Here is a 72,089-nt window from a genome sequence, read left to right on the forward strand (position 1 = left end):
GGGCTAAAAATGACAATTTCGGCCCAATAGGGCCCATTATGCGAAATTTTCTGTTTTGGAGGGCCAAAACTGTGTTTTTCTGTAAAATAGTGGACTACTAGTGTTACAAGTACTTTTCAAAGGTTTAAAATGCTTTTCAAATTTAAAAAAGGACCAAAGTTGCAAAAATTTTCCAATTGGGGCCAAAACTGTAAAAACTGCAAAAAGAAGGGTTATAACCGAGAAAACTGCAATTTCAGGGACTTAAACTGTTTTCAATGAAAAATATGCTGAAAAATATTAATTTCAATAATTTTGGTGTTAAAATGTCAAGAAAAATGATTTAAGGACCAAACCGGAAAGTTATTTAATTAGAGGGTGGAAAAAGTAAATTTTACAAACAATGAGGGGCTGAAAACAGAAAACGTTCAAGGCTAATTCAATACACGCAACTTGATCAAATATTGGCACCGCGACTACCGACACAATACACAACAATACCAAAAATCGTTGTTAAACGAATTGATTCGGTCTCGAATCAATAATAATCCGAAACTACTAACACAACGATAACTCGACTCATACACAAAAACATTTGGTAATTCAATACACACGTGAGAGTGCACAGATGTCTACGCACCATCTTTGGGCCCCAAAGTGTAAAATCTTGTTTGTTGGGCCTGGCTAGCCCAATGACCTGATCTTAAGGCCCGAAGACTTCTACCTTACGAGTTGTTGGGTCTTACATGATCTAACACAGTGTAAAAGGACTTTCAATGGCATTTATACTATTGGTCCCCAAGGGTCCTATGGTATTGCTAGTAAAGTCGGTATTTTATGCGAGGCAGGTCAAGGGCCCCTCGTACCTTTTTTTATCCCCAACCGGTTAATGGAGTCATCGGGGTCTTCGTGTCCTCTTTCTCTCCGGATGTGGGATCACTCGAAGTCAGGGCGGTCGAATAACGTGATTAGTACAGACGACGCCTACGGGATCGTTAGTATAGTTATAAACGGGTCGTTTGTGTAACGCGTGTTTATAGCAATTAATCATGCTCAAAAATAATCTGATGTCGCCTGGGATTAATGACTTCACGCGCTGCAACGGTTTTATCTTTAACTTCATGGAATTCAAAGAATTAGGAAAACATCGGGTTTTCCTAGAGTTTTTCAATACGCACGTTTTTCTTCAAAATGTACACAATTTTGATGAACATTTTTCTTACAAGTATAGAAACAAACAAGCATACCTATGGATCTTCACAAACGTTTTCAAAAGCTCTTTTCAGAAAATATCGGATTTTCTGGTGGTTTTCAAAATGATACAAAACATTGCTTTTCAAATACCGCTTATGAACTCACCAACATTTCACATGTTGACGTTTTTCAAAATACTTGTATTCTCAGGTAACCAGTGATTCAAAGGAAAAATGTACCCAATGATGGCTTGCAGTTTACTTATTAACGAGTCGAACAATTTATTTTTGGGAATGTAATGTTTAAACATTGTACATCATGTAAACTTTATCGGTTGTACTATATTAATGCATGGTGACGAATGTTGTTATGTTCCATATATATTCAATGTTATGGTATTCAATTAAGTCACGACAGCCCTCGGACGTTTCCGCCATCTGGTTCGGGGGTGTGACACCATGCTAGTTAGGATATGAACCTTGGAAAATAATTATTTGCATGTATCTTAGACAAACATAGATCCAAGGTTTATTAGGGTTGCATGTACACTTAAGAAGTGTTAGAATGCTCAAAACTCATCAGTGGTATCAGAGCCTAAGCTTGTTTGTTTGATACTTGATGCAATATATTGGAGAAAGTTGAAAAACTTGTTGTCTGCCTGATGAACTCGCCTAGTCCATGGGGGGACTCGCCGAGTTCATGTGTATCTTCAACCTACTCGGTGAGTAGGTTCATGCACTCGACGAGTAGGAGGGACAGAGTGCAGATTTTCGACTTTAACTGCTGGAAATGGATTAGAAACATTACCCTAAACTGTTTTGGTGTTATAAAACTTGTTTTAGATGGCGTAATGTTTGTTCTAATCCATTTACAATGGCTAATATCAATTTTTCATGATATATGTGTTCATATGGTCTTTAAACTTTGATATGGATATTCATGTTCTTGATCTTATGAAGTTAGATGATCATAGGAATTACTTGTAACCTACTTGGCAGTTTAATTCTTGATCATAATATGTTTTAATGGAGTCCATAACTTGTCCTCAAGTTATGGAAAACCAAGAGTCACACTTGAATTAAAACCATTAAAAGAACACAAGAGTTAGAAAAATGAAGAGTCTTCATTTTATTACTCTATTTAACTCATAAGTTACAAGAAATGAAAAGTTTTGAAGGTTTACAAAACTTTCCCTCAAGTTTTAAAAACTTTAGTTCCAACCCTTAGAATTTTAAAACTTAAAATTCAACCCTTATACTTATAATATTATAAGTGAATTATATATATATAAGATCAAAGTCGTCTTACCGCTACTACGCCTTATTCACGAAACCGGTCTATAAGGTGGGTATAAGGTTGTTGCCTATAAAATGGAAACTTAATGGGTGTCCACTCTCACCCACCGCTTGCTTGACTGGTGGAGGGTCGTTAGCCGAATGGGTAAGATAAGGACTTATAAATTCTCATTAAAAGTATGATGAATATTATAAAGTAATTAAATGTTTTTTAAATTCCCAATCTTAGTTACTTTAGGAAAAATGTGAATAAGGTGCTAATCCATGAAATTACACTTTACACTTTGCCTAAGTCGTTAGTGGAGCGTGTGTGGTTAACCGGCACACTAACTTGGACTTAACAAGGTAGATAAAGGGTGACTTAATATTTATCATAGTATCGATGGAGCGTGTGTGGTTAACCGGCACATCGATTGAGGGGTAATTTATTAAGGGTACCAAGTAATTTGCATGGTTACTTCACACCTCGTTTTGTGATCCTCGGCATCCCAGTCACAAAACATGGAGGGCACACTCGAGATTGAAACATGCCTTTGAAGAGTTCATTGAATCTCAAAAGAATCTAGGAGTTTCTAAGAACCAAATTAAATATTTGTTAATATTTCAACTTTGGTGGAAATTGGTGAATCGTCATTCACCTACCTTTCAAATATGTTATTACTTAGATTACGGCATACCTCTTCTAAGTATACTATATTGTGATTGGGTCCTAGCCTTAATACTACATTTGGGTGTTTTATTAAGGACTATCTCTATATCTAAACTAATCCTTCTTTCTTCTCTTATCAGATGTATGCAAACAACGCTGCTTCTGGCTCTAATCCTAATGGCTCCTTTTCTCTTATGAACTTCTGTGGGAAACTCACTTTTGATGGATCCCACTTTAATGAATCGATCAGAAACATCAGGATGATTACTCGCTACGAGGACAAGGAATATGTCCTTGATAAGGAGCTTAAGGAGATTGATGAGACAGTTGCAACTCCTCAAGAGATCATTGAGTTTAGGGCACATGAAAGGGATGCCACTTTGGCATCCATCATGATGGCCACTATGACCGCGGATCTCCAAAAATGCTATGAATATTTCTACCCCTATGAGATGCACCAAGACTTGATGGAAAGATACCATCAAAGTGCTCGTCAAGAGAGGTATGAAATCATCTCCTCCATGATAACAACTCGCATGAAGGATGGTGAACCCATCACGGGCCACATGTAGAAAATGCAAAGATTTGTGGACTGTTTGCTGAAGCTAAATGTGAACTTCCCTGAGGAGCTAGCAATAGATTGTTGGATTAATGTCTAAGTCCATAACTATAATTGGTAAGACTTGACCCGACCCGGCATGGTCCATTTGGGTTGCATACCATCATGCACTTGGATAGACTATAATGAGAGAAATAAGACACTTATGGTTATTAATATATTATAAGTTCTAGTATATTAGTAATAATAATAATAAGATTATTTAATTAGTATTGATCAAGAATTAATCTAAGATTAATTAAGTGATCAAAAGAAGACTAATTAAATATATGGGTTGATTGTGTAAATCATCCATACTTATATAGTGGGCTAATGCTCCATGGATAATCAAGTTGGGCTAAAACCCATAGGATGGTCCATGGATGCTCCATGGTGTATTTAAACCCATGGATCCAAGGAAATGGAAAGCCATGGCAATTAAGGATTTACCCTAATTGTAACACTATATAAATATATTATTCTTGACAAAAATCGGCCACTAGAGAGAGTAACAAAGGGCTAGCCGATTTCATGAAGTGTAGAACTCTCTCAAGTTATTCTAAGAGTTTTGATGATTGTGATTCCATTTGAGGCTTCCACACTATTGGGGCTAGGCACTCAAGCTTCATGAAGACTTTCTACATCAAAGAGGTATGTATTCTATCTTGTTACACTCATTGTTTTGTATGCTAGATTAGGATAATACCTTTGATATTCTTATTGCATGTATAATAGAGAAAACATAGATCCATGGTATTTAGGGTTGCATGTACACTTAGGAGTGTTAGAATGCTCAAAACCCAACAGTGGTATCAGAGCCTAGGCTTGTTTTCTTGTTATACCTGCAATAGAAGCTGAAAAAATCGAAATTGGTGCTGTCAGCCCAGCTGACTCGCCGAGTCCATGAAGGGACTCGACGAGTCCAAGGCAAAATGCATCCAACTCTCCGATTTTTGTTCATGCACTCGACGAGTTGGACCCCAGACAGCATATTTTCGAGGTTTTTGTCTGGAAATGGACTAGGAACATTACCCTAAGTTGTTTTTGAACTTATAAACTTGTTTTTTTTTATGTGGTAATGTTCATGCTAATCCATTTTCAAAGATAATTGTCAATAGAGTCATGTTTTGTATTAGTTTAAGGTTTAGACTAATTACATGAGAAAGTTTGATTTGAATTATCTTGTTCTTATGAGTTGCTTAGATTAATAGAAAAGTTAATTGAAATAGTTGTTTTCAATCCATTTTAATCTAAGAGTTGAGTATAAAATGTGTTTGTATAACTTGTCCTCAAGTTACATGAAGAGTCACATTAAAGACTCATAAAACTCATAAAATTGGCAAAGGTTACAAAAAAAATGAAGAGTCTAGTTCTAGTTAATTAGAGTTATGACTCCATAATTTGTCCTCAAGTTATGGAGGACCAAGAGTCTCTTCATTAAATAAATAAAAAAAATAATGTAACCTTAATTGATTCCATAAGTTATAAAAAATAAAGAAAAGTTAATTCTTTTATTAGTTTAAAGTCTTCCATAAGTTATGGAACTTGAAGAGTTTTTTGGATTAAAACTACTTTAAACACATAAGTTATGGAATTAATTAGTTTTGAATAGTTTCAAAATTTGTCCTCAAGTTTTGGAATTTGAAAAGTTTTCTCTTATGAATACTTTAATTCCAAGTTAGCCCTTAGAATTTTAAAAGAGTTAAAATTCAACACTTATACTATTTATAACATTAATGGTTAATTATTATATATATGTATAAGAACAAGTCGTTTTACCGTTAGTAGGCCTCATTCACGAAACCGGTCTATAAGGTGGGTATAAGGTTGTTGCCTATAAAATGGCGACTTAATGGGTGTATACTCTCACCCACCGCTTGCTTGACTGGTGGAGGGTCGTTAGCCGAACGGGTAGGACAATGACTTTAAATTCTCCCTTCATTAAAAGTATTAATGATAAATACTAAGTAACTAAAATCTTAATAATTCCCAATCTTAGTTACTTTAGGAAAAATGTGAATTTGGTGCTAGCCCATGGAATTCACACTTTGTACCTTACCAAGTCGTTAGTGTAGCGTGTGTGGTTAACCGGCACACTAACTTGGACTAGTAAGGACCACAAAGGGTGACTTAATGTTTGTCATAGATCAATGGAGCGTGTGTGGTTAACCGGTACATTGATTGGGTGATAATATTAAGGGTACCAAGTGAATTGGTATGGTTATTCACACCTTGTTTTGTGATCCTCGGCATCCCAGTCACAAAATTTGAGAGGGCACACTCGAGATTGAAACATGCCATTGAAAAGTTCAATGAATCTCAAAAGATCTAGGAATTTCAAATCCAATTAAAACCTAATAAATTCTTTCGTTTTTAATGGTGGATATTGGCGAATCGTCATTCGCCTACCTTCAAATATTTTATAGCTTGGATTACGGCATCCCTCTTCTAAGTTATAAAATAGTTTGTTGGGTCCTAGCCTTAATATTTCATATTGGGTGTCATATTCAGGACTTTAAATCAACTATCTTGAATATCTCCCAAAACATGTATGGTTTAGACATTTATGATCTTCCCAAAGATCTTGAAGATGATGTTCCTCAACATCATGCTTCACTTCCTCTATCTCCTCCAATTATTCTCCCTACCCCACAAGTTCTTGAAAAGTTTAAGGTCACTCGAGCCCTATTGGCAAGTAAAGGTCTTGGTGTGGTCACATCTTGGAGATGTAGTCACAGCCGGGAGAGTTGGGTGTCAAAGTCTTGAGAAAGTTGGTGGTTCAATCACTTTCTAAGTCACATAGTGAGTTCTTTTGGAACACCTATGAAAAAGACTCTGACAAGTCCCTTAATGATTTTATCTATTTGTTAAGATCAACATCCTCAAAACTTGATGGACATTGACAATAATGACACAGGAAATCCAGAAAAGCATTCTCTTCCCAATGGAAAGGGACCGGCCATAGTCAACTCGGTTGACCAAATGGTAAAGAGAAAAACTAAGTCTGTGATAGTACCGTGTACCATTATCAAAGGGTCCATATGTTTATATTGCCAAAGAAAGGGGAATTGGTTGCAAAGCTGCCATAATTTACCTAAGGATGTTAAAGTCGATAAGTTTGACTCTACTTCAGGTAAAGTCCACTAACTAACTCTATTAAGTTCCTATTTGGAGATTCTTATTACATAATGTGAATGGGTCACATGTTGATGTTTTTAAGAATCAAAAGAAAAGGTAAAGAAACTTAAAGAAAGAATATGCTGAATCTGATCGCGTAGATGGATTTCTATTGCGTAGTTTGAAGACCGGATTCTTGAGCTACTTCTTAGGAGTTATAATATATTGCTTGTGAATAGATAACAATATGGTTTTCATGTGGATTGTAAGGATAAGTTTTTCCGCAAAGTTTTAAAATAAAAGAAAAAAAAGGGTTTTAATTTTATTTATTTTAAAAAATATCCTTACAATGGCATCTGTGGAAAATTGTTGCTTATATGTTTCCAGTAATAGCAATATTGGAAAGTGGATTTGATTCTCTCATTTGTGGTAGTGTCTGAATCTATCAAATGAAGAAAGTTTTTCATCACCCAAGTTTCAATTGGATAGAAACTTGGAATCATACAAGTTGTATTGTATGATGAATGAGAATTTTCATCTTTGAAAAATTAAGACTAATTCTTTGATCACATGTATATGTGGGTCAATTGAAGGACTAAGGAATTAGGTACACTGAGTGTGCACTGGTCAAGGTCCACCACAAAGATTGATTTGTCATGATTTACTAAAAGATTAGTAAATATGATTATACTTATAAGGTTAAGTATAATTCTATAACATTGGAAAGGATACAATGTATGACAAAACAAATAAGAAGAATCAAATTAGGCAGAAGGATAAAAGTTTCTCAAATCTGAAAAGATGGGAGAGTACTTTAGTATCAGTTTTATGATGATCTTAATGATTTAGAAACCATATCACAAATTCATACTCTAAGGACGTCTTAGTGCATTGTTATGGCTAAGAAGAGAAATCATGAATTGTTGGATTGGTTAAGATCAAGAAGATGAGTCATACTTCGTTCCAAAACAATTCTTAGAGTCATACTCCAAGATTGTAACATTGAGTGACATAAAGTAAGGTTTAAAACACTTATCAAATGTAGTGTGAAATGTTCTACTCTTGTACATTTGAGATTGGTATGTTGTGATGTCTTGGATGAGACAAAGACCAACTAAGACCAATTGTGTGAAGTGTTAGTCTTGATAAGAATCCGCACTATCCCTTGAATATTTGTTTTGTCAAGGAATGGTTCTTGACTGGGGAAACTTATATGTCAAGAGGACAGTGGGAGCCTTAAAGATCCTGAAAGAGTTTCATGATTTAATCAAGAGTAAAACCCGTAATTTATCACTAGCACACGACTTAAGGTTTGCAATCTATCGTGTTGACATAATTCTTATTTCTGTACCTACTTCAAATAAGTTGAATTTGCATGTGAGTTATCAGAGTTCAACTTGGAAGCGTTGGTAGGCCTTGTGCTACCAAGGTGACAAGAAACTAAGATTGAACAAGTTTAATCCATGTAAGGCTGAATTTATCACTAACCTTATCTTGTGATTATGGTTTTGACAAATTCGCATGGATAGGAACTCATACACTATAAAATCTAAGTGTCATAAGGTTTCTCTCCGATTCATGAAAATGATGGTGAGGAAATGCTTTCACTAAGTAGATTTTACGTAGATATCAATTGTGTTATTTGCATTCTCAAAAGTCGTTAGTGGAGCGCGTGTGGTTAACCGGCACACTAACATGAACTTGTGAGAAATGGCAAATGCCTAAGCAATTGAGACTATGATTATGACATCCCTTTTCATAGTTCTGAAAATTGTTTAGACACACATGTGAGCTATCTAAGAATGGATGTATGAATCTAAATTTCAGATGTCCAGCAGATTTCTGAAAATATGTCATAGCTAGTGGGAGCATAAGTGTTATGCTGATAATCATCATGTTAGTGGGAGCATAATTATTATGATTAGTATTTCAAGCTAGCAATGTTAATTATAGAAAATAAACTTTCAATCCGTGAAGTTGCAGGGGTTGAAAAGTTGTTTTGCTATAATCAAGGGAGAGGAAATTATACTTCATTTCAATTCTAAAGCTTAGATTGAGATTTTAATCATCTTTAGTCAAGAATATATATGAATTTTGTGTTGGAATGGTTCAAATTGAAGAAATTCTATATATATTGCGTTTTCAAATTCGATTATGATTACGGCATCCCTCTTCATAGTTAAATTTTGAAAACATGGCAAATAAAAAATATTGTAGCAAAAGACTGGTCTAGTATCATGTCTTTATGTGAGACATCATGAATCGTGTCCCATATGCTTCAGATATAGGATCAATTTCATGTGCTATAATATTCATCCTTTCTAAATTTTCCAAATTCTTAAGGCATTTAGAAGGGAAAAGTCTAGAACTGGATATGACAAAAGTGATTAAGCAATTGTCGAGGACAATCTGAGGTTTGCCAAAGATTGGTTGATCAAGGAAAATTGGAAGTATAGTGATAATTCTGGAAGGACCATATTGACATAATCTGTAAGGAGGCAACTCTTGTTCATAAGTGATAGTCAAAATGGGATCTGGAAATGTTTCAAAGTTAGAAATTATTCAATCTATGTAAGATTAGGAAACTTAATGCAAGAAGGATGTTCCCAAGGAGCTGATCTCCTTTGGAATGCTCTGTAATGGTTGTTGTCAAGTCTTTCTGACTTCGTGCATAATAATTACAAGAGGATCAATGCATATAAGTTTAGAATCTAACAGATTTCAGTAAATGACATGAATTTGGAATTATCACATTTACAATAAGGATTTGGGATTGTGAAATGAGTATCAATGGAATCATGTTCAATTGATCTACATCACAATGTAAGGATCATAGACAAACATAGTGTGCATACTTGGGGTATGGCATAACTATTGTTTAGAAAAACAAAGTGTACATGCTAGGAGCATGGGACGACTGTTGTTTTTATTCAAGTCTTAAGTTGATTATTTGAAACATTGAATAATGTGTAATCAATATGGTGATAAATAAAAAGTGGTTTTATTTATATTCAAAAGGGTTCTGAGACCATATTAGATTCGATTATTATTGTGTTTCACTTTGCATGTTTTGACTTCCAAAATAGCTAGGTTATTCTTTCTGAATGACTAAGTTATTTAAACACTCCACAGTCGTTCATATGTTGGAAGTAGGTATGAATCAAGACTGTCATGAATCGGGTTTGTAGATGGCTAAATGGGTTTAGTCATGGCAATGGTTGCTACAACATTCATGAGTGCTCATAAGTTATGAGTATTGGAATAAACCCACACTCACTTGTATCACTTCATGGAATTTATCTCGAGTGATCGTGAGACGGTAATATCATATAAATCTTCAAACCTAGAGATATGAGTTGTTACCTATGAGTTGGTTGTGCATTGATTGCACGTAAATGCGTCAGTAACTTGATGTTATAAAACGTGCCTTTGTGTACAATTCAACAAGTAGTAGAACAAGCATATGAGTCGAAGTTTATCTGTTCCTTCTAGAAATAGAAGCGATATCTGGGCCCCTCGATGATTTTGTTGTGACCTATGTACCGGCCGGTCAGAACTGAATTGATGTGTTCGATTAAGTTCTTTGTCAAACAAATCGAAAATCGGGAAACAAACTGCTGGACAATAAGTACGACGTGGTTCCATGTATTTGTCCGGCTGATATCATGAGAACAGAGGATTCTATGATCCCTTATCTAATGGACAAGTCATTGACAAGGTCAGAGTTCATCTACAAGGTCAGAGTTCGACAGAAGCTTTTGAGAGCTACGATTGCCAGTTGGTTCCTGAAGTCATACGCAATAATAGTTTTAGACTTATCCAAGTGGGAGACTGTTGGATTAATGTCTAAGTCCATAACTATAATTGGTAAGACTTGACCCGACCCTGCATGGTCCATTTGGGTTGCATACCATCATGCACTTGGATAGACTATAATGAGAGAAATAAGACACTTATGGTTATTAATATATTATAAGTTCTAGTATATTAATAATAATAATAATAAGATTATTTAATTAGTATTGATCAAGAATTAATCTAGGATTAATTAAGTGATCAAAAGAAGACTAATTAAATATATGGGTTGATTGTGTAAATCATCCATACTTATATAGTGGGCTAATGCTCCATGGATAATCAAGTTGGGCTAAAACCCATAGGATGGTCCATGGATGCTCCATGGTGTATTTGAACCCATGGATCCAAGGAAATGGAAAGCCATGGCAATTAAGGATTTACCCTAATTGTAACACTATATAAAGATATTATTCTTGACAAAAATCAGCCACTAGAGAGAGTAACAAAGGGCTAGCCGATTTCATGAAGTGTAGAACTCTCTCAAGTTATTCTAAGTGTTTTGATGATTGTGATTCCATTTGAGGCTTCCACACTATTGGGGCTAGGCACTCAAGCTTCATGAAGACTTTCTACATCAAATAGGTATGTATTCTATCTTGTTACACTCATTGTTTTGTATGCTAGATTAGGATAATACCTTTGATATTGTTATTGCATGTATAATAGAGAAAACATAGATCCAAGGTATTTAGGGTTGCATGTACACTTAGGAGTGTTAGAGTGCTCAAAACCCAACATAGATATCATTTTGCACTCCTTACCTTCATGTTATGATCAATTCCGCATGACATACCACATGAACAAGGAAGAGGTCACACTCAGCAAACTTCAAGGACTCTTAAAGACCGCGAAAAGTGGTCTTAAGGGTAAGGCGATTGTTACTCCTACTCTTACCAACACCGCCCCTGTCTTGGCAATCGGGAAAGGACAAGGGAAGAAGAGAAAGATTTCTTCGAAGGGTACCAAGGTTAGGACCCTTGATGGCTCTTCTTCAAGTAGAACCAAGAAAGGTTTCATCACTCCTTCTTCTGACCTAAAAGAGGCTGAATGCTTCTATTGCCATGAAAAGGCACATTGGAAGCGGAACTACCCAAAGTACCAACAAGATGTGAAGGATGGGAAAGTTAAACCCAACCATGCAGGTACTTACACTATCATTTCTAATAACTCACCCAATTCTAACCCTTGGGTCCTTGATACTGGTTGTGGTATTCATATTTGTTGTGACTTGCAGGGACTAAGAAGAAGTGAGAATGTGGAGCAAGGAAGGATAAACTTAATCATGGGGAATAGGAAAGTTACACCTGTCACCAAGATTGGAGTTTATACTTTGTCGCTAAGTAGTGGGTTAAATTTAGATTTGAATAAAAGTTGTTATTCGCCAGAAATGGCAAGAAATATTATTTCCTTTCATGCATTGTATCAACAAGGTTTTACCTTTTCATTTGATAACGAAGTTGGTTCGATTAATGCCTTCTTTAATAATGTTCTTTATTTTAAAGCATTACCTTGTGATGGTGTATATGAAACAGTATATGTGGTTGATTACTAAGGAAATAATGTATTGTGTATTGATTCTATTAATGATAATAACTTGGATAAAGCATTATTATGGCATTGTCGTCTTGGACATATAAGCAAGAAACGCATAGGCCAACTCCAAAAGGATGGATTTTTAGAGTCGTTTGACCTAAAGTCAGATGATAGTTGTGAATCATGCTTACTTGGAAAAATGACAAAGTCACCCTTCACAGGTTCTTGTGAGAGGGGTGAAGGTTTGTTGGACCTTGTACACACGGATGTGTGTGGACCATTCAAACATCCCACAAGGGATGCTAATCGTTATTATTTGACTTTTACTGATAATTACAGTAGATATGGATATGTCTACTTAATCAAGCATAAGTCACAGACTTTCGAAAGGTTTAAGGAATTTAAACAAGAAGTCGATAATCAATTGGGCAGGAAATGACATCCCAACCATGCAGGAAGTGCCTGTTTCAATCCATAAATGGATTTCTCGAGTACTCGACCTGAGCATGGTGAGCAGGTATCAGGGGAACCCTGGCAAGGCACAATGGACTGCGGTAAAGAATATCCTCAAGTACCTGCGGAGGACTAAGGACTGGGTCCTTACCGTCGGTGGGAGTGATGACTTGAGAGTTGTAGGGTATAGTGATGATACCTTCCAGACTGAAAGGGATGATTTCCGCTCTCAGTCGGGCTGGGTCTTTACCTTAAACGGAGGAGCAATCACTTGGAAGAGTTCCAAGTAAGAGACAGTGGTTGATTCCACTTGTGAATCATAGTATATAGCAGCAAGCCAGGCAACAAAGGAGGCTATATGGATAAAGAACTTCATCGGAGACCTTGGAGTTGTACCAGCTATAAAGGAGCCAATGGAGATTTTCTGTGACAGCAATAGTGCGGTTTCCTTAGCCAAGGAACCAAGAGATCATGGGAGATCCAGACACATTGACAGAAAATATCACTTCATCAGACATCGAATAGAAGAAGGAATCCTTGTGGCAAAGAGGGTATCATCAGATGAGAACCCAACAGATCCCCTCACGAAGGGACTGAGTAGGGTTAAGCATCACCAGCATGCTCGGAGCATAGGGCTGAAGGATGATATAAGTTTTAGTAGTTAGATAAATTATGAAATTTGTAAAGTGTAATTGACATTAGATGATGAATAAAAGGTGTTTTATTTATGAGTAAAGTGTTGCTATCTGTTGTCGATCGTTTACTATATTTATTTTTGCATGTTTTGACTTCCAGAATAATTATGTTTGGTATATCATATTATTCAAACCTCCACAGTCGGTCATATGTCGGAAGTAGGTATTAATCAAGATTGTCATGATTGGTTGTAGAGGTCTAAGCTGTTGGACATGGCTACAACAATCATGAGTGCTCATAAGTTCTGAGCATTGGACTCAACCCACGCTCACTGGAATCACTTTATGGAATTTTATCTCGAGTGATCGTGAGACGGTAATATCATATAAGTCTTCAAACCTAGAGATATGATTTGTTACTTACAAGTTGGTTATGCATTGATTGTACGAAAACCCATTGGTAACTCGATGATATAAAACGTGCTTCTGTGTGAATTCAATGAGTGGTAGAACAAGCATATGAGTCGAAGTTTATCTGTTCCTTCTTGGATGAGAAGCTGATATTTGGGCCCCTCGATGATTTTGTTTTGACCTGTGTACCGGGCCCGGTCAGAACTAAATTGATGTGTTCAGCTAAGTTCTATGTCACACCAATCGGAAATCGGAAAACAAATGCTGGATAATAAGTAAGACCATGTTCCATGTATTTGTCCGACTGATATCTTGAACAGAGGATTATATGATCACTTATCTAAAAGGGCACATTCTAGTTCAATAGAGTTTAAAGAGCTACGATTGCTGATCGGTTCCTGAAGTCATACTTGCAACTATAGTTATTAGACTTATCCAAGTGGGAGATTGTTGGATATAGTGTCTAATCCATAACTATATTTGGTATGTACTTGACCCGACCCGACATTGACCATTTGGGTTGCACTTCACCCGAACAATTTATGGATAATCTTTTGAGAATAGTACAAGTTATGATTTATTAATATATTATAAGTTCTAATATATTAATATAAGATCATATTATTTAATTAGTATTGATCTATAATTAATCTAGGATTAATTTAGAGATCAAAGATATTACTAATTAAATATGGGCTTCTATATTTATATAGTGTGGGCTAATGCTTATTTGGAATGGGCAAGGCATGCATGGAAAAGTCCATGGATACTCCATGGAGTTTTAACCCATGGATCTTATGGAAATGAAGAGAAATGGGTATTAGGGTTTACATGGATGTAACCCTAATCCACCACACTATATAAAGGAGGCTTTGGTTCTTGAAATCACACTAGTTGACACTTGTTGAGATGAGTAAAGCAAGAGGGCCGATTTCAAGATAGTAGTGACTATTCTCTCAAAGTTCCAAGTTTGTGGTGATTTGTGATTTCTATTTGAGGCATTCACACTATTGGTGCTAGGCTCTAAAACTCCAAGCAATCAACTACTACTACAAGGTAAGTATTTCTACTAGCTTTATTTGATTCATGTTCCCCATGCCATGCTATTTAGGATATGAACCTTGGAAAATAATTATTTGTATGTATCTTAGACAAATATAGATCCAAGGTTTATTAGGGTTCCATGTACACTTAGGAAGTGTTAGAATGCTCAAAACCCATCAGTAATAGGATTCAATTCTTGTAATCGACTTCCGATAGTTTCCAGGAAAAAACATAACGGTATCGAATTCTAAACAGAAGAGTAGAATAACAGAAACATATGTTATATCCAGTTGACTTGAATATTGACCATGGTAATGCAAATAAAACTTTTGACTCCTAAATCAACGGGCATACAAGAATAAAAGTGAAATAACATATAAATATGATATAATTATTTCATGTCGATAATAAGAGGAATCAAATTAACCCAACAGTGATGCTTGTCTGCAATCGTCCTCCTCCATTCTCGTTTGAGTGAGTCTAGTGGGAGTGGTGGTCTTCATCAAGCCCCAATCTGAGGTCCAGATGAAGCGGTTGATGGTGGTAGTGATCGAGGTAAAAAAAGACGACAGGTACCTTGATGTATATGACTTTGTGGAATAAACAAAGTAGAGTGAATGCAAAGTGTCACCTCTGAAAAATGATGAATTGGATAGGTTCCAATCGACATAAGGTAATCGACGATGGAGAAGTGCGCAGTGGTTTGGAGGAGCGTAGGAGATCAGAACCGATGGTAGGCGGAGAAACTCATTTATGTCGACCACCACCGCAGCCTCCGCCGCGGATCGGTGACTTCTGCTCACACCCACCGAGTCACCAAGTCACCTCCAGTTAGAAACCTCTTACGTTTCACCAACATCAATCGTCGGGTTCAGCTTCCAATAGATCAACCGTCGGGTTCGGCTTCTAAGACGGTCACTTAAAGGGGCGGAATCGGGAAATCGATGCAAATCTTTGCCATTTGCGTTCATGAGAGGTGTGGAGACATTGATATGATGTGAGTATGTGGTGGAGAAAAGAAGATCGAGATGAAACGGTAAGAAGAAGGCGGTTGGTATCTGGAGCAATGCTATTGGAACTTTGAGTCGATAGAAGATATTGGATAAAGAAGCGGTGGGAAGGATTCGGAAGCGGATAAACCAAACGATGATCAACACGTGTATACAAGAATGTAAATATTTCCATAAAATGTCAGGTACAAAAACAAAACGGAAACAACACATCCAAGGGCCATTCTTGCCAAACAATTATCAATTTTACTATTAAAAAAGATAGTCATCTTTAATATATATATATATATATATATATATATATATATATATATATATATATATATATATATATATATATATATATATATAAGAATTGGTCTTAGTAGTGTTTTAATTTAATTGTCATTTTTTAGCTATGTAATTATTTTTAATTAGAGTAAATTACACGAATGGTCCCTATGGTTTAAGGTAATTTGCACGTTTGGTCCCTAACTTATTTTTTTAACTCGGAAGGTCCCTACTATTTGTTATTGCTACACACTTGATCCTTATTGTTTGTTTTTGTTACGCATTTGGTCCATATCTTACGTAAAAAGACAATTATTTAAATAAAGAAAAATGGTAGGGTAGGTAAGGTAAGGAGAGGGGATGAGATTGAGGGTGTGTTTATTTAAATAAATTAAAAAATCAAGATAAAAATAGACTTTTTATGTAAGACAGGGACCAAGCGTGTAACAAAAACAAACAGTAGGAACCTTCCGAGTTAGAAAAATAAGTTAGGGATCAAACGCGCAAGTTACCCTAAACCATAGGGACCATTCATGTAATTTACCCTTTTAATTAAATTAAGGAAGTTTTTTCTTTAACTAAGTTTGTATAATTATATTTAATTAAATTAAAAAAAAATAAATAAAAAATAAAATAAAATTGTAGTATTACACGCAATAGTTTTGGTGGTGGAGAGAAATGAAATAACAAACTAAAACTATGGTAATGTGTGGTTTAACACCCACCATTATAAGAATGTTTTTCATGCGGTTATATTATTTTTTAATTAGTGTTGTAAAAAGCAATCAATGATAAGTAGTTGGTTGATTGGGCTCAATGGATTAATGGCCATATGCTGAAATTAATCAAAAACATTATATTATAAAAAATATATTTTACAAAATAAATAAATATTATCAATATGCTCACAAAATATTTAAACAAACATAGAAAAACATAATTTCGTTGTTAAGCATTTAAGTCAAGCTTATCATACATTAAATTCATAACCGACGCCCATGTGATACGAATCGTGAAGCTAATCTTGATTCCGTGAAAGAGAATAGAGACCAAGAGAACCTGTGAAAAGCTAGAACTACAACTATTCGTTTACTTTTCTTCTTTAATTATTGTTTTTATTAAATATTTGACTCTTTTTTCTTACTTTCGCTGACTATTTTTATTCTTTTCAACTTTTTTAATTTTTATAAAATTTTGGCCTCTTAGGTTTTGCAATTCTTACCATTTTTTTGGCTGTGTTGGAACATTAATGCCTACCAACACTAATAAGATGGCCAACTAACACTAATAGTAATTGACTGGAGACCACACAACATTTAGATGCTAATTAATCGACTGTTACGACACTACTTTTCATAAGACAATTATTTTTTATACAACTAGGTAAGTATAAGATCTTAATGACATATAAATTAAGAAGATGTTTACATAATCACATCATTGGAGTCTAACCTCATCCTCCTCCTACCATCTCTAACCTACACATACTACTGCCTTTAATTGCAAGTTAGAATGAGCTTATTTAAAAACTTTGAAGGTGGCTATAATGCCAAGTCCAACATGGCCATAAATTTGCTAAATATGGGTGGCAATGGACCAAATTTTATATATATGGGCTTTATAAAGTTTATTTGAGGCCTTGCCCAACAAGATTTAATTAACCGAATACATTATAGTGGTATATGATAGGGACCAATATGATCAGCCTTCCTCTGGTTCGGATAGCATATAATGTGGAATGAATGGTATTATTATTGGTGATAAACGAGAGTTTTCTGCCTTTAATGCCAAGTCAATTTGTAGATGAGGCTAAATATGGGGCATGGAGACATATGGAGGGGAGTATACAGTGTGGAATTAATGGGTAATATGGGTGATAAATCAAATTTTATGTCTTTAATGCCAAGTCAATTATTAGGTGCGACTAAATATGGGACGTGGAGACATATGAGGGGAGATTAAGGAGGATATCCAATGTGATGAGTTCGATAATACAAAAAAAAAAAAAAAAAAAAAAGAAAAAAAAAATTGTGGTCTAGAACGAAACAATAATCAAAATGATAACTAAGATGTTTCTTCCAAGTGAATTAAAGAAGAATGATCGGCATAAATCGGTGGTAACTACACAAATAAATAATTCTTTCTTTATAAAAAATACAAATAGAAACGAAAAAGCTAGTAAGAGGCTAGTAAAAAATGAATACAAGGGCTGAATTGCAAAACACGGATTGTACAACCATGTATATCGCTTAAATTTAAATTTCCTACATCTATTTGACATACAACTAAAAGGATTAACTGTGCAATCAAACACAACTTTGTTGCAAAACACTTTATTTTTTATAAACTTTATCGTTAATAATTATTTTCTTAATCTTCCATAACTCACTATAGTAACATCTCCGTCCAAGGGATTCATAATGCCTTCAAACAAGTTTTAATCTGTAATACACCTCGCCAATATCTCCAAAGTTGCAGACTTGGTATTTTATGGAGTTCCAACTCTATATATCAAAAAATAAAGTGTCAAGAATTGTCCCTCCCATTTCAAGAAGATTCAAGAATTCTTCATTCCAGCCCCATTACAAAACACTCTCCTCCTACTCCACTTCCATTATCCATCTACAATGTATTATGCGACATTATTTTTAACATGCTAGTAAGTGGCTGAAAACCAGGGAAAAGTATCCTTAAGAGAGGAATAAGAGCACCAAAGGTTGAACCAAAACCTGATGGTATCCGGTCTTTTTTAATATTTTTAGACCATCAAAATCGGGTCAATATCTTTAAGAGACAATTATAGAACAACTGCAATAAATGTACGAATTTCTAACCAACTCCTTCTAGACAACCTATATTCACGTTGAATACCCTAAATGATACACATCCACTTACTATGCAAGTTTAAACCTCCAAATCTTTTTAACAAACAGATGAAACCACAAGAATCAACATCTTAAGTAGAGAATCAAAAAACAAATTCAAAATGTCGACATAGAGAAGTTAGATAGAATACTTCTTCCTAAATAACAACCTCTTGGATCAAAAGTGCTAAAGGTGGAACCCGAAATAACTGTACTTCTTATCCTTGTCACTAAAAACTACCAAAACCAGACAACATAAATATGCTTTGGTAGTCCCAATATTCATTTCAATCACAATTATCTTATGCTAATCCATCACACGCGCGACCAGGACGTCCTAATTCAAGGATAGTTTGATTGAAAGAACATAAAATAATTTTTTGTTCATAACTACGACCAGTTGAGATCCCGTTATAATAATATTTCCAAACACTACTAATATGAAGGAGAAGACACATCAATAAACGTCATATAGTCGTTACAACTATTGAAGATAATAAGAATCCGCCTCACACTAAGAGACCAAAAACCAAAAATAGGTGGAACCAAAACTTGATAGTATCCCGTCTTTTTGTTCCAAAAATAGATGGATCTAAAAAACAGTCAACGTGTCATTCCTACTATTGGTCACACCAAAAACCAAAAATAGGACCAAGTATACTTTTTGTTCATGGGCAAAAGAAGGCTTACAATAGAAATGAGAGGACAAATTAAAGGGAAACGGTATATAAGGCAATCAAAATCTAGGATATCGTCAAAACATAAACCATTTAGTAACACTAACATCATAGATGGGACATCCGCTATTTTTTATATATAAAAAAAAAACTTTTATTTATGCTTTTAAAACAATGTTATATTTATTTATGGGAAATCCCAGCATAATAAAACATTTTACGGAAATTGTCTTGTTTTATTAAAATATCTTAAGTAAATATGTTGTTTCAAAATACAAAAATCTTAAGGATATCATAATCAATATATAACGTATATTATAGTGTAAAGACCTAATGGTCGTAAATAGTATCACATGGTTATCTTTTTAATCAATGGACATCATATTCAAAATCCAAGAGCCTTAACACCACTACTTGTGATGCATGTAAATTGAATGGGCTAGGTTGGAAAAATCAGGTGAAACTGCATATAGTTTTCAATCACATAATATCTTAATGATGATAAATCATATTTATCATACGTGAAAAACCAACTGTTATCAAACAACAAGCCGTAAATATCTATAACACATTTTAACCTTAGTTACCCATCTTGTCGATCCTCATATACTGATCTTATAAGATCTATCACGACGGATCGCTATAAGCAACAAGTTGACTATATTGCTTAGGGGATTCATTGGCAGTAGACGTTTGTCAATAAAGGCAAACATGGGGGTAGAGTACAATGAATGGACATACAATCCTATTCATCTAGATCCGTATAATTAAATAACAATTACAAACTATAAGCCTGCTAGTGATTCTACAATATTGATTTAGTCAGTGGTTGTCATCCTACTCAGGTAGATGACTAGGTACTTAATGACTTCCAGATATTGACACACCATTCCTGATTGTCTAAAAAGGTGGGATGATACTAATATCACACCCAATACATAACTCGTACCCTACCAAACATCAGTGTCATCGAACAGAGTTCTACTCTCCATTCCAATATTACACATACGCTTATTATGATGCTACTTAGTATCCAAACTTTATTGAATTAAATATCCCTTTAGGTCTTAATGTATAAGCAGACAAGATTACAATACTCATAATCAACAAAAATTTCCTTCCTATGTAATATTTTTACAATACAGGGTATAAATAACACTCTTTCAACTTAACTCTAACTAAACATCATTTATAAGTCTTATCTAATCACTAGAAAAGACTATAATGCTTATAATCAACTTCCAAAACCTTTTTCTTTTTTGTACCATAATATCGCAATACGGTATACTACTATACTTTTATCCAACTTAATTGGTACTAATCATCCTTTATACATCTTAGTTTAAAAATAGACATGACTACCATCCTTATAGTCAACTTTCAATTGTTGCCCCGCTTAGACAACACTATCATAATTTAGTGCATATATTTAACACAAAGTATCAAGTGTTCATTATACTTTAGGCTTTTAAATAATAATACTTCCATTAATATTATTAAGTAATAATACCATATATAGACTTTAAAACATATATAACCATACCTAGTTCGCATAATGTATGTTATCAAATATACATTTATACATATTCCAAATAATAAACATTTAAATAACATATAAGTTTGAACATTAATTTAATAGTTTTAATATATATTTGTAATAAAATCATATTCATGAAAGTAACTATCCGCTCACCTAATCGATGTGTAAGACTTGTAGGAAAGTTAGCTCCTTGAATGACACACTAGTTTCCCTTCTTAAACAACCTAAATACGAATATTATCATGCTTTAGAATTTGTTGGTATCCATAAAGTTATATTAATCATTACCAGATTCTTCAGTAATCCCAAAAAAATACCAAGTTCTATAATATAAGGGTTGAACAAGTAAGATCACTATAGAGATGTAATCCATTTGGTAAAAAGATGTATCGTTTAGAAAATCCACTTTAAACACCTCACAGATCTAGCATAAACATCACTCCAGTATAGTAGATCGATCAATATAATGACTTGTTTTACTGATAAGTCTTATTTATAATTTCATTATAATGACTATTAACATAAATATAAGTTAAACTTAAAGCATATTATATATAACTCAACTTACAAGTTTTTTAGCGAAAAACCGGAAACTATGCGAGCAGAACTTCGACACTGAAAACTCTATTTCTCCAGGCTATCTGATGTTCCATAGCTTCTTTAATAACACTTATAAATACCTTAAGTCAGGCCTTGGGTCATGGGGAAAGTTTGAGAGGTTTTGGAAAGAAAACAGTGGACTAAAATGATCAAAAACTGAGGTATGACATCCCAAAGATTTCAAGAAAAAAAATCACTTTTAAATCAGTTCAGACATCCAATAATCATATGAAAACATCTAGAAGTGTATCATAGTGAATAATAATAATAATATCAGAGTATAAATCCCAAAATAAAATAGTACGGAAAACATGAGCAAATGTGGTGCAATCAAGCTAGGCCATTCCCTCTTGAGCTAGAAGTACCTAAAACATAAACTTAAAAGTATAATCACAAAGCTTAATCAGCTCCCTCAAAATACTCCATACTGTACATACATAACAGTCAAAAACATTTTGGTTCTATTTCACCCCTTCGGTATCTTTCAATAGGTACTAGGTTTATTGCACCGCCTTCGATATCCTTCAACTGGTACTAGGTCTATTTCACACCCTTTGGTATCTTTCAACGGGTACTACGTCTATTTCTCCCCCGCTTTGACCCTCATCTAGTGATAACCCGAACACAAATAAATATTTGAGAACCAAGATGCACCCTGAAGATGATCAAATAAATTGTCGATCCAAGAGAGTGGGTAATAGTTCTTCACCGTTGGCTTATTCAGCTCCCTGTAACATCCCAAAATTTATGACCAAAAAATTCATTTTTGTTTATGTAATTATAAAAACTAGTAGTCTGAAAACATCAATATTGTCATCCTATATCATAATCAAAACCGATAGGTTAATAACCAAAACATGTCATAAGAAAACAATCATCATAGTACAACTCCCAAAGATCTCATGTGCGAAAAATTATAGTGTGATGCACTATGATCATGGCGGCTCCTTTCCTTTCAAAGTAGAAGTACCTAAAACCAAAACTGAAAACCGTAAGCACAAATCTTAGTGAGGTCACCCATCGTACCACATACCATACAATAAGCATAGTGCCTAGCATATACGGTGCTGACATACCCTTTCGGTCTCTTTCAACCGGATACTGCAGAGCATATATGGGTGTCGGCCATACCCTTTGGTCCCTTTCGACCAAATACTGCATAGCATATTTGGGTGTTGGCTTACCCCTTCGGTCTCTTTCAACCAGATACTTCCTAACATATCTGGGTGCTAGCCTAACCATTCGGTCTCTTTCTACCGGTTATGCGGTCTATTTCACCGCTATCACTAGCACATAATATCCTAACAGATAAGCACATAAATCGCAAACTGCCTAGCATATTTCGGTGCTGGCCTACCCCTTCGATCTCTTTTGAACCGGCAGGGTCTACTTTACCCCATACCACTACCACATAATAACATAATATACAAGCACATAAATCTCAAGAAATAGTGGCATACCAGACAATTATCACAAAGACAATCGTCTCTACGAAACAACTATTAGGTTGCTGACATTGGTGCCTTTGACCCACTTACACTAGGAAGGTAACTTACATCTTAAACTGGAAATAGCTGAACAGTCCCCGACTCCAAATATCAACCCAACTCAATCCACTACACATAAAAGATTTCCTTAAGTAGCCCTTTCATACTCATAACCCCTTAAGGTTCAACTTTGGTCCAACTCAATGTCAAAGTCAAAGTCAATGCTCCAAGTTGACTCAACTTATCGAGTTTTCTCTTCAACTTGCCAAGTTCCCATGAATCACATAATCGTGAAATCGCAATCGAACTCGTCGAGTTTTCCTCCAACTCGTTGAGTTCTTCCTTTTCAAAAGAATTGGGACTCCACAATACAATTCGTCGAGTCCTTCTGTGAACTCGTCGAGTTCTTTAGTCTGTTAACTCTTCTTAATGCATTGACCCATTATTCTTGTAATCTACACCCTATACTCCCATATCCAAACTCGAAATGCCCCTAGAAGGGTAAAGTTTCCACATTTATCCATTAATACCTTTTCCTAAAGGGAGTAAGCTCAAACCCTATCCTAAAAAGGTCAAAGATCTGGATTCTAGGGACAAAAAAATCATGTAAAGACCCAACTTGATGGTCTAAAGTTTTCATGGGACATGCATGATAATTAGAAGCTCTAAAGGCCAAAATGATGGTCTAAAGGTTGCATGGGACTTCCATGGCCATAAAGCTGGCACCTTTATGCCATGAAAATCCCTCAAGACCCTGGATCTGAAGTGTTAACCCATTTGGGACATCCTACTCCGAAGGTCCATGATATTTGGATAAAACCAACAAAAATATACCTAGAAGAAGATCTAAAAAAATATAAGGCAAGATGCAAGCTTTATACCAGAAAAATGTCATGGATGAGGCAAGGATTCTTTATCTATAAGCTCCTTCTTATGTCCTCAAGATCTTGCTTCATCTAATGGATTCAACACACACAAAAACACTCAAAATGGCTCAAAATCACTCTAAGTAGCTTTAGGGTTTCCATATTTAGGGTTAGGACAGTGGAGGCTGGAAATGTGGCCGACACCATGGGGTTAAGGTGTTTAAAAAGGGTACAAAACCCTGGAATTAGGGATTCATTTTACCCAGCCAACTCATCGAGTTGATACCTCCCAAGTCTTCGAGTTGGTCACCAAAATGCGCGGTCAATAATATCTCTACTCGATGAGTTTGGGGCCTCCAACTTGTTGAGTTGCCATATAAAAATTAATAATTATAATTTTAGTACATACCTGGAACCAAGAGTTACAATTCTACCCCACTTGTCTTAGAGTTTGTCCTCGACGTCCGTTGTGTCAAATAATCCTGGATAATGCTCCCCCATCTCCTCCTCTGGCTCCCATGTCAACTCTGACCCCTTGCGGTGCAACCACTGCATGTAACACCCTTTCTTAGGTATGCATTTAAATTTAAATCAAACTTCATATTTTTACCTTCGACTCAACGAGTTGAAGGCTCAATTCTTCGAGTAGGATCGACTTCGGGTCGGGGGATTAAGTAACCTACTCGACGAGTTGGAAGACCCACTCGATGAGTAGGATCTGTCTGAGTGAAACCCTAAATTGGTGGGTTTGCACCCTATTTAAGAAACTTATGAGGCTTTCACCCCATCCTCCATCACCCCCATGTCCTATCCTCGAAACCTTAATCAGTTGTGAGCATATTTGAGTTGTATTGTGCTTTTTCATCTTAATTTGAAGCTAGAAGAAGGAATGGAAGTTTGGTTAATCAAGGACAAAGTCAGTGAATTCTAAGTTTGGTTTCATTTACAATGTATTTGAGGCCCCTATCTTGACCTCCTATGTGTTACATCTAAATTGGGGATTGAACCTTGGAATATTTGGGTGGGGGGGGGGGGCATTTCTATGTGATTTGAAATTCTAGGGTGTAATGTAGGGTGGAAGCTTTAGATTTAGAACCTTGGAGGGTCCTCATGGTATAAAGGTGCCGTCTCTATGGCCATGAGAACCCCATGCGTATAATAAACTCCATTTTTGGTCCTTTCGGCTTAAAAGTACCATGCATGGAATTAAAGTTCATGACTTTACGTGTTATATCGGCCTTAGGATCCCAAACCTACCTTTTTGGATGAGATTTGCACAACAAAATCGAGTTATGGACTTAAACATAAGTCGACTCGATGAGTCGCTCATGGGACTCGACGAGTCGGGGGTTAGATTCCCCAACCTTTTCTGATTCGAAGGGATTTAGTTGAGTCTAGAAGGGATCTAGACGATTCCAGAAAGGGGACTCAATAAATAGACACATATATAGACTTGGAAACCATGGGACTCGGTGAGTGGATGAACACACTCGACGAGTCTAAGGAAATCTCCCAACCCATGAAGATGGACTCGACGAGTTCATAAAACTCGGCGAGTCATAAAGTAGACACATTCATATGATGAATATTGTCCCGATGTTGATTCAAGGAAAAATTGTTGAGTTCTTGATAGACTCGACGAGTAGAGTCAGGTTGGGGACAGATAAAGGAATAGGGACTCGACGAGTCGAGTCAACTGGATGTTAACTTCGACCAGGATGTTGACTTTAGCCAACGGTAAAATGGTCATTTTAACCTAAGATTAGTTATCAGGTTTTGACTAAGTACCTTTATGGAAATTTATAGCCAAAGAGTCGCCGGAGCAAGATATAGAGATTTCTCACCGAGAGTTGCAGCAGTCAGTCTCTCAATTTGAGTTTTGTCAAGTAGTGATGGGTCTAAGACAACAACGTCGGTCTACTTATATATTTGTAGTATGTCGGGGTTAGCCCGAAGCATTATACATGTTTTCAAACTTCGGTCCGATGCCGGGGTGGTCCCGAGAAGTAGTGATGTATTCTTGATATCTTTGTGATTCATGCATGTTTATGTTATGTGCTATATGTTCCAGACTCCGGTCCGATGTCGGGCAAGTCCGATTTAGTTTACGTGAATATGTTATATGTTTGTGTTTATGTTATTTTCAGTTTATTCTAGACTTCGGTCCGATGTCGGGCGGGTCCCGATGCAGTAGGCAGGGCCCAAGTTATTCCGAACTTCGATCCGATACCGGATGGGGCCCGATTTAATATGCAAGGCCCAACACTTGTTATATGTGCTATTGTATGGTATGTGGTAGTTTGGGGGAGCTCACTAATCTTCGTGCTTATAGTTTCCAGTTTTGGTTTCAGGTACTTCTTTTAGGAAAAGGAAGGGCTTGGGATGATCGCATGGCACACACCATAGCTTCCAGCCTGGGATTTATTGAGACGCTGATATATATTTTACCATTTATTTTGATACAGTATTTAATGTGAGATTTTGAGATGCATAACACTTGGTTTTCTTATTGATTATGGATGATTATGGTTTTTATATTATTTCAAAATGAAAATTTTGAACCATGTTGTTCGGATGTTTCACTGCACCTGCACTAACTGCATAATCTTGTTCCTCATGGTTTTTGTCTTCTGATCCAGAATTGCCAATGGCTTCTCAATGTAGTTCAGGCTGTCGTCCACTTGAATATCCTCTAAAGGCACAACTGCGGAGTCATCCATTAAGTACTTCCGCAACTGGGTGACAAGAAAAGTGTCGTGGATCTAACTAAGCTCGGCTGGTAGATCAAGTCGATACGCAACCCAGCCCACCCGAGCATAAACCTTGAACGAACCGATGTACCTAGGGCCCAACATGCCCCACTTCCTAAACCGGGTGATACCTTTCCAAGGTGACACCTTCTGGAGAACCATATCCCCCACCTGAAACTCTAGGTCCGACCGATGCTTTTCGGAATAGCTCTTTTGCAGAATCTGAGCTATATAGAGCCTGCTCCAGACCTACTGGATCTTCTCAATAGTCTTCAGTACAACTTCAGTACTCCCCATGAGTCTTTGACTGACCTCGCCCAAATAGATTGGGGTCCTACATTTCTCTCATAGAGCATCTCGAAGGGAGGTCATTTTATGCTAGTATGATAACTATTTTTATACAAAAATCAAGCTAATGGAAGATACATATCCCGATTCCCACTAAAATCTAATACGTACGCACACAAACTGTCCTTTAGATTTTGAATCATCTACTGACTCTGTCCATCCGTTTGCGGGTGGAAAGTGGTAGTAAAATGAAGACGAGTGCCCATCTCGTCATGAAATTGCTTCCAAAGTATGGAAGTAAAGCGAACATCTCACTTTGAAACAACCAAAATCGGCACTCCGTGCTGAGCCACCACCTTGCAGACGTAAATGTCGGCTAGTTTCTCCGCTGATATAATCTCCTGGATCAGGATAAGATGTGCACTCTTGGTCAACCGATCCATAATGACTGAGACAGAATCTACCCCTCGTGCGGTTCTTGGAAGCTTTTTGATGAAATCCGTAGTGATGTCTTCCTATTTCCACACAAGAATCTCCAACGATTGAATCTTTCCATGAGGTCGTTGATTCTCCAGCTTGACTTTCCTGTAAGTCAAACATCTCTCCACATACCAAGCTATTTCCTTCTTCATGCAGGGCCACCAATAATCGCGGAGAAGATCCTGATACATCTTTGTCGCCGCGAGATGAATAGAGAATATCGACTTGTGAGCCTTCTCCATCAGAACCTGGCATACACCAAACCAGTAAGGAACCGAAACCCACCGAGGCAGGGTCAACAACCCACGACTGTCATAATCAAATGAAGTCACATATCATATGATCCACTCATACTTCCTATGCTCTTCCTTCAAACCCTTAACATGTGCCTCCTGAAACCATTGAGGTAACGAAGTAATCGCTATCATCCTTAGGCATATATCCCGAATCAGAGTCGCGACTGCCTTACGGCTAAGAACATCGATCACCACATTGACCTTCTCCGAGTGATAAAGGGTCTTATAGTCATAATCCTTCACCACGTCCAACCAACGACGCTGCCTCATGTTCAGATTCGGCTGGTGCATCAGATACCTCAGACTCTTGTGGTCCGTGTAAATAGTACATCGAAACCCGTAGAGGTAGTGTCGTTAAATCTTGAGGGTAAAAACAAATGCCTCCAACTCTAGGTCATGGGTCATGTAATTCGCCTCGTGAGGCTTCATCTAGCTCGAGTCGTAAGAGATGACGCACCCTCTCTGCATCACTACTGTACGTAAGCCCGTGATAAATGCATCATAATACACTACAAGATCCTCAACACCCTCTGGTAGAGTCAATATCGGTCCCTCTCACAACTTCTACCTTATAGTCTCGAAAGCCGACAACTGCTCAAGTCTCCATTGGAATGTCACCGACATCTTGGTCAGTCAGGTCAGTAGAATAACAATCTTGGAGAAATCCTGTACGAATTTTAGAATATAACCCGCCAGACCCAAGAAAACTCTGAATCTCAGATGGAGACCTCAGATGCTCCCATCTCATCACGAACACTACCTTGGCCGGATTGACCAGTACACCGTTTTGGTTGACGAGGTGCCCCAGAAAATGTACCTTAAACAACAAAAACTCGCACTTGAAGAACTTTGTGAAAAGTCTTTCCCACCTCACGTCTACAATACCTCCCTCAGGTGCTCCTCGTGTTGCTCCTACATCTTGGAGTAGACCAAGATGTCATTAATATAGACTATCACATACCGATCCAAAATTGGTCTACATATGTGGTTCATGAGATCCATGAACGCGACAAGAGCATTGGTGAGCCCAAACTTCATCACCACGAACTCGTCATGACCAGATCGAGTTCAAAAGGCTGTCTTCTACACAACTTCATCCCGAACTCTCATCTGGTGATAGCTTGATCGCAAATCAATATTGGAAAACCAAGATGCTCCCTCAAGTTGGTCGAAGAGATCATTGATCCTCGGGAGTGGGTAATGGTTCTGCACCATTAACTTAATCAACTCCCAGTAGTCTATATACATCCGGTGGGATCCGTGCTTCTTGTGACAACTCGAACCTTTTTCTGTTTCCGTTTTCCAAATTCCGTTAATAAAATTTGAATTTTATTTAGTTTCAGTCAAAAATTCATGGTTTAGGAAATGATCTAGTTTTATATAAATAAATTTTATACGAGTCAAAACCAAAAGTCTCACAAAAAAACTCGAAAAGTCTCAAAATCTAACAGTTTTCGGCGTAGGTGGGTATACAGCCATACACCTGCTTATGGCCGTATACCTGTTTACGGTTGTACACCTGTTTACGACCGTAAACCCGTGTACGGTTGGTGGCAGGTGGACCCCACCACCAACCATACCCCCAAACTATAAATACGAGACCCCCACCTTCATTTGAATCTTCTTGGCCAAAAACCCACTCATTCTCTCTTCAGAACCTCTGGCCGTAAACACCAAAAATGCCTATTTTCTTTCGAAAGACATCAAAAATCATCATTTGGGGTCGACTTGGAGCATATGGAACACAATTTCTTTGAAATCAAACACCATTGCTCTTGAGTTTCGGTCGTAAACGCTTCAACCTTCAAAGGCCGTAACCCTTCGAAAGACAATTCACAACCGTAAACCTAGTTGACGGTCGTAAACCCTGTTCACAACCGTAAACCCCCGTTCAATGCTGTACAAACCTCTTAAGTGTTGAAAAACCCATTTTCTCGATTCAACCAAGACCCGGATTTTGTTAAGTGCGACGTACAACAACACGAGGATCTTTCAGTTCGACGCTTTCACATAGCAAAACAGTGAGTTCATACCCCTAAGATTTTATGGTTTTTCTATGTTTTCAAGCGGGAGGTGGGGGGGGGGGGGGGAATACAAGCCAAATACAAATGATTTTGTGAACTAAAGACCAAAGGTTTTCTAACAAAAATTGAAACTTATGCAATTGATATAGTCCAACTAGTTTCATAAAATATATAGATATTTTATCCCTTTTGTATTATGCAGAGCATAAGGGACAATTTCTGCTAAACACATATATAAAATTACATAGTTTTTAGAAACAATGTACAAATCAAGTACATAACATACAAACTATAATATGTTTAGTTTGCGTTTTCAATACACGGTTCTACTATATCAAGATTTTACATTAACAATCATTTAAACTATGACATGTATAGTTTATGGCATACATTACCACTTTCTGGATAAAAGAGTACCATATTAGATAATTATTTAATTATAATTATTTTTAATCTACAAGAGTTACGTCAAATTCAAGTACAAAAGAACATTATGTTTAACGTATTATTACTTGTAAAGTCGTTAATCTAGTGGGAGACATGTCCTTGGGCGCTTACAAACATAACTAAGTGGAGGACTACCCTTATGAACCAGAGTATCCTCGAGGGAGAATGTGATTTTGTGTATAGATCTATATGGGACTGACAACCATGCGTCTTGCTATTTGCTACAGTAGGACCGGCAGGTCTACGGGTGACAAAGTCATAAAGGATATTGGCGTCTGATTCACGTCGTATTAGTCTAGTATGGTCATAAAACTCACCAATAGATAATACCGATATATTTACGTAATAATATACTTCTCATGAACAATTGATTTAATAACATAAGTGTGGAAAATACTTATGCCCTACAGTTTTAAAACCATTAAAGCAATAATACACACTCAAGGGAAAATATAGGATTTTTCTCAAATATACATCAGTACTTAAAAAACAATTTGAATAACATTCTTTACATTGTTTAAATTACTAGTGATAGCCAAGGATTTCATACAAGAGTTATTGTACAAATCAAATAGAACATACTATACATACTGGTGGTAACCAGAGTTTTCAAACAGAATATACTCTACATGCTAGTAGTAACCAAGCGTACAAACTAATATGTTTCTTATACTACCTTCATAGTTAGTTCTATAACCCCTTAGATTATGCATCATGGTTACGTATGAAGAATACTTGATAGACCATGAAGTATGTGGTTTCTGCCTCGCTTCCTGTTCCTTGTTTGGTTGTGGGCTTAGGGCAGATCCATATAATCCATTGGATGTTGGATATTTGTTTATACATAACTAGTATGAACTAAGTGGTGATAGAAGGAACTGGTATTATCTTGCTTTTACTAGAGAAAATATTGGATTTTCTTGGAAACAAATGAACATTTTCACGGATTCATCAATAGGTTTTCATTAAAAAAATATCACTTACGAACTCACTAGCTTTTATGCTGATACTCTCTTTCAAAACCGCTTGTATTATCAGGAAATAAGTAGACAAGTACCTCGACAAACTTTTGAGAAGATGACGCAGATAGAGTCTCATCGTTACCTTGCTATACTTTTGATGTATTCAAATTATGTATAAAACTAATGTAAATATTCTATTATTCAATGTAATGGTGGTGTTTACTTTGATTACTATGATGAAATTGTTATGATACTACACATGACGTCATCCACCCCCGAACGTTCCCACCATTCCGGTTTGGTGGTGTGACAGATTGGTATCAGAGCTATTGTTTATAGTGAACTAAGTATACCGAACCTTACATGGTATACAACTATAAACACTAAGGGGTTGAAGTGCTCTCAACTAAAAGTATACTTTTAAAAAATAGGTATTTTTATAAGAAGTACACAAGTATACATACGTACCAGAAATAGTATCATAATGTAACACCAATCAAAATAGGTCAATAACAATCACATGTGATTATGCCAATCATGTAATGTGACTTTGTTAAACTAGTAAAGTGACAAAATTTCTATGTAATTCATGATAAAGTATGAACTTTCATACATAATTTATGATACAACTCAAAGTATACGTCCACACGAATCCAAAAATATAGAGAACGTGTAAATCTGATTCGCGTGAAGAAGTTATGATAAACCCTAACACTATAAATATCTATAATAAGAGGAATTTAAAATATACTTAAAATTAGCTATTGGAAACTAAAAGAAAGTTGTAGTACTTGGAATTACCTACGCATGGATATAAAGAATGTCAAAAACGGAGTTCGTATGCAAAAATTACGACATTCCGAAGTTACAGCTTTCTGAGAGCACAACATGTGTTAGAAACCCTAATCTGACTGGACTCACGACGTGAGCATAAAAACTCACGACGTGAGGAGTCAAACTGCCATATTTCAGATCTAGATGGTATGACGAGGCTGCGAGGGGATAAGATCCAAACTCATGACGTGAACAAGGCATTTTTCACGTCATGAGGGCTGATTTTTCCACCTTCGGAAGCTAGAAGACGAATGGCAAGTCTACGAAGAGATAAGCTCGAGACTCACGATGTGAACAATGAGATTCTCACATCGTGAGGATCCTAAATCCTTCCTATAAATAGCAGGTCTGACCTTGACACTTCCTTACACATTTCCATTTCTCCTCTCTCTTTTGCTGAGGCCCTCTTTCATCCCGAGCCTAGACGGCCTTGTACGCTGACCGTTTCTACTTACATTACATAAAATCACGCTATTAAGGTGAGTCTCACAGCCCCACTTTATGTCTATATGATAGAATATATCAGTATCAACGTAGATAGTTATAATAACCGGCATATAGTTATTTCGTATTTGAAAGTATACAAGTATCATAAGTTTGTTAGCATGTTATTGTTTAGTAGTATACTAATGTAGATCTTGAGTTATACTTACGATTCTATATATATTTTGTGTGCGATATAGTTCCAAAGTTATATTCGGAAGCTCTATATGTTAAGTTATAAAGAATGTTGCTATTATTGGTTTTATATCAAGATAAAACTTAGTATGTTATATATTGTTATTGATAGTTTTATGTCAAGATAAAACTAGGAACATTATATGTTGCTATTATTGGTTTGTTAAGATAAAACCTGGTTTTACTTCAAGTTATAGCTGTTATACTGCCTAAATGTTATGAAGTTAGGAGTAATGTTTAAAAGCAAAGTCTAGTAGCTTAGAATTTTAGACACGAAATTATTTTGTTGTTAGAGCTATAGAATGTCGTTAAAGTCTACATGAGCTACCTCATTCATCAACTAAGATTGGGGATCTTAGTGGAAGTCCTCTGGCCTGTAACTGTTAATCCCGTGCGAGCGAGGAAGTTGTGTATGAATAAGATCCGGGTTGACGACCCCACTCGTGGTTGTTAATTACAACCCAAGACAAGTGAGTGACGATCCATTCCTTTTATTTTTGTTCCGGCGTCAATGAAGCGTGCGATATTGTTTCTCATGGTAAATCATGAGTGTGTTTTGTCAGAGGTTTTGTTGTTAAGCAGTGGTTACAGACTCATGGTATCAACTTGTTAGAAGCATTATACTTCGTCGTTATACAAGTATTAATGTTAAGTATAAGTTTCCCCCTACTTATACGCTAGGTACTACTTATATTAAGTAGATAATTATACCTAGCACACATACTCGTATAGAATTGAAATAGATGTATACGTAGTGGTTTTATTCGTATAGAACTAAAATAATATTTATACGTAACAATTTTCGTTTGTATGGAATTACAAACACTTATATTCATAGTATATGAGACTTATAGGTATATACTTATTTGGTAAGTAAACTTTTATACCTAGGATATATATAGTAAACATTGGAGAGTCAAAAATTTACTTTCAAAAACTATACTTTTGAACTTGAGAAAAACTGTTATTTTTATATGGAGTCAAAACTGTGAACTCACCAAATTTTTGTTGACGTATTTTAAGTTGCATGTGTTTTCAGGATGTTGATAACTATGATACAAGAAATGACGTCACACCGCCCGATGTTTCTACCGACGGCCGGGATGTGACACATAAGTAGAACAAAACAAAAGTATTTGGATGTTGGACACTTTGGTTAAACCTGGGTAGTTATGTAATAGTGTCTAGGGTTAATATAGCCTGATCAACTTTATTTATTCGAGACATGACCAACATGTGCTTGGGAGTAATTGTGGTGTTGCAGCAAGCCTAAAACTTACTAAGATATATCAAACAAGAGATCGAAAGAAAAAAACATACAACATTAAAATACTATAGAAGTATTTTAGTTACTATAAGATAACAACAAAGTATCGGACATACAATTTGTAACGCCCCATCTCTGGTATGTTGTTCCCGTGGCATTTATTTAGAAGTTTTATAGAGGGACTCGACGAGTCTATGGACTGACTCGTCGAGTAGGGTTGAGTTTTCGTGCACGTGTTAGTCGGCGACTCGGTGAGTCCATATTCGGGACTCGGCGAGTCTTCCTGCCAGGATGAAACCCCAAATCCCCGGGTTGCTCGCTATTTAAGCAATGTTATGTGCCCTAAACTCGCCTCCTTCACCCTCAGAGAGAGCTGTGAGAAACCCTAATCCATTCCTTGATTGATTTAACTGTTTTTGTGTGGATTCTTGAAGGCTTGAAGAAGAAGAAGGAGAAAGGAACAAGGAGAAGTGGTGTGGAGCAAAGATCTAAGGTCAAAATCAGAGTTCATTGAGGTATTTCTCAGAATCCCTCTGTTTTATGCTTAAAAACTTCCATTAGATCATTTCTAAGGCTAGTTTGACGCTTTTTCCAACCTTATAGTTGTATGGATGCCTTATTAGGTCTAGATATCCATAGATCTGTTCATTTAGGAGTTGTAAAGCCCGGATCTATTGCCTTTTTGAAGTTGCTTTGCATAAGAACCTTAGATCTAGCCTTTATCATGCTTTTTGAGCCTTATAATCTTCATTGATGCTTTTGGACACGTAAAGATAGAACCTTTACGTGATAATCAGACTAAGGAAGCTCGGATCTATAAAGTGTATGCGGTGGTTTTGATCAGAATTGAGTTTTTAGGGTCTGCATGCATGTGACTCGGCGAGTCGTTCTTCGGACTCGGCGTGTCCGATCGCAAGTCCCCGATCTTTACCCTTTGAGTGATTCCGAGTGGAGGCCAGTGAGCGGTAGGTTGGACTCACTGAGTCGAAGGGTAGACTCAGTTATGGTGGGACTCGACGAGTTGTTCATATAACTCGGTGAGTCCCACGCAATCTTCATAGATCGAAGAACAACTCGTCGAGTTGTTCTTATGGCTCGGCGAGTCGGATGCAGATTATCTAAGTTTTTGAATCGAGAGGGTACTCGTCGAGTCGATGCCATGCTCGACGAGTAGTCACGAGTAGGGTTGAGAAGTGAGATTAGGGACTCGACGAGTTGGCGGCCCAACTCGGCGAGTCGGGTCAACTGTAGGTTGACTTGACCAGGAGAGTTGACTTTGATCAGGGGTATAGGAGTCATTTTACCCAATGCAGTGTTTAGTATCTGATTGTGTGTGTTATGGAATAGTAGCCGAGGAGATACCGGAGCAGCAGCAGTTAGTTTCCAGAGCCGTGCACACAACAGCCAGTTCACGAGGTGAGTTTCCTTCCAGTAGGAATGGGTCTAAGGCCACAATGCCAGCCCGTTCAGTTAGCCGTAGTTTCTGGACTTCGGTCCAATGCAGTAGTTAGTGTGTTTGACGCCTTCGTGGCTCAGACAGGATTTGTGTGCTTATGCTAGTTGATAGGTTATGATATGTTGTGTTCGGCCAGTCAGCTTCGGACTTCGGTTCGATGGAGGGGACAAGGTCTCAGTCAGTCAGCTTTGGACTTCGGTCCGATGTAGGGGACAAGGTCCCAGTCAGTCAGCTTTAGACTTGGGTTCGATGTAGGGGACAAGGTCCCGGCCAGTCAGCTTCGGTCTTCGGTCCGATGTAGGGGACAAGGTCCCAGTCAGTCAGCTTCGGACTTCGGTTCGATGGAGGGGGCAAGGCCCCAGTATATGCTTTATATGTTTATACGGTATGTGGTAGTTTGGGGGAGCTCACTATGCTTCGTGCTTATAGTTTTAGTTTTGGTTTCGGGTACTTCCGCAAGCAAAGGGAAGAGCTCGGGTTGATGGCATCGCACACAGCACAGCTTTAGCTTTATCTTGGGAGTTGATTCAGTTTCTTGATATGTTTGGATACAGTTGTGATACAGTTATTCTCACAGTATTTTATTATGGGTTTTATTATGTGATACTCAGTTTCATGGTTTTTGATATAATAAAAGTCGAAATTTTTTGGTAGTATTTTTGGGTCATTTCAAGTTGGTATCAGAGCCTTGGTTTGAGGGATTCGGATATGCCTCCGGGTGTATCTGAACTCAAACTAAGGGAAAGACAAAAAGATTTTCAAAAAGGAAAAATGTTTTCGAATGAATTTTGAAAAAGCACTTAGAGAGAAAAGAATTTAAAAAAAAACAAGATAAGGGTGTAGTGCATGCGATCAGCCGAGCTCAAGTAAGTACTCCCAAATTACCCATACAAGTTTTATTATTATGATTAATAGTTCTAGTTCCAGTAGAACAGCATGCTAGTATAGGACTAAGGATCTATGAGAATGCCTTATGTGCCTGTTATATGTGTTTCAGCTCTATGAGAATTGCATGCTACTATCGAGTAGACAGCAGTAGGACAACCTGTTTAGGTCATGCCTGGTAGCGCGAGCTTAGCATTGTATTCTAGTTCAGTTTCTCGTTATGAGAGTAGAATTGCTTGGGTAGCTTCCGGTGTCCGAATGTTGCTTGCTTCGGGTTTTGTAGAACTCTTGGTGATGAGAGTTAGTCGTTAGGTGAATACGTCACGTCACATGTGATCAGGGTTGAATAATCTCAGAGTGATTGGATTTGGCCCTTTTGCGTAGCTCTCGTTTGAGTCTAACCGTTGTAGGGACGAGCCTTTTACTCGAAGGATTATCCGAGTCTCATCACATGTGATGGTATTCAGGTGATGGCTAATTAGCATTACGAGGAGGCCTTCAGCAGCTGAGGACTGTTTTGAGTGGAGTCAAGATTTCCCTAGGGCAAGCCTAGGATGAGTGTGGTAGAGATCAGCAGTAGTAGAAATGACTTGGTGGAGTCAAGGCAGTTCTTGAGGAGAGTACGGATAGATGTGGAAGGTAGTATGGGCCCGTACTACTGAAAGCAGAGGATCCGTACTCGAATCAAGGAAGGACGAGACAAGACCAGGAAGCTAGTAGTAGTATCAATGATCCCTTGAGATATTTCAATTTTTGGATATTGCTATGATGTGTTTCAGAATGGTGGTTTTGCGTTCGAGGCCAGCAGCCGACAGTGGCGGCGCCGGGGAGGGATCAGGATTAGGCTCGGGAGATGAGCGCATGGTTGAGAACACCAGAGAGTTTCTTTCTTCAGAGATTACTCGTATCATTTTAGAGCAGACTCTTGTGATCTTCGGTTCGATCAAGGAGGGTATCCTAGAGCTGATGGATGAGAGGTTGGGCACCTTCCGTGCCGAGGTGGCGGCCATGATGGGGTCGCGCACACTTACGGTCAGGGAGTTCAGGGCATGTGGAGCTCCAGACTATCATGGGCCGCGAGACCCCATAGCGAGTACTAGATGGTTGGCGGATGTGGCCAACGCGTTCCGCTCGAGTAGGTGTCCCGAGGGGGACAAGGTTAGATTGGCATCCTGTCTTCTGAAGGACAAGGCACGGGATTGGTAGGAGGAGGTCGGACATACCATTGGAGATGATGCAGCATTAGATGCCATGACCTGGGCTGATTTCTCTACCAGGTTCAGGGTGGAGTTTGCACTAGTTATTGAGGTGCAGCAGTTAGCCCGAGAGTTCCAGGACCTCACCCAGACTACAGAGACCATGGCGGAGATCACCGCCAAGTTCAGGGAGAGGGCTCTTCTTGTTCCTCAGTATGCAGCCGATGAGGAGATGAAGAAGGCCCGTTATCATGAGATGTTGCAGAGCTATATCCGTCAGTTTGTGAGCCGGTCCAGCTGTAAAACGCTGGATGACATGATTGCTAGAGCTCGAGAGAGGGAGATTGATCTAGAGATGGAGAAGAAGAGGAATCCGGAGACGGTTTCGGGTTCAGGAGGTTCGGTCAAAAGGCCCAAGGTTTCAGATCACAGATCCAGGTCTCAACCGAGCCATGGTCGTTGTGGCAGGTGTGGGAAGATGCACGATGGGGTGTGCAAGGCAGGGAGTTCTGGCTGCTTCAAGTGCGGTCGGACTAGGCATTTGAGTAGGGATTGTACGGCTCCTGCTACTTCCGTTGCAGCATCAGATCTGATTTGCTTTCAGTGCAATCAGAGGGGACATAAAAAGTCCCAGTGTCCGAGTTTAGCTGCGGTAGGGAAGGTGGTTGCACCTGCCCCTGCTACCTTGAGGATTACAGATGGCCGGCAGGGCCGAGCCGAGGTGCCAGTGGCGAAGAGTAGGGCGTTTCAGATGACAGCAGAGGTGGCGCGAGCGACTCCTGATGTGGTGACGGGTATGAATCTTCCCCTCATCTTCGTATTATTTTGTTTGATTATTGGTTATGATTATATGTTTTATATAGGGTCGTTCTCTGTGAACGGCATTTCTACTATGATATTATTCGATTTGGGGGCTACCCGATCATTTGTATCGTTTGCGCTTAGCAAGAGATTTAGTGGAGCTCCAGGGGAGCTGCATTTTCCTCTAGAGGTTGAGATAGCGGATGACAGGACCGTGAGGGTCGCCAGGGTGCATCGAGGGTGTTCTCTTTAGTTGTTCGACGAGCAGTTTTCAGTGGACCTGGTTCCTATTCCCCTACGAGGGAATAAGGTTATAGTGGGCATGATTGGCCGAGCCCCAATGGGGCGGTGATTGATTGTGAGTAGCAGTTAGTGAGGGTTCGCACTCCCAGTGGGGGAGAGTTAATGATTCAGGGCGAGAGGCCACAACGCGGACCAACCTTTTGTTCCGCCGTGAGAGCGAGACGTTATTTCCAGCAGGGTTGTGCGGGTTATGTAGCTTATGTCTTGGATGCCCGGGAGAAGGGCAAGGCGGAAGTTGATGATGTTCCGATAGTGCGAGATTTTCCAGATGTTTTTCCCGAGGATTTGTCGGGAATACCTCGTGAGAGGCAGGTTGAGTTTAGGATCGACCTGATTCCTGGTGCGGCTCCGATAGCCAAGGCACTGTATCGTCTAGCTCCCCTTGAGATGCAGGAGTTGTCTACGCAGCTGCAGGAGCTGCTAGACAAGGGTTTCATTCGGCCAAGCAGTTCGCCTTGGGGAGCACCGATCCTGTTTGTGATGAAGAAGGATGGGTCGCATCGTATGTGTATAGATTATCGGGAGTTGAATAAGGTAACGGTGAAGAACCGTTACCCACTTCCGAGGATAGATGATTTTTTTGATCAACTTCAGGGAGCGTCTTGGTTCTCCAAGATTGATCTATGCTCTGAGTATCATCAGATGCGAGTTAGAGGTGAGGATGTGCAGAAGACTGCCTTCAGGACCAGGTATGGTCATTATGAGTTTGTGGTGATGCCATTTGGGCTCACTAATGCTCCAGCCGCATTCATGGATCTCATGAATCGTGTGTGCAGGCCGATGCTGGATCGGTCAGTGATAGTATTCATAGATGATATCTTCGTGTATTCCAAGACACAGGAGCAGCACGAGGAGCACCTGAGGTAGGTGCTGGAAGTTTTGAGGAGGGAGAGACTTTTCGCAAAGTTCTCCAAGTGTGAGTTCTGGTTGCGCGAGGTGCAGTTTCTTGGTCACCTCGTCAACCAGAAGGGTATTTTGGTGGATCCGGCCAAGTTAGAGGTCATAATGCAGTGGGAGGTCCCAAAGTCTCCATCTGAGATTCGGATCATCCTAGGGTTGGCAGGGTATTATCGGAGGTTCATTCAGGATTTCTCCAAGATAGCGGTGCCGCTCACCCGACTGACCAAGAAGTTGGTGGTATTTCATTGGGGGCCTGAGCAGCAGGCAGCGTTCGAGACCCTCAGGCAGAGATCGTGCGAGGCTCCGATCCTTACCTTGCCAGAGGGAGTAGAGGACTTCGTAGTCTACTGTGAGGCCATGTGATAGCTTACGCCTCGAGGTAGTTGAAGCCTCACGAGACTAACTATCCTACCCATGATTTACAGCTGGGGGAGGTTGTGTTTGCCCTCAAGATCTAGAGACATTACTTTTATGGGGTCCGTTGTACTATCTACACGGATCACAAGAGTTTGAGGTACCTTATGGACCAGCCGAGTCTGAACATGAGGCAGAGGAGATGGTTGGATGTGCTGAAGGATTATGATTGTGAGATCCTTTACCACCCAGGGAAGGCCAACGTAGTGGCCAACGCCCTAAGCCACAAAGTGTCGGCAGCCCCTATCAAGGATTTGTGTTTGAGGATGACAGTGATTTCTCCATTATTGGAATGGATCAAGGAGGCTCAGGTTGAGGGCCTCAAGGGGGAGAGGCAAAAGTGTGAGAGGATAGTGGGCCGAGTATCTTCGTTTGATTATGAAAGTCGGGGATTGCTGACGCTTCATGGGAGAGTGTGGGTACCGTACTGGGGTGGGGTACATCAGGTGTTGATGGATGAGGCTCATAAGTCTCAATTTTCTATCCACCCCGGGGCGATGAAGATGTATAGGGATCTTCAACCCGATTATTGGTGGCCCTGCATGAAGCAGGATGTTGCTTGGTATGTTGAGAGATGCCTGACCTGCAGGAAGGTCAAGGCGGAGCACCAGAGGCCTCACAGCAAGATGCAGCCGTTAGACATTCCTGTGTGGAAATGCGAGGACATCACCATGGATTTTATCACCAAGCTTCCCAGGACCGCACACGGAGTAGATTCGATATGGGTAGTGGTGGATCGGTTGACGAAGAGTGCTCATTTTATCCCGATCCAGGAGAGTATATCGGCAGAAAAGTTAGCCGATATCTATGTTCGTGAGATCGTGGCACGTCATGGAGTGTCGGTTTCAGTGGTGTCTGACCGAGATGTCCGCTTTACATCCAGATTCTAGAAGTGGTTTCACGACGAGATGGGTACTCGTCTTCATTTCAGCACCGCTTTCCACCCTCAGACGGACGGGCATAGTGAAAGGACGATTCAGACTCTCGAGGACATGCTCCGGGCATGTGTTTTAGACTTCGGTGGCAGTTGGGATACGTATCTTCCGTTAGCGGAATTTTCGTATAACAACAGTTATCATGCAAGCATTGATCAACCTCCCTTTGAGATGCTTTATGGGAGGAAGTGTAGGACCCCGATTTGTTGGGGCGAGGTTGGTCAGCGAGTCGTTGGGAGCATGGAGGTGGTGCTCAAGACGACTGGGTTGATTCAGCAGGTTCGTAGTAGACTGCAGACTGTGCAGAGTCGGCAGAAGAGCTACGTCGACAGGAGGCGTTCTGACTTGGAGTTCCGGGTGGGCGATATGGTCCTTCTGAAGGTCTCACCCTGGAAGGGTGTCATCAGGTTTCAGAAGAGAGGAAAGCTGGGTCCCATGTTCATTGGTCCTTTCAAGGTTTTGGCCCGGGTGGGTCGGGTTACTTATCGTTTGGATCTTCCGGTAGAGCTTAGTCAGATTCACAACACTTTCCATGTGTCTCAATTTAGGAAGTGTTTGGTGGATGAGTCAGTAGTTGTTCCCCTAGAGGATATTCAGGTTGATAGAAGCCTGAGTTATATTGAGAGGCTGGTAGTGATTCTGGACCGGAAGACAAAGACCTTGAGGAACAAGGCAATTCAGTTAGTGAAGGTGCAGTGGCAGCACCGGAAGGGGTTTGAGTGGACGTGGGAGGCTGAAGAGGAAATGAGAGAGCACTACCCGGAGTTATTTGCAGATTCAGCCGTAGCGGACTTCGAGGACGAAGTCTGAGACAAGTGGGGGAGAATTGTAACGCCCCATCTCTGGTATGTTGTTCCCGTGGCATTTATTTAGAAGTTTTATAGAGGGACTCGATGAGTCTATGGATTGACTCATCGAGTAGGGTCTAGTTTTTGTGCACGTGTTATTCGGCGACTCGGCGAGTCCATATTCGAGACTCGCGAGTTTGCCTGCCAGGATGAAACCCTAAATCCCCGGGTTGCTCGCTATTTAAGCAATGTTATGTGCCCTAAACTCGCCTCCTTCAACCTCAGAGAGAGCTGTGAGAAACCCTAATCCATTCCTTGATTGATTTAAGTGTTTTTGTGTGGATTCTTGAAGGCTTGAAGAAGAAGAAGGAGAAAGGAACAAGGAGAAGTGGTGTAGAGTAAAGATCCAAGGTCAAAATCAGAGTTCATTGAGGTATTTCTCGGAATCCCTCTGTTTTATGCTTAAAAACTTCCATTAGATAATTTCTAAGGCTAGTTTGATGCTTTTTCCAACCTTATAGTTGTATGGATGCCTTATTAGGTCGAGATATCCATAGATCTGTTCATTTAGGAGTTGTAGAGCCCGGATCTATTGCCTTTTTGAAGTTGCTTTGCATAAGAACCTTAGATCTAGCCTTTATCATGCTTTTTGAGCCTTATAATCTTCATTGATGCTTTTGGACACGTAAAGATAGAATCTTTACGTGATAATCGGACTAAGGAAGCTCAGATCTATAAAGTGTATGCGGTGGTTTTGATCAGAATTGAGTTTTTAGGATCTGCATGCATGTGACTCGGCGAGTCGTTCTTCGGACTCGGCGAGTCGTTCTTCGGACTCGGCGAGTCCGGTCGCATGTCCCCGATCTTTACCCTTTGAGTGATTCCGAGTGGAGGCCAGTGAGCGGTAGGGTGGACTCACTGAGTCGAAGGGTAGACTCAGTTATGGTGGGACTCGACGAGTTGTTCATACAACTCGGCGAGTCCAAGGCAATCTTCATTGATCGAAGAACAACTCGTCGAGTTGTTCATATGGCTCGACGAGTCGGATGCAGATTGTCTGAGTTTTTGAATCGAGAGGGTACTCATCGAGTTGATGCCATGCTTGACGAGTAGTCACGAGTAGGGTTGAGAAGTAAGATTAAGGACTCGACGAGTTGGCGGCCCAACTCGGCGAGTCGGGTCAACATTAGGTTGACTTGACCAGGAGAGTTGACTTTGATCAGGGGTATAGGAGTCATTTTACCCAATGCAGTGTTTAGTATCTGATTGTGTGTGTTATGGAATTGTAGCCGGGGAAATACCGGAGCAGCACCAGTTAGTTTCCAGAACCATGCACATAGCAGCCAGTTCACGAGGTGAGTTTCCTTCCAGTAGGAACGGGTCTAAGGCCACAATGCCGGCCCGTTCAGTTAGCCGTAGTTTCTGGACTTCGGTCCAATGCAGTAGTTAGTTTGTTTGACGCCTCCGTGGCTCAGACAGGATTTGTGTGCTTATTCTAGTTGATAGGTTATGATATGTTGTGTTCGGCGAGTCAGCTTCGGACTTCGGTTCGATGGAGGGGACAAGGTCCCAGTTAGCCAGCTTCGGACTTCGGTCCGATGTAGGGGACAAGGTCCCAGTCAGTCAACTTCGGACTTTGGTTCGATGTAGGGGACAAGGTCCCGGCCAGTCAGCTTCGGTCTTCGGTCCGATGTAGGGGATAAGGTCCCAGTCAGTCAACTTCGGACTTCGGTTCGATGGAGGGGGCAAGGCCCTAGTATATGCTTTATATGTTTATATGGTATGTGGTATTTTGGGGGAGCTCACTAAGCTTCGTGCTTACAGTTTCAGTTTTGGTTTCAGGTACTTCCGCAAGCAAAGGGAAGAGCTCGGGTTGATGGCATCGCACACACCACAACTTTAGCTTTATCCTGGGAGTTGATTTAATTTCATGATATGTTTTATGACAACCCGAAATTTCCATTCTGAACAAACCATATCAAGCCAATAGATGTAGATCAATTACAGTGAAAATTCAAACTCCGAGTGTAAGTTAGGCAATTTTCAGGATTTACACTTAAGAAGATATTAGGAGAGTGGTTGCACTAGGGTTTTGTGCAACACTGTTATTCCATTACTCTAAGACATTAGAGTTCGTTCCAGGAATAAAAATATTTTCTGCCAAAATATTTCAGGACTATAAATAGATTTCTGAATTAAATTAATTCATTATTCACATTTCCAACTAGAGAAAAGCCAAATTTCCTCTCACGGTTCTTCGGGTTTTTATCCCAGATTGTGAGTATACTTCTCTAGTTGTTTTATACTACTTGTTTTAAGCTTAATAACGTAGATTGCTTGCCAAATAAGTGAGATCCGGGAGTTTACCGTCCAAGAATGTTCTTGGGGAGTAAACTCGATTTTAAGGTCCTTAAGGGTTCAAATGACCCTCAAAGCTTTAAAACTCGAACTAGAAGTCTCCAATTCATGCTTCATACCAACAAAACCATTAGAAATCATGGCTAGAAGGGAGTTTACGGCCAAGAAGCTTCTTAGGCCGTAAAATCCATGTTTTAGGTGCCAAAATGCCTTCAAACTTTCCCTAAGGCTTAGACTTTATTTTTGGCATGTACTCCTAAGTGTTTAGAACCTAGAAAACTCATGGAAACACAAGTGTGGAAGAGTTTACGGCCAAGAGTATTTCTTGGGCCGTGAACTCCTTTAAAGGGGTCAAAGGACACCCTAAATCTTTCCTTAAGCCAAGAGACTATTTGGGCAAGTACCTAGATGAGTTTTGGACTAGTTAAAATACTTAGAACACCAATGGTGAGGGATTTTACGGCCCAAAAGGTTCCATGGCTGTAAACTCCATAGAATGAAGCTATTTGTGCCATAAACCCTCCTAAAGCCAAGTACCAAGGTATAGATTTGTTCCTAGAGATGTTTGAGACTTGAAAGCACCCTAAGAACCCTCCCAAGGGAGTTTACAGCCGTAAACTCCAAGGGATTATGGTCCCATGGCCGTAAACTCCTTAAAGGAGTTGATATGGCACCCTAAGACTTGAATTAGCCTTGAAACAATTCACCACATGAGTTGTATAATTGATAGACTTCATTTAGGGGCTTGTTGAGAGTTTACGGCCAGGAGCATACTCTCCTGGGCCGTAAACTCTAAGACATATGGTCTTTAGACCATAAACTACCATTAAAGGCATTACACTCTTTTGTTGCAACCCTTTAGCCTCCTAGCACTTGACCAAAAGTGTTTTCCTCGCGCTTAAATGTTATTACTTGTATAATTAGTTTTATAATCACTAATTATTTATATACATATGTTTTCATATGTAATTAGGATCATTGTGTGTGTCTAAGTCTCCACTTGACACCAAGCACTTGTCCGATCCTTCCGTAAGATAACAGTCCGTTCAATTCCAGTCACGTACTGCAGGCGAGTTCATACCCCTTAACTAATGCTTTAAACTATTTTAAATGTTTTATGGGGGGATACAAGTAGAATCATGCTACTTCTCATATCAATCACGTGTGATTAATAAGTAGAATTACGCTAGTTATTACATCAATCACATGTGATTAATATACAGCATTCAAATGATTTGGCTACTCATTAGCCGTTTTACCAAACAGTTTCCTTCAAATGATTTTTATAAACATTTTATATGTTTTAAAATCCTTATTACACTATACATCTTACTCCATAAATTACCTTTCAAACTTACTTACAACTGTGTTTCAAACAAATGTTTCCTTATACTTAAATTGTGTTATCAAACTTATGCCTTCAAATTGTTTTATAGATTGACATCAAGTCGATCTTTACTTGAAATAATATTTATGTTTCAAATGTCTTACAAAACTTATTTATGCTTTTATATTATAAATTGCATGCCTCTATATGTATAGTTATATAAGGAATGTTTAAAATACTTAGGAAGGCTATCCACCCTATTTCCTTTTCACGCCTTGAGATGTGGTCTGGTGGGATATCGGGTATTCGTCCGAAAGTTGTTTAAATATTAGTTATATATCATGTGTACATATATAGTCATAAAAGGTCCTTCCAGTTCAACATATTCCATTGGGTAGCAAGGGTATACATCCATGTCCATACTTACCAGTTAGATTACTAGTAAACTACCATATGGGTAGTTTAGGAAGATACTAGAGCAATTACTAGAACGCAATATCATACAATGAGTCAGTTCATTCATGAGTCAATACTTTGTAGAACATTGCAGTACATTACATATACAACTATACTAGGAAGAGAACATATACAACTATACTAGGAAGAGAACATATACAACTATACTAGAACGATTGCATTACTATACTTGCTAGGTAGAGAGCACGTACATTACAGCTAGAACAGTTCATTACATTACAGATAGAACAGTTCATTACAGTGCATATACAAGAATACATTAATTATTGTGATTTAAATCGGAGCATGACTTAAATGTCATGGCTCGAGTTGTAGCCAGAATTCTCTTGGAGGGAGAGCGTGAGTTTGCGTATAGATCTATACTGGATTGACAATCCTACACCTTGCTGCTAGCTACAGCCGGACCTGCAGGTCTGCGGGTGCCAAACGTCATTCCGTTATTATGACCATTCATTATGTCGTTGTTACTAGTCGATAGTATGGTGCAATTTATCACATAATGCCTTAATACAAATCCGGTTTAAGGTAATTAGTACGGCAGTAGGTCTTACAGCACTACACCATAGTACTATTTCAATTTCCCATTACATTCACTTCGTGAACATTCACACGATGCACAATAATGTAGAAACTATATTTTTGGATAATGATAGTTATACTTGGGAAAATACATACTCTTACAAGAAACATACATTCAGAACAGTTAGGTCTTGGTAGAAGACTACATTCAGAACAGTTAGGTCTTGGTAGAAGACTACATTCAGAACAGTTAGGTCTTGGTAGAAGACTACATTCAGAATAGTTAGGTCTTGGTAGAAGACACCTTCATATACTAGTAGGAATCATAGGGATTGTAGGGTTTTTCAAACACTTACAGTTCATATACACTTTCAATACTTACAATACATAGACTTGCATATTCTTACATAAAAATTAAGACACTAAATACTTATGATCTCACCAGCTTTAAAGCTGATACTCGCTTTCAAAATTACTTGTATCCTCAGGTCATCATAGACAGGTACCGATGCAAGGAGAAAGGAAGATGGAGCTTGTTCAAGACTTATCTTTCATTTTGATTTATGCTTTAGTGTTTATCAAAATTTGACAGAACACATTTGTATAATAATTATATTATTAATGCAATGGATGATGTTGTTGCCTTTTTGCTACTTTACATTGTTGTTGATATTATACATGACGTCCTCCGCCCCATAACGTTTCCGCCATTCCTGGTTTTGGGGTGTGACATGTTTGGATACAGTTGTGATACAGTTATTCTCACAGCATTTTATTATGGGTTTTATTATGTGATACTCAGTTTCGTGGTTTTTGATATAATAAAAGTCGAAATTTTTGCGTAGTATTTTTGGGTCGTTTCACAATTACAATACTATAGAACTAATATTAGACTAGATGTCTATTAACCATCTCTTTACCTCCATTCTCGTGTAGATATCTCGGCTGGATTCCATTCTCGTGTAGAAGAAAATCATGAAATTCCCTTGGATGATGACTTTGAAGAACAGTTCCCCAATAGAGGCTGATTCAGAGCATGAAGTCGAGAACCTACCTCAAGTAGCCCCGATACCAAATCCTAACCCCCAACTTGTATTCGAAGGCCCCATGCCTATATGGGTCGGAAGCTTGTATAGGTGGGGGCATGAGCAAGGCCAACCCTGCCCATACAATGGGGATCGCCGCTTCTATAATTTGAATGAGGGAGGCTCCATAGACAGAGCTCTTCCAATCATAGTCCGTCGAGTGTCACACAATGTTGAGCTAAGCGTGGGGGCCATTCAGCGAACTATAGAGGTTGAGGTAGACTCGGATGCCAACACAAACGGCATTCACAATCTCAATGTTGCTTATGCGTGGGCTATGAGAGACAACAAGACTCTACAGCAAGAGCTAGCTGCAACTCGAGCTGATGTCATCGAGAATCGATCCCGTCTGTCTGTGTATGAAAGGCACTTGATTGACATGGAGCGCCAGCTGGCTAACTTAAGGATCCGTCCGAGGAGTGCGCGTCTCCAGTAGGAAATACTCTACTCATCCTTTCTTTTGGTTTAAGGAATACCCTTCATATCTATATAAATAAACATTCCTGTCTTGCAAGTATTGTTTTACTAGTTCTTTATGCTGCTAAAATTTTCCCTCTGTTGGTACGTTGTAGACCTACTCTTAGGTCAAATTTTCCGAAATCTGTGTATTCTCAATACCAACTATAGTGATAGAAATCTTACTTCAGTTAAAGATCATTATTATCAAGAATATATTCTAGATTAGTAACATGCAAACTAAGTAAGTCTATCCAAGTCATACCACTTCACCATTGAAATTTATAATTAAAAATGCCACCTCAAAAACATCTCGTCAGAAATTCATTCAAGAATAGCCACTTCGAATCCTAAAGTTTATTTATATAGACTTCCTTCATGGATGGTTATCAAGACCCTATAGAAGTAAGATTATAATACTATTGGAAAACAGTATAACTTAGCTTATTTAACGCTCGTGCAATACCCACATCCGTAGAATACACCTTAGGAATGTTATCAGAACCATTCAGGGTAGTCCCCCAAGGCATAAAATTTATAAGTGTATAAATTCATGAAATACAACTACCGATGTCCATCGCTACTCACAATATTGTTTCTCATCATGCCACTAAACTATGTCTTCACAAGGAGGTAACCCACCAACTGGTGCGGCATCAATACTGCAGATAGACTTCGCTGCATTTCAGGCCACAGTCACAGCTGTTGTGACAGTTGTCATGGCACAATTCAATGCCAACAACCCGAATAAGAATGGAAATAGTTTCAACACTTCAAACTGTAGTAACACACAAGGAGACCAATAAGGGCCTAGACATGATGATACTTCAGCTCCCAAAATTAAGAATAGTAAACGAAAATTCTTGAACAAAAAGGAGCGCATGTTATTTCAAGAACTTGCCAAGAGACAACAACCTGCGACAACTTCTACAACCACGAAATCTTCCACGCCAGTACCAATTCCAGTACGACAATATGCTGGGAATCTACCGGATTGCAAGAAATGCAACTTCCACCACTTAGGAAAATTCTGCAAATTGCGATGTATGAACTGCAATAGACACGGACACACCACTCGTTTCTGCAGGGCACCGACACGATCAATCCCCCAAATTCTTGGCACAGAAGTGAGCCAGGTTTGTTATAGTTGTGGTGAATCTTGACATTTCAAAAGACATTGTCCAAGAACTAAAAATGGCGAAGAAGCTCGATTCCGTAGGACCTTGACTCAACACATCACTTCAACTACGGATGCTAGTATAATTCGAGTATGGCATACATGTTGTGAAATGGGGCATTTCAAGAGGGATTTTCCGATGGAGAGAAACGACAAAGGAGTAGGAGGAGTGTAACAACATGACATATAAGAGCAACGAGGAAAACCCCCCTTCCCGTTTGGAGATTTGGTACATCTTTCAATTAAAATTTCTTTAAATATTTAATCTATATTAATATTAATATTTAGGGCAGAGTCACCCAGTAGACCGTCTTATTCATCTTAATTATACATAACTTGTATATGCCAAGCGATTATAAGGTACCGAGAAGAAACATGATATATAGTATCGTCACCAGTCATCAATCACTTTCATTACTATAACTCGCTTCTCGCAAGTACGATTTGTGGATGCGGTCGTATTGAGAAAATACTAGAAAGCGTACACATAATACACTGTCGAGCACACTCCAGATACACGATCATTATAACATATGTTTCTTACAAATCGACCTAACACTTGTTTCTATAAAGAATCCATCGTCGTCATTCGACAGGGATTAGTGTGGTCCTCACCATACCAATTCCATGTGTTATGAAAACCCACCACCTTAACCGACTGATTATCAAGACCCTTATCACTCGTAACGACAACCTGACATTGATCTCTAAATTGCCTCACCCATAATCTAGACCTGGAAGTACTCATGCGAGGAGTACCATACCCTCCGAAACCTTTCCAAAGTATACCAAACAAACCATCTGAAACTACTAACTCATCCAATGGGTCTAGTACAAGCATAGAAACTAACACAAATTTATATTCAAGAGGTAGTCTGTGTGCATGTTGTGATCGTTTCCACTATCTTCGACCGAGACAACAGATTCACCTAGAGATTTTAACGGTCACTACATATGGCTCTTGGAACTAAGTTGGATATGAGCACAACTTACCATCCATAGATTATCGGGTAGAGTGAGAGAATCATAGAAACATTGGAAGACATGTTGAGAGCATGTGTAATTGATTTTGGTAAGTCGTGGTACATCCCTTTTCCTTTGTTTGAGTTTTCCTACAGCAACAGTCATCACACCAGTATCAAGGTTGCGCCGTTTGAAGCTCTATATGGCCATAAGTGCAAATCCCCTCTGTGGTGGGCTAAGGTTGGCGGCATGCAGCTAGCCAAGGGACAAGTCCCCAATAGCACTCTCTTAGGCCTAGAAATCATCCATGAAACCACAAAAAAGATCATACAAATCCGGGAATGACTAAAGGCTTTGAGAGATAGACAAAGAGCTACGCCAATAAAAGACGAAGACCGTTGGAGTTCCAGCTTAGAGACCGTGTTGTATTAAAGGTCTCAACCTGGAAAGGGATGATACAATTTGGAAAGTGTGGAAAGCTAAATCCAAGATACATAGGACCATTTGAGATCCTTGCTAGGATCGGTCCTGTAGCATACACTCTCCATTTACCACAAGAGCTTAACAACGTCCATCATGTCTTCCACGTTTCGAACCTTTAATAAAATGTTTATCTGATGAGACCCTTGTGATCCCTCTCGATGAGATCGAGATCAACGAGAACCTTAACTTTGTGGAAGAACTAGTCGAAATCATGGATCAGGAGATCAAACGAACGAAACAAAGTCATATGCCGATAATGAAGGTTCGCCGGAACGCCAAATGAGGACCTGAATTCACTTGGGAGTTAGATGATTTAATGAAACAGAAGTATTACCATCTCTTCCCAAGCCCATAATTTGTATTCTACGTTTGAATTTCGGGACAAAATTCTCTATAATGGGGGGATGATGTGACAACCCGAACCTTTTTCCATTTCCGGTATCCAAATTTCGTTAATAAAATTTGAATTTTATTTAGTTTCAATCAAAACTTCACGGTTTAGCAAATCATCTAGTTTTATATAATTAAATTTTATATGAGTCGGAACCAAAAGTCGCACGAAAAACCCGAAAAGTCTCAAAATCTAACAGTTTTCGTCCTAGGTGGATATACGACCATATACCTGTTTATAGTTGTATACCTGTGTACGGCCGTAAACCCATGTACGGATGGTTCCAGGTGGACCGCACCATCGACCATACCTCAAGTCTATTAATACGGGACCCCTACCTTCATTTGAACCTTCTTGGCCGAAAACTATCTCCTTCTCTTCCTAGAACCTCTAGCCGTAAACACCAAAAACACCTCTCTTCTTCCGAAAAACATCAAAAATCATGATTTGGAGTCGATTTGGAGCATTTGGAACATGTTTTCTTTGAAATCAAACACCCTTGTTCTTGAGTTTATGACCGGAAACACTGAAACCTCCAAAGGCTGTAACCCTTCGAAAGACAATTCACGGTTGTAACAACCCGTAGTTTATTCCGTCACTATAAACCGTTCCCGGTAAATAAAAAAAAAAACCCGTTCGTTTTCAAAATTTTCCGTTAACCTTAGAGTTAAATTAAATTAATCACGAATTTTAATTCGGTTTCATAAGTGTCGGTATGCGTTAAAAACATTAAAATATTTTTCCATATTTATTTGGAAAATTATTAGTTTCATTTACGTCGTGATTACGGCAATTTATCGGGTACGACCAAAAGCACCGTCTAACGACAGTATCGGGTAGAATTCCACCAGGCCATAAACTCAACCCCTATATAAGGGAGTGAGTGAAATCATTTTGAAGATTTTTCTCTTTCTCTAAACACTTTCTCTCACTACTCTCTCTCTAGAACTCGAAATTCATCCAAAAACCCCATTTCAAGCTTCAATTTGGTAAGTACTTCATCCTAGCTTGTTGTTTAACTTGTTTGGCATGCAAATTTATGTTTGAAACTTCCAAAAACACCCAAGAACAAGTTTTTACAGTCTAGGGATCCTCCCAAAACCGTGAACACCCCTTGAGAGGGTTTTGAAGCCCTAAAACCCCTCCAAACCTATTCTAGTGCTTAGATACGACTTAGAAACTTGCATGCATGAACTTAGGACCCCAAATTCGTATAATTTGAGTATTGGACATGATTTTACAGTCCAAGAACATGCTTGGACCGTAAACCCATATTCATGGACCATAAACTCCTTTTAAAGTGTCAAAATGCCCCTAAACACTTCCAAAGGCTTCCATGGGAGTATAGAACCTTAAAATCCTTCAAATGATGCACCAAAACATATGTAAATCGATCAAACTTGAGTTTAGGGTCCAAGAACATTCTTAGACCATAAACTCATATCCTTGGACCATAAATTCGTCTTCTTGGACCATAAACTCTTCAAATGGGTGTTAAAGTGCCTTTAACACCTTGTATGGCTTGGAATTGAACCTAGAACCTTGTATGCTTAACCTTCAACCATAAAAACGCATGATTCATGGATAAAGATGAGTTTAAGGTAGTAAACTCAAGTGTTAAAGGTAGTAAACTCCCCAAGAGCATCTTCATAAACCGTAGACTCCTTTTCCAAGGCCCTTTCAAGTCCCAATCACTTCTTAAGCCATAGAATCAACCCTAGAACTTTCCTTTGTGCATTGTAAGAACATTTAGCATCCAAGAACACACCACCCATGAGTTTACGGCCGTAAACTCATGGTATTATGGTCATAGAATCGTAAACCCTCTTATGAGTTTACTCTTGAGGAGTAAACTCCATATTCGAGCCTTATACGTCCCTAGATGTCACCCGCGTCACTCCAAACGCTTGATTTGAAGTGTTTTCGCATGTTGGAGTGTATAATCATATCTAATTAGCGACTTAAAGTCTAATTAGATACATTTGCATATCATTTCATATTACATAGGAACCTCATGCGTTATCAAGCCCCGAACCGATACTTAGCATCCAATCCAACACGCGTCTCGACCGGTGAGTTCATACCCCTACCCTTTTTCAATGTTTTTCACTATTTTCAAGGGGGAATACAAGCAAAGTACAAGTAATACTTGTACTCGAAACTATTTTATATGTGTTGTGTTTCATACTACTTATGTTTTTAACACTGTTAATCTTAACACTGATAACCGTTTGAAAATGCAGATTTCATTGTCATAATATTTTTGAAAAACGTTATAAACTGTCGTATTTTATATTTTCACAAATGATTTTCCTCATTACAATAGTTAAAAACATAATCTTTAAACTTTGAACAGGAAACTTAATAAGTTGTTTTGTCCTCGGTAACACTCCACGGAGATACGCGAGTGGAGGATAGTAAATAGAACATTTGTAATGTCTGTAATAGAAAACACCTAGACTCGAGTGTAAGGGTCAGACACCATTAGAAAACATAAATCAATCGTAATGTCCTTAATAACACACCTAGGCTCGAGTGTAAAGGACAGATACCTTTAGAACTTAGATAGTTATAGATACTACTTCCCTAGGCACGAGATGTAAAGGGAAATCTTAAAGATTGGAGACACGTCCTCTGTAACACTTCCTTGGCTCGAGAGAGTGGAGGACTACCCATGTAACCAAAATCTCCGAACGTAGGAGAGCGTGGCTTGAGTGTATAGATCTATACGGGACTAACAATCCCGCACCTGGCTGCTAGCTACAGCCGAACCGAAAGGTTCAAGGGTGACGAAAGTCATAGAAAGGATAATGGCCACGACCCAAGTCATATCTAGTCTGAAGTATGGTTAAGGACTCGCAATCAAGATTTTTAACGCTTTACACTTATTTATTAGTTTTATGTATGTAGTAAAACTAATGTACGTTTGAGGATAATCGGAAATCGGTAATAGTTCGCACCTATTGAATCGGTAACAGTTCACACACACACACATTCAGGAAAACATGGGGTTTTCCTAGGGATAACATTGAACATAATCAGAATCGGTAACAGTTGACACACACATACATTCAGGAAAACATGGGGTTTTCCTGGGGATAACATTGAACATAATCAGAATCGGTAACAGTTCACACACACACACATTCAAGAAAACATGGGGTTTTCCTGGGGATAACATTGAACATAATCAGAATCGGTAACAGTTCACACATACACACACATTCAGGAAAACATGGGGTTTTCCTGGGGATAACATTGAACATAATCAGAACCGGTAACAGTTCACACACACACATGTAGGAAAATATAGGATTTTCCTGAGTAACAGTAGTACATAACCAGAAAAGTATAACAGGTTAGATAACTAAACTTTACAATTCACAAGAACAATCATGTTTTCAGTATACATCTCTTACATTACAATTTGGATTTGGTAACTAACACTTAAGAAAATATGGGATTTTCTTGGTTAACCACTTTTTTAGGAAACTAAAGGAACTTGTTCTTTTCATAAAACAAACTGCTTATGAACTCACCAGCTTTATGCTGATTTTCAAACCGCTTGTATTCTCAGGTCCGCATTAGACAGGTACCCGACGATCTCTTATGGTGAAGACGGAGTGCGTAGAAGACTCGTCTTTCTTTTGTTTAAACTATGTATCTATGAAACATGTACTATTTTACTTTTCAACTGATGTAATGAAATCTAAGTAATGTAATGTTTTGTGTTTTACTTTGCTTACTATGTACATTGGTTATAATATCCCCATGAAGTTACCTCCACCCCGAGACGTTTCCGCCTTCGGTTTCGGGGTGTGACAACGGTGTAAACCCAGTTCACGGCCGTAAACCCTGTTCACGACCGTAAACCCCCATTCCCGGCCGTACACACCACTTAAGTGGTGAAAAACCCATTTCCTCAATTCAACAAAGTCCCAGATTCTGTTAAGTGCCACAGACAACAACTCAAGGATCTTTTAGTTCGACGCTTTCACACAACAAAACAGTGAGTTCATACCCTTACGTTTTTATGGTTTTTATATGTTTTCAGGGGGTGGGGGGGGGGGGGGAATACAAGCGAAATACAAATGATTTTGTGAACTAAGTACCAAAGGTATTCAAAAAATATTAAAACTTATGCAATTGATACAGTCCAACGAGTTTCATAAAATACATAGATATTCTATCCCTTTTGTATTATGCGGAGCATAAGGGACAATTTTCGCTAAACAAATATATAAAATTGCATAGTTTCAGAAACAATATACAAATCATGTACATAACATACAAACTATAATAGGTATAGTTTGAGTTTTCAATACACAGTTTTACTATATCAAGATTTTACATTAACAACCATTTAAACAATGACAGGTATAGTTTATGCCATACATGTTAGATTAGATGTCTAAGCCCATAACTATTATTGGTATGTACAATACCAGAGAGTAGCATGGTCCATTTGGGTTGCATATCATTAGGACAATTTGTTAGGATGAACTTTTGAGAGAAGATGTTATATGTGATTTATTAATATATTATAAGATATTATATATTAATATGAAATCATATGAGTTAATTAGTATTGATCAATAATTAATTTGGAATTAATTTAGTTATCAAAAGAGACTAATTAAATCTATGGGGACTAATTATGTTAATTAGTTATATTTATATGTGTTGGGCTTATGATCCATGTTGGACCAAGTTAATGTGTGGATACATAAAGAGTTGGGCCACATGAACCATGGATCATAAAACCCATGGGTATGGATTTGGGTTATACCCATGACCCTTGAAATCCAACATATAAATAGATGCTCTTAACCTAAAAAACACCTACTTGAGGATTCTTGAAGTTCATGGTGATTTTGGGTGCATGGAGATTCTCTCTCAAGTTCATCCTTTGATCATGATGTGTTGTGATTCCACTTGAGGCTTCCACACTGTTAGGCTAAAGCTCTTAAGGCTAGATACATCAAGACTTCAAGCTCCACAATAAGGTCTATTATCCTAACTAGATTCTTGTGTAATATATGTCAATTATATGCTATTTATAGGTAATACCTTTGAAACTTTAAATTTGCATGTATAATAGAGAAAACATAGATCCAAGGTATTTAGGGTTGCATGTACACCTTAGGAATGTTAGAATGCTCAAAACCCATCAGTGGTATCAGAGACTAGGGCTGTATTCGATTATACTTGATACAACTTGTTTTTTCAAAGGCAGGAATATGTCCAGACTAAAAACTCGATGAGTTTTTTCCATAAAATCGATGAGTTCATGGTTTATAGCATGAACTCGACGAGTTCTCTATAGAACTCGTTGAGTTTAAATCCCTGACAGCTTACCTTCGAGTGTTTTTTGGCTGGAATTGGACTAGGAACATTACCACAAGCTGTTTTTGAACCTATTAACCTATTTTTGATGTGGTAATGATCATTCTAATCCAATTCAAAAGATAATTGTAAAACGTTTCATGTTTTCTATTAGTTTAATGGTTAGGCTAATTACATGAAAATTGTTTGATTTGAATTGTCTTGTTCATATGAGTTTAATCAAGATTATGAATATTGCTAGATATATTTGTGATAGTTGTTTTTAATCCAGTTTGATCTAAAAGTTATTCATAAAATATGTTTATGTAACTTGTCCTCAAGTTATATGAAAAGTCACATTAATGAATTTTATTAAAAAAGATAGGTTATTAAACTCATATGTTATGAAATTGAAGAGTTTTGAAAAGTTTCAAAACATGCCCTCAAGTTGTGGAATTTATAAAGCTACCTTCCATGTATACTTTAATTCCAAATTTTGACCTTAAAATTTTAATAGTTTAAAATTCAACCATTATACCATTATTATAATTTTAATTATATAGATATCTATAAGATAAAGGTCAATATTAGCGTTAGTAGGGCTCATTCAAGAAGCTAGTATCTAAGGGGGTATAAGGTTACTGCCTATAAAATGGCAGTTTAATAGGTGTCCACTCTCACCCACTGCTTCCTTGATTGGCGGAGGGTCGTTAGCCGAACGGGTAGGAAAGGACTATAATTCTCCTTTCATTAAAACTATAATGATGAATACTAAGTAACTAAACACTTATAAATTCCCAATCTTAGTTATTTAGGAAAATATGAAATGGTCATAACCCATGAAATTACACTTTGCACCATTGTTAAGTCATTAGGGGAGCGTGTGTGGTTAACCGTCACACAAACATGGGACTGACAATGTGTGGCAAGGGTGACTTAAGTTTTATCATAGATCGGTGGAGCGTGTATGTTTAACCGGTACATCGATTATGTGATAAAATTAAGGGTACCAAGTCAATTTGCATGGTTTTTCACACCTTGTTTGTGATCCTTGGCATCCCAGTCACAAACTTGACAGGGCATAATCGAGATTTAAACATGCCATTGAAAGTTCAATGTATCTCAAAAGATCTAGGAGTTTTAAATCCAATTAAAACTTAATGAATAATTTCGTTTTTCATGGTGGAAATTGGTAAATCGTCATTTAGCTACCTTCAAATATTTTATAACTTAGATTATGACATCCCTCTTCCAAGGTATAAAATAGTTTGTTGGGTCCTAGATTTAATACTTGACATTGGGTGTAATATTCAACTAACTTGAATTTCTCCTATTATAGATGTCTAGTTTAGACATCTATGGTCTTCCACAATCTTTTGGAACAAGCTTCCTAATGAAGATGATACCCCCAAATGGCAATCAAGGTGAAGGATCAATCCCTTTGTTGTGCATAAATGGGACTATAAATAATACTTCACGTCCTCCACCTCCTCCAATAATTCTCCCTAACCCACAAGTTTCAAGACTTGAAAAGTTCTAAGTCCCTCAATCCTTGTTGGCAAGAAAAGAATATATGTGCTTACATCTTGGAGGTTAAGTCACATATTAGCAAGTTAGGAGAGTCGGGTGTTGAAGTCTCGAGGTAGCTGGTTGTCACCTTGGTTCTTCAATCACTCCCTGATGACAAACCATGACATGACCCTTAATGATCTTATCTATTTGCTTGATACTACTAAATCAACAATGATTTGGAGGCACTGGTAAAGAAAATTAGATTGGAATATCTATTTCCTAAACCCATTTGGACATTGACAATGGTGACATTGGATGCCCAAAAAAGCTTTTTCTTCCTAATGGAAAGGGATCGGCTATGGTCAAGTCATTTGACCTAATGGTATAGAGAACGACTAAGTCTGAGATAGTCTCGTGTACCATTTCCAAAGAGTCCATATGTTTCTTTTGGCAAAAGGAGGGGTATTTGTTGCGAAGCTGTCAAATTTACCTGAAAGTTCATAAGGATGTAAAAGTCAAAAGTTTGGCTTTGCTTTGGGTAAAGTACATTATCTTACTCTATTAAGTCTCTTTTGGAGATTCTTAATACATAATGTAATCTAATTACATTTTGATGTTTTGGAAGAATAAAAGGAAGCTTAAATAAAGAGTATGCTGATTTTGATCGCGAAGATGGATTTCGATCGTATGGTTCGGTGATCAGAATTTTGAGCTGCTGCTTAAGATATACGATATATTGCCTAGGAATAGATATCAACATAGTTTTCATATGAATTTTCATTATAAGGATAATATTTTTCCGCAAGTTTAAAAAAAAGAAAAAAAGAGGTTTTGATTTATTTATTTATTTTAACTATCCTTACAATGACATTTGTGAAAAATTGATGTTTATGTGTTTCCATTGATAGCAATATTGGAAAATGGATTTCATTAATTCATATGTGGTAGTTTCATAATTTACCAAATAAGGAATGATTCTCAACACCCAATTTTCAGTTGGATAGAAACTTGGAATCATTGTGTGATGAATGAGAATTTTACATCTTTGGGAAATTAAGACTAATTCCTTGCTCGCATGTACATGTGAGTCAAGTGAAGGACTAAAACATCGGGTATGTTAGGTTGCGCGCTGGTCAGGGCCACCACAAAGGTTAATATTATTTTTTATGATTTACCAAAGTTTAGTAAATATGGTTATGGTTACAAGTCTAAGTATAATTCTGGATCATAGGAAAATTTTCAATGAAAGATAGAATGAATAAGAAGAATAAAATTGGGCAGAAAGATAAAAGTTTCTCCAATCTGAAGAGATGGTAGAGTACTTGAATATCTTGTTTTATGATTATCTTAGTAATTATAAAACCATATCACAATTGCTCCTTTTAGGATACCTTAGTGGATTTGTTTGGCTAAGAAAGGAATCATGAATTGTTGAAATGGTTAAATCAAAAGATAAATCATTCTTCGTTCCAAAGTCAAGTCTTAGAGTCATACTCTAAGATTGTAACTTGAGTGATATAATTTTAAGCAAGGTTTATAACACTTATCAAATGTAGAGCAACATGTCTCTTAGTCTTGTACATTTGGGATTGGTAGGTTGTGATGTTTTTGATAAGACAAAGACCAACAATGACCAATTGTGTGAAGTGTTAGTCGTGATAATTCTCACCAACTCTTGAATATTTGTTTGGTCAAGGAATGGTTCTTGATAAAGAGAATCTTATATGTCAAGAGGAAAGTGGGAGTATTTGGGATCTTGAAAGAATTTCAAGAACTATCGTGATGACATTTTTTGGCTTCCGTGCCCATTCTAGTTAAAGTTGACTTTGCATATGAGTTCTATGAGTTCTCTATTGTTTGCATAACAACTTGGAAGAAATGGTAGACCCTTGTGCTACTAGGAGGCATGAAATTAAGACTAAACAAGTTCAGTCCATATGAATTTAGATTTGTCTCTAACCTTGTCTTGTGATTAAGATTATGACAGATTCACATGGATATGAACACTCACACATTAAAAAATCTAGGTGTCATAAGCTTTCTCTCTGATTCATGAAAATGATGGTGAGGAAACTCTTTCGCTAAGTAGATTTTAAGTAGATAGCAATTGTTATACTTGCATTCTCAAAGTCGTTAGTGGAGCGTGTGTGGTTAACCGACACACTAATGGACTTGTAAGAATGGTAAAAGATCTAAACACTATGATTACAGCATCCCTCTTCATAATTGTTTAGACACACGTGTGAGCTGTCTAAGGAAAGGTGTATGTTTTTGATAAAATCTTATCAAAGCAATCTCGTAGCAGAAATCTGAACTTTGGTAAGAAAGTCAATAAAGTATTGATTTCTAGAAGTCTAGTTGATTTCTGGGTACATGTCAAAGCTAGTGCGAGCATAAGAGTGATGCTAGGAAGTTAATAATAATTATGCTAGTTGGAGCATGATTCTTATGTTAAGTGTTGCAAGTTAGCAATGTTAATTATAGAAAACAAAGTTTCATTTCTCTTTGAGAAGTTATTTTGCTATAATTAATGGAGATGATTTTATACCTCATTTCAATTCTACAAGCTTAGATTGAGATTTTAATCAACTTTAGTCATATATATATATATATATATATATATATATATATATATATATATATATATATATATATATATATGTTATGCTGGAATGGTTCAACATAAGGAAATTCTATATATGTTGTGTTCTCAAAATTCGTTTATGACTACGCCATCCCTCTTCATAGTTCGAATTTTGAGAACATGGCAAATAAAAAAAAATTATAGCATAAATCGTGTCCCATATGGTTCGGGTATAGGATCGATCACATGTGCGATAATATTCATCCATTCTAAATTTTCCAAATGCCTGGGGGCATTGAGGGGGGAAATGTCTAGTTTTAGATATGACTAAAATGATTAAGCAATTGTTGAGGACAAACTAAGGTTTACAAAAGATTGGTTGCTCATGCACAGTTGGAAGTATAGAGTAAGGAACGTATTGACATATTCTAAAAAGGGGCAACTCTTGTTCAGAAGTGATAGTCAAAATGGCAATATGGAAATGTTTCCATATGATGGAAATTATTCTATGAAGCTGTGTAAGGTTAGAAAAGTTAATGCAAATAAGGATGTTCAAATGAATGTACTTTGAATGTGAGACTTCGTTCCCATGGAATTCCTCTCAATTTGAATACTTTTTAATGTATGTTGCCAAGTCTCTGTGACTTTTGTGCATATTCATTACAAGAGGATCATTACATATAAGTTTAGAATATAACATATTACAGTAAATGGCAAGTGTTTGGTATTCTTACATTTACAATAAGTATTTGGATTGTGAAATGAGCATCGTTGAAATATTGTCAATCGATCTATTTCACAAAGTAAGGATCATAGACAAACATAGTATGCATCCTTGGAGCATTGCATCACTATTGTTTTAGTTCAAGTATTAAGTTGATTAATCGAAACGTAAATAATGTGTAATCAATATGGTGCTTAGATAAAAGGTGTTTTTTTATTTATTCTCAAAGTGTTGGGGCCACATAGGATTAGTATTATTCTTCTATTTCACTTTGTATCTTTTGACTTCCAGAATAGTTATTTTATTCAAAGTGTCCATATTCAGTCATACGTTGGAGGTAGGTATTGAATTAAGACTGTCAAGAATCTGGCTTGTAAGATTTGTCTAAGGTGCATTTGTGACAACTGTCAATTCAGGTCATTCTCGGACTCATGCATCTTAAAAATACCATTCATGCGCAACATGCGATGACCTAGTAGTATAAATTAGGTAAAAAATCTTGCATAAACTAGGATCCAACTAAGATCTAGGAATAATATACTTGATACTTACAATTCTAGTAAGTTGCTTACCTACAATAGGAAATGCCAATACTATAACTAGAATAAAGCTTCAAGCTTTATTATAATTGAAATAGCGTATAAACCCTATAAATAAATAAAAACATTCTAATTATACTTCAACATGTTGTTGAATATCAAACAATATTCCAAAAACCCTAAAGAGCCAAAAATCCAAAGTTTTAAATTATAAAGCTTAAAAACTTTATAAAATTTTGGCTATAAACTTTCTAATATCAAATTTTTATTAATCAAATTTTGAATTATAATCAATGAAATAGAAATTTAATTATGAAGCATTAATCATAATTTATTAGTTAAAAACAAGATTTTTAAATAAATCCAAATTTGCTTAATAAACACTTTTATAAAATTAGGGTTTTTATAAAATATAGGAGGAAATTTTATAAAATTTGAAAATTTGGAGAGAGGAGGCTTAATGGATGCAAAAACCGGCCATCTCCTCTCCCCATGCCCTCTCTCTTCCCAAAACACAATCATTAAGCTAAAACCCTCACACTACCTCTTCCCTCTTCACTCTCTTACACTCCACTCTTCTCACACAAACTCTTCTCCTTTCTCTCTCTCTAACTCACGAAATTCTCCCCATTCCTTTGCCAAATTTCTAGATTTTGAAGACTTTGAAGTGTTCTTACTTCTCTCAAGGTCAAAACCAAGGTAAACAACAACATCTTCTCCCATAGTTTCATGGTTAAACTTCTTCTTCTTCATAGTTTTCTCTACTTTTCGGATTCTATGCCTTTCCATGGATGGAAATCTTTATTCTTCCCTTGTGGTTTGTAGATTCTCACCATAACACAATGCATGTGTTTGAGATGGTGAAAATCCAAGATCAAACCCATGCAAGGAGTGAAAAGATGCACATATGATCATGTGGCATCAAAACCGAATGTTTCATCTTCTTCTCCATTTCTTTTGTGTTCTTGCATGACCAAAAGCATTTAAACCATTTCTAGTACATCTTGGATGCTCATTCACTCCATGCATGTGTTAGAAATCGGATCTTACCAAAGGCATGCATGATCTTCTTGTCAAAATACCCTAATAATGCACAAAAACAAACACGCAATCTGCCAGATTACTTTGTTGGACTTTGAACGGCCATAACTCGGTCATTGCCTAACCAAATCATGATATTCTTTTTGTATTGGATAGTTCCACGAGTTAACTTTCAAGCCCAACTGGTCTCCTGTAAAATATTAAATATCCGAGTTTTGGCAATTTTTACAAAATGGTTGCGTATACAGCTCTTTTTCTGTGATCACTATTTTTGTCTTGCATGATCAATGGCCTTAAACCCAACCATAAATCTGAGGAAAAATACCTTAGAAACTCAACATATCTAGTGAATGATGGCTGAAATTTCGTCGCTTAAAACCTCACTGAATGGACTACACAAATTCATGAACTTCAGCCACATCTACATTTCATGTGTCATTGCATGCAACCTTTCTTAATTTGTTTAGATTCATTACCCTCATTTCTCTTCTGAATACATTTTTAACATTTTTCCTTTTGAAAGCCCTCACATGCATGAGATAATCTAGAAAATTTCAAGAGCTTTTATTATTTCCTTGATTTTATTAAAATTATTGCTAAAACCAAGGGCATAAATCATATAAAATACTTCCAGAGGTCAATAAATCCTGAATGAATTCACGGATGATCCTTATGGTGAATAATGACCGCTTACCAAATTTCATCAATTTTTGTTACAGTTTAATATGATTTCCGATTTTCTTTTGTTTAGGGCATAATAAATCACAAAAACCACTTTAGAGAATGTGAAAATTGCATCTAACAATTTTCGCATACCTTACCTGTGAATGGTGACTCCACAAAATAATTTCAATATTTTTCATCATGTCTTACTATTTTCTCAATTTTTGGTAATTATAATGGTCTAAAAATGGGAAAAATAGTTTTGATTATCCAAAATTCATGAAAAGTTACCAGGATATCATATTGTATAGTAGGAGGTTACATAAAATTTTTGAGAATTTTTCTCTACTGTAAACTAGTTTTCTCTTATTTTCTAAAGTTAATTGCACTAAAATACACTTAAATACACATAAATACCCAAAACCAGTTTATACATTACGAAAACCACTTTTGATATTTTTCCCAGGTTATTTATACTGTAAATGATGTTACAAAAATTTATGATGATTTATTTTAACTGTTTCATATTATTTCTTTAATTTATTACTATTTAAAGGAATAAAACAAGGAAAAACAAAAATACCCACTGAAAAATATCTTTTATATTTTTTCCAGCCTAGTTATGTATAATAACAACTAAATAAAAAGTTTGGGTAATTTTGAAAACTGTTTTCTATTTATTTCAATTTTTATTGGAATAAATGCCCATAAATCATAAAATATAATTAAACAGCTTGGAAATCCATTTTTATATTTTTCCCAGCTGAGTATTGTGTAATAACAGTTAAATAAAAAGTTTGAGAATTTTATCCCTCGAATGCTATTTTTCGTGAATTTATGTTGTTATAGAGACTTAAAATTTGGAAAATTAACCTTCCAAGGTTGTAATTAATCGTAAAACTTGTAAAATTTCAATATTTCAGCAAAAGTGTAACCAATTGATATAAAATCCAATACTAAAACATAAATTGGCATTTCCCTATATGTAGAGTTTAGTATATTAGCATTAGATTTCGACATGGAAACTCACTAGTGTGTGTGTTTGATGTCGTAGGATCCTGGTAGTAAGACGTTGGTGCATTCCGAAGTACCGCTTGTGCCTACACGAAATACCGTGAGTATTCACGTACTCCCCTATTTTCGGTTTTTATGTTTTGGAGTGGAAAAGCGTGTCCTAAACTACTTATGCTCGTTATATTTAATTGACTCGTATAAACTTGATTACTATATTTTGCACATTGTGAGTACTCACGCACTCCCCTATTTTTTGTTTTATGTTTTGGGGTGGAAAAGCATGTCCAGAAAAACTACTGTTTGCATGTTGTATTTAAATTGAATTGTATCAAACATGATTTCTATTGTATTTCTATGTTTTTTTTTATGTATGTCTATACAACACGGAACATGAGCACTTATCGTACTAAGGCCCTTCCCTTATCTCTAACCATTAACTCTTTGAGCCAATGGTTATTATGGATAGCGCTATTAGGAATTGACAACTCCTCACTCGCCCGAATCGCTGGAGTGCATGATACCATATTCATCTATGGAACGATAAGCATAGATCTCGATAGGGCTTTAGTCGTAGGTTTGGTTGAGACTCATTGTTTGCTCATACACATACAAACTCGTTTCTCGTTATAGCAATAAACTTGTATTCATTAATAGCAATTAACTTGTTTATCATTGAAGCAATGTACTTGTATTTACGAAAAGCCTTATTGTACGCTCGATTTTATAAACTTGTGAACTCACCAACTATTTTAATAGTTGACGCTCGTTTTACATGCTTTTTCAGGAAATAATTAGTAAGTGGATGTAAAGATTCATCATCATAGAGCATGTTGCATCGTGTTGAAGCTATTATGAAGTTATATTTTGAACAATGTTATTTTGAAAAACTTGTATTTTGTTTCTTTTGAAGCTATAGGTTGTAAACTGTAAATACTGCTATGGTGATGTATCTTTATCTTTTGCAATGAAACCGTTATCACTGTCATACCTTGCGTTTCCACTTTAGCGGGGTGTGACACAAAGTTAACTACACGACGCATGACTTGGAGCTAGGAGCAGTGGTCTTTCCAGTGAAGATTTGGAGACATTACCTCTACGGAACTAAGTGCACGATCTTCACTGACCATAAAAGTCTGCAACATATCTTCAATCAGAAGGACTTAAACATGAGGCAGCGGCGATGGGAAGAGCTGCTCAGTGACTACGAGTGCGAAATCTGCTACCATCCCGGCAAGGCCAATGTGCTAGCAGATGCCCTTATCCGAAAGGAGAGTTCAAGCCGCAAGGCGAAGACATTAACGATGACCATCCATTCCTATTTATCTGCACAGATCCGAGAAGCCCAGTTAGAAGCCCTAAAACCAGAGAACATGTCGAACGAAGCCTTGAGAGGAATGGATAAGAAACTTGAGATCAGAGGTGAGAGAGTCTATTGTTTCATGGATCGAATTTGGACCCCAAAGTTCGGAGGTTTCAGAGAAGTTGTTATGAACGAAGCTTACAAGACCAAATACTCTGTTCACCCAGGTTCGGATAAGATGTACCTAGATCTCAAGAAACAATATTGGTGGCCAAATATGAGAGCCGAGATTGCTACCTTCATGGGCAAGTGTCTGACTTACACCAAGGTGAAGGTTGAATATCAGAAGCCCTCGGGTCTACTCAAGCAGCCCGAGATACCTGAATGGAAATGGGAGATAATTACCATGGATTTCATCACCAAGTTACCCAGATCTCCGAGTGGGTACGATACCATTTGGGTATTGTCGATTTTTTTGACAAAATCCGCTCACTTCCTGCCAATTAAAGAATCATTCAAGATGGAAAGACTCACGCAAATCTACATCCAAGAGATAGTCCGACTGCATGGTGTGCCTGTGCCCATTATCTCTGATCGAGATAGTAGGTTTATCTTAATGTTTTGGCAATCCCTTCAGAAAGCTCTTGGAACCAAGCTGGATATGATAACAACTTACCATCCTCAGACAGACGGACAGAGTAAGAAAATTATCCAGACCCTGGAAGACATGCTGAGAGCATGTGTCATTGATTTCGGAAAATCATGTGACACCCATGTACCCTTGATTGAGTTCTCGTATAACAACAGTTACCGCACCAGCATCATGACTGCCCGTTCGAAGCCCTATACGATCGCAAGTGCAAGATCCTCTCTGTGCTGGATTGAGGTAGAGGACACGCAGCTAGCCAAGAGGCGATTCCGTGACAATGCCCTCTCTAGTACTAAGATCATCCGCGAAACCACCAAGAAGATCATCTAAATCCGAGAACGACTAAAAGCTTCACGAGACAAACAGAAGAGTTACGCTAATAAACGACGAAAACCACTAGAATTCCAGGTGGGAGATCGTGTCCTGTTGAAGGTATCGCCCTGGAAAGACATGATACGCTCTGGAAAGCATGGAAAACTTAACTCGAGGTACATAGGACCTTTCGAGATCCTTGCTAGGATCGGTCCTATAGCCTACAAACTCCAACTACCTCAAGAACTTAGGAATATCCACCTTGTCTTCCACGTCTATAATCTTAAAAGTGTCTATCCGATGAAACCCTAGCAATCCCTTTTGATGAGACTGAGATCAACAAAAGTCTGAACTTCATGGAAGAACCAATCGAAATCATGAATCGAGAGATTAAACGTACGAAACAAAGTCGTATCCCGATAAGTGAAGGTTCGCTGGAATGCCATGTGAGAACCCGAGTTCACTTGGGAGCACGAAGACTCGATAAAACGGAATATCCACGTCTCTTTCCAAACCCATACTTGTGTCTTAATTCTAAATTTCGGGACGAAATTCCCTATAACGGGGGGATAATGTGACAATCCGAAAATTTTTCCGTCACGGTAACCCATTTCCGTCAGTAAAACCCGTTTGTCTTTCAATTTCTCCGTTAACATTTTGGATTAGGTCATTTAAATTATGAATTTTATTATGATCTCGTGAGTGTCAAAACAAATTAGAAACACGTGAAAACATCCAAAAATTTTATTTGGAAAATTTATAGTTTCGACCATGTCGAGTTACGACAACTAAATCGGGTACGACCAAAAGCCCTGTTTAAGGTCGGTATCGGGTAGATTTCCACCGAGCCTCAAAATCTAACCCTATATAAAGTTGAAAGAACTTCATTTGAAGCTTTCTCTCTCTCTCTCTCTCTCTCTCTCTACAAACTCAATCTTTGATCCAAAATCACCGCTTTCAAGCTCCAATTTGGTATGTAATCCATCCTTGCTCATATTATCACTTGTTTAATGATCAAATTCGTGTTTAAATCATGAAAAAGGACCAAATACATGTGTTTATGGCCCAGGAACTATCCTAAACCGTAAACACCCATAAATGGGGTTTTGGAGCCCCAAAACCCTTCCAAATCACCTCTAGTGCTTAGATATGACTTAGGGGCTTACAAGATTGGACTTAGAACACCAAAACCTTGACATTTGAGGGGTTAACATGAGTTTACGGCCCAAGAACATGCTTGGACCGTAAACACCCCTTCAAGGGCCGCAAACACCTTTTAAGATGTTAAGATGCCCCTTAACCACCTCATATGCCTTGGAATAATGTCTAGAATCAACCACCATTGTGTTAGGGACCTTAAACATGAAAGAAACCATCCCCTTAGGAGATTATGGGTGTAAACCCCCCAAGGAATGGTTCCTGGGCTGTAAACTCCTACAAGGTGGTCAAATGGTGCCCTGACTTCCGTCCACGACTTCTACTTTGGACTAGAAACACTTGTTCATAACCTAGGGAAACCAAAACACATAAGGAAAGGGTATATGAGAGTTTATGGTTTTAAACTCCTATTTTACAGTTGTAAACTCCTTATAATGGTCCCTGTGATGGTTTAACCCCCTTCCAATGCCTTAGAACGAAGCCAAGCATCATCCCACAAGTGTTGTAAGACCATTTAGCAACCGAGAACCCACCACTAATGAGTTTACAATGGTAAACTCATGGGGATATGGTCTTAGGGCCGTAATCTCCATAAGGAGTTTACTATTGAAGAGCAAACTCCATATTTAGGCCATACACCCCCTTAGATGCTACCCGGATCACTCCTTACACTTTCAAATGAAGTGTTTTCGTGCCTCAGAGTGTATATTCTTATCTAATTAGTAGTTCAAAGTCTAATTAGATACAATTATGTATCTCTTCATATTACATAGGAACCTCGCATGTATTCAAGCCCCGATCTGACACTTAGCATCATAGCCGACACATTTCTCGTCTGGTGACTTCATACCCCTACACCTTTTTCCTTGTTTTCAATGTTTTCAGGGGGGATACAAGCAAAAGTACAAGAATATCCTGTACTCAAATTTATTTATTTCATTTGAAATGTTTCATTTTCCGTATGCTTTTAACAATCGAAACTGTATTAACCAACCATTTGACTTGCAGAGTTAGTTTTCAAACTGATTGAAAATATTATTATATAATGTTATATTTTATATCTCACAAATGATTGTTCCATTTCATTACTGTTAAAAATAATTAATCTTAGAACTTTAGATGTCCTCTGTAACACTCTACAGAGATACGCGAGTGGAGGACCCCCTTTGTAACTAGAACTTAAAGCAGGATTTTCCGCATTATTACTTGTAAATTCGATAATCTTAGGGTTGGAGACACGTCCTGTGTAACACTCCATAGAGATACGCGAGTGGAGGACCACCCCTATAAACAGAATCTCTTAGTAGGAGGGCGTGACTTGAGTGTATAGATCTATACGGGGCTGACTACCCCACACCTTGTTGCTAGCTACAGTGGGACCAGCAGGTCTACGGGTGACAAAAGTCATAAATGATACATGCCTTCCTTTGCAATATATAGTCTATCGTATGGTTATAGAACTCGCAAACATAGATAACGGAGATTTACTTTAAGTAATAAAGAACTTAGTAAATTAAAAATTAGTTTACTATTTAATTGGTAGTTTTATATACGTGGTAAAACTAACATATTCTTTAAGGATAACCAGGATTTTAGGAAACTTCACACAAACACTACAAGTATGGTAGATTCATGTACATTTCATTCAGATTAAATAACCAACAACAAACTTTTAAGGAAAATAAGGGTTTTTCCTGGGATACCAGAACTCGTTATTAACTAGATCATGTAGTATCCAGATAACAAACTGTTCTTAACCAAACTATGTAAGAAATGGATAAATGAACTTTACTTATAAGAAAATATGGGAATTTCTTGGATAACAACTTTTCCAGAAAACTAAAGGAAACTTGTTCATTTTCAGAAACAAACCGCTTATGAATTCACAGCTTTATGCTGATATTTTTAAAATTGCTTGTATTCTCAGGTTGTCCTTAGACAGGTATCCCGTGTTCTTTTGTAGAAGATGGAGCATATCGAAGTCACATCTTTACTTTTGTTCAAACTAATGTGTCTATAAAACATGTATTACTTTGCTTTTCTACTTTCAAACAAATGTAATGATTCTATGTAATGTAATGTTTGGTGTTTACTATGCTTACTATGTACATTGGTTGTGATACTTTACATGACGTCCTCCGCCCCGGAACGTTTCCACCATCGGTTTCGGAGTGTGACAGTTGGCCTTTTTATGTCCCCTCTGTTTGCAATGTAAGCCAATCAGGTTTGATGTTTGAATGGTAGGCGTATGGGCTATACAATGTGGCCTGTTGTGACCTGTAGGCGTATGGGCTATACAATGTGGCCTGTTCCGCACTTATAGCATCCTGAACCCCCAGCTCCGCAAACTCCCTCATGTAGGCTGTTTCATTTCCCACAGCGGCTACAATCCTAATGTCCCTTCAAACTAGAGTCGGAATCCTTGTGTTTCTTCCACGAAACTCGACTACCCTAACCAGCTTCTGCGTTCCTCTACTGAATGTGATCTATGTCGATCTCTCTCTCCCTCGCCCTGCCTATCATATGATCCAAGGTCGGGCATTCCGTGTTACTGATATGTTTCCAGATGTTAACCCTCAACATGTTGTAGTACCTATTCTTCAACATCTCCTTGTCCCCTGCATACTGAGGCACCAGTAAGGACCTCTCCCTGAACATGGTCGTAATCTCCGCCACCGAATCAGTCGTCTGGCTCATATCCAGAAACCCTCTGCATAGCTGATGAAGCTCCCCAGCCGACACAAACTCATCCCTAAATATGGTAACAAAGTCAAACCATGTCATAGCCTCAATGGTTGGGGCTCCCAACGCATCACTGATTGACTCCCACGAATCTATAGCTCTGTCCATCAAATAGCCTACAACATACCGAACCTTCGACCCCTCAGAGTAGAAGCTCCTCAACTGATCAGACTCCATGTCTGCAACCCACCTCCTAGCTAAAATGGGGTTCTTCATCCCGTGAAAGTGTGGCACACTACATCCCCTGAAATCCTTGAAGGAGAGTGTGTGTGCCTCTACCTGCCCAGATTGCATGTAACTCCTGAAGGCCTTCAAGCGATCCTTCATCAGCTCAATGATCACTTCCTTGATTGACTGGAAAATCCCATGGGACACCTTAAGGATGCCTTTCTTAATCTCTTACGTGATGAATTCGTGTAACCCATCATCGACCAACTCGAAACCTCCACCCAAACCTGAACCTGAACCTTATCTAGACCCCGAACCTGCAGCTCCTTGATGTATCACCACCATTCTAAAACAAAAAACATAATCGTCAGGATCATAAATAATCTCTATAGGTTTCACACACTCTACAACTTCCTTGGTTCTATCTCAGCCCTCATTGAATCGACTATGGATATTCTGCTTTTATTAGTATGGGCCCATACTACCTTCCACATCTATCTATAATTTCCTCAAGGATTCCTTGACTTCACCAAGTCCCTCTCTACACTATTTCTCACTAAACTAATCTCATCCTTGGCTTATCCTAGGTTAACCTCCAACCCACTCTTTGCCACCAACTACATAAAAAGTACTTGCAAACTTTCCCTAACTAGCTCGTGAATACTATCACATGTTACTAAGACTAGATAATTCTTCGAATGAGAGGTATCTCGCTATAACGGCTAGACTTAGATGAGAGTTGCGAAATAGGGTTAAACCTATCCTTCTAAAATTATATAGTCCTCGTAATATGTAACTTAACATATGTGTTTACTATATAGTTAAAGATATTAAGAACTCCTTAAAGCACAAAGTAAGCAGCATTCGGCCATTGAGTAACCCAAACAAATCATATCCTATTTAGGGTATCATATCACTGACTAATCAGTACTATCTTGAAGCTTCAAAAAACATACAACAGGCATACCATGCATCTTCGTAGATCCTTAGCCCTAATCTAGCATGCAGTTCATATAATCATATCATATATCATAGCAAACATGTATGGGTATCTTGGGGAAAACTTACTTGAGCTCGGTCATTTGTATGCATCACACACCTTGTTCTTTCTCAAAACTCTTTATTTTAATTCTTAGAAAATTTATATGTCTTGTAAAATCTTTTAAACCCTCGATTTGAGTCCATACACCCATGAACGCGTGTCCGAATCCCTTAAACCAAGACTCTGATACCAAATTGTAACATCCTAAAAATATCATCCAAAAAATACATTTAAATTAAACAAATATAAACTATTTGTCTGAAAACCTCATAGTAATAATTCATATCAAAACCAAT

This window comes from Lactuca saligna, chromosome 3 (assembly GCF_052625555.1).
Source record: "Lactuca saligna cultivar CGN05327 chromosome 3, ASM5262555v1, whole genome shotgun sequence".
In the NCBI taxonomy this organism is placed as follows: domain Eukaryota; kingdom Viridiplantae; phylum Streptophyta; class Magnoliopsida; order Asterales; family Asteraceae; genus Lactuca; species Lactuca saligna.